This window comes from Ixodes scapularis, unplaced genomic scaffold (genome assembly GCF_016920785.2).
Source record: "Ixodes scapularis isolate PalLabHiFi unplaced genomic scaffold, ASM1692078v2 PGA_scaffold5__190_contigs__length_132052651, whole genome shotgun sequence".
Classification (NCBI taxonomy): Eukaryota; Metazoa; Arthropoda; class Arachnida; order Ixodida; family Ixodidae; genus Ixodes; species Ixodes scapularis.
The window spans coordinates 63,440,931-63,505,559 of NW_024609880.1; the positions used below are offsets into that span (position 1 = coordinate 63,440,931).

General features: G+C 47.9%; 1 protein-coding gene across 1 annotated transcript; it reads left to right on the top strand.

Annotated features, from left to right (window-relative positions):
• The first annotated feature begins 2,372 nt into the window (after window positions 1–2,372).
• Window positions 2,373–43,859, top strand: LOC121838082. The gene is made up of 5 exons (XM_042294132.1): window positions 2,373–2,564; window positions 16,406–16,734; window positions 33,536–33,931; window positions 40,100–40,466; window positions 41,600–43,859. The coding sequence occupies exons 2-5, from the start codon at window positions 16,412–16,414 to the stop codon at window positions 41,816–41,818; spliced, it is 1,305 nt and encodes a 434-aa protein (XP_042150066.1). The 5' UTR covers window positions 2,373–2,564; window positions 16,406–16,411; the 3' UTR covers window positions 41,819–43,859.
• Window positions 43,860–64,629: the final 20,770 nt, after the last annotated feature.

The window sequence follows — 64,629 nt, forward strand, 5'->3', positions numbered from 1 at the left end:
TTTTAACATTTAACTTAAGTCCAAAAACTGAGACAATGTGGGCTGAACAAGTAATGCTTTATAAGATTCAAAGAAAACAAGAAACTATTTCACATCATTTTGAGCAGAAAACATGAGCACACGTAGATCAGGCAAGGAAAAAGTTGTAATAGTTTACAGCACGGCATTGAAATAATGGCTACAATGTGCAGCGCATTATCCTCTTGAGGGTAAACCATCTGAAACCTACACGCTCAGAACAATACATTTAACCGACAGCTGCTTTCTGACAACCAGGTAAGTCTCGCCTGAGCAGGGTATTCGAAGGGAAACACCCATGGTTCCACAGGGGGCGTATCTGGTTCACGCAGGCATTCAGGGTGTTTTTGTTTTATTCTTTACAGAACTTTACATATTTTACAAAAGAAAAAAAAAAAAAAAAAAAAAAAAAAACGATGTGGCAGATATGTGGATGCCGTCTGAAGCTTATTTAGGAACCCGATGTGTTTTTTGACGCGGCACACACGGTCACATCCCCCCCCCTCCCCCCCCCCCCCCCCCCCCCCCCCCCCAATTCCACGCCTTCTCCTCCCATCAAAGCCGAATCGTTCTCCTGTTATGGGTGAATAACCGTTGGAATGTTTAATAATGAACCAAGATCTGTTAGTTAACTTGTTTATTAACGGCTTAATTGGCCATGGTGCAATTGCAGTTTTAAAAGGAGTCATTATTAAAGGCAAACACAATTTCGACAATTCGCGAAAAGGCAATGAGGTTCGCAAAATTAATCGTAAAAGTTTGCCTTTCTTCGCTTGATTCAGAAACCGCGTTATGAAAATAATACGTAGAATAGTAACTTAGTCGTCTTGATGTGTGGCGCCGGCGAGTCCACCGAAGAAACGCTGTCGAGTTAGTGACGAGGGGACAGAAACAACTGCGTCATTCTTCTACGCATCAATATCAGCACAACCTTATTCGCGCTTTCAGCGCGCAGTTTTTTTAATTAAGTGAAGAAAGGCAAAATTTTAGCGATGAATATCTCAGGACAGAACGAGCGGGTTGGTAGAGATAATTAAGCTTGAGGAAGAAACGAAAATAGACGGACAAACACAGCAAAAACGAACGCCTTGTTACTTTCGCTCAAAGCTTGTTGTTTGTTCGCGAACTTTTTAAATTAGGTTGGCCTTTAATGATGGCTACCTTTAAAGCTGCAATTGCAACATGGCCCATCAAACATTTCATTAACCCTTTGCATACCGCAAAAATTAAAAAAAAAAAAGATTTGAAAATATTGATTTTTTTTACGTGCCCTATACTCTGTTTCACCTTGTGTTGTACCGCAGGAAAGGCTACACGCGCGAGCTCCTTGCTCTAGGGCACATCTCGGCGGCACGAGCTCCCGTGCACCAAGGGCAGCTGCCGACGCTATGAGCTCGCGCTCCTAGCTTTCGCTACATGCACCGCTCAAAGAGAAAAAAGAAAAAAAGAGGCGGGCTGCGCGAGCCGGATAACTCGACTACAGCGCCGCCACGAACTGTCAATACACGCGCCCTCACGAGCTCCCGTTGCCGAGCCGCTGCGGTCCCAACACTACCCAAGTATTCTATAGAATACTTGGGTATTATTTGGCATGGCGGCACAGCGCAGCACTGGTACAGTGTACTATAGTACACTGTACCAGTGCTGCGCTGTGCCGCCATGATCTTCCCAAGGGCTGCACGTTGCACGTGTCTCGTGCACCGACGCACCTTGCGCAACTTTTAAAACATGAAGGGGCTTTACGGGAGGCGGACTGAAGTGAGTGAAGGAGGGGGGGGGGGGGGGGGGGGGGTACCCCCTTCCGTAGGAGTTCGACAACTGAGGTAATCTAGTAACGTTGACCTAGCCTACGTGTGGAATAAATGGGACCTATCAAAACTGCACGCGCACGCTTCACTTTTTCTAAGTCGAGCTGGTCGAGCCAGTTCAGGAGCGCGAGCTTTTGCACGTGCTCTCGTCTTACCACACGCTTTGCACGAGAAAGCCTGCGTATTTCGAATACAATCTCCGAAGAAAAGAAAGACGTTGTTTTTGTCTACACCATGATCTACCTCCGTCCTCACAGCAGCGACCTCGGCGGACCCGGGCCTTTGGGCCGTTCCCATGGGACGAGTCAGGAAGGAGACACTCCCGTAAGTACAGTGCGCATTCGTGTAACATTTTGTGTCTTATGATCGACCCTCTGCTCGAACAGAAAGCTTCCGTTTTGACGTAGAACTACGTCTTTCTCCGCGCGTGGAAGGGGCCGTGCAAAGTTGGAAGGTCGATATCACGGAAGTTTGGCCACAGAAGTGACGTGTGCGCCGCCTGCTGCCAGAAACCGCGCAGTGCGTACGCGCTTCCTTTCTTTATCTGCTAGTTTTAACGCGACGCGCTCCTGACTGATTGAAACGGCGACAGATACCGCTCCGGCAGCCGTGATTCCACAATCTTCGCTTATCGCTCTGGACAGCAGCCGAGCTCGCGTGCTCTGCGGTACGGGCAGTTTTTTGTTGGAGCCGACGCAGCTGTTGCTATAGCAACCCTCGACCTCGGTTGGACTCGACGTAAGTGTGTGAATCGCCTTTTACCAAACAAAGATGAAAGAGCGTGTTGGTGAAAATACGGGAGTCAAAGAAAGAATAAAAACACTTAAGGACAAGGACAGACAGCACAGTTCTTTCAACTAGCAACACACATTTACTGGTGTCTCCTTCAATAGTGCTATCTTCTTCCTAACGTTTGAGACTAAAGAGGAAGATGCGGAATTAATATATACACCCGGAAAAAAAAAAAAAAAAAAAAAAACTGTGCTGTCTGTCCTTGTCCTTAAGTGTTTTTATTCTTTCTTTGACTCCCGCCTTTTACCACTCTCTCATTTCTTGGGCCACCTAAAGTTACTGGATAATGGGAAGGTAGCGCCAAACTCTCCGTACAGTCGCTATTTTGGCATATCACATGAGCAATAGACTACTTCCATAAAGCCCTACATGCAACACGGCGCGCGTTGCACTCTGGGAACTAGTTGGCCAACCAGGGAGGAGGCTGGCATGGTTTCGGTTTCGATCGACACGTCGACCAGAGATTATACACAGAGCGTGGGCTATTAACGGCCGCTATCTCATGTTTTCTGGTCCCGAGAGCGTCATTTGTGGTCTCTAAACTAACCTAAATGGCCAGACCTCGAAGCTTTAGACAAGCCCGAGACGTATAGCTTGTCTTAACTCATGCTTGTTGTATTTTTGTACTTGAGCCTTTCTGTTAGCGTTCCAATCGAGGTATGTGGACGAGCCAGTGCTGGGAATCTCGACGCTGCGAAGCTCGGGGATCTTGCTTGTGTACGAATCAACAAGCTGTAGCAACCAATAAGTATGCATGCATCGAGCTAGGGCCTTTACTTTAGTGTTGTTGATCAGAAAGTTTGTTTGCTTCGTGCGTCCATAGACGAAATATCACTTTTTGCAATTACTGTTTTTCTTAATATGCCTGAGTACGCGAGGTAAAACTCGGAGGCGCCATTGAAAAGCTCAATTTAACACACTTCTTACCTCTTATCCTTACTGACCCACAGCACTGCACGAAGTGAGGTCCCCACCCGCTTGCATTCCACTAATGTTCAACATGGCGTATGCGCATAAAGTTATCCTGCCAATCATATAGGCACATTCGCACTTACAGACAGTTTTTAGAAAGCAAATGTCGAGCACTTGTGTGAAGAATGTCGCACCGTTCGCCGGGAGTGCGCCGGACGGGCATGAACCCCTATGCGGTGCGCCAAATAAATGGAATTATTCAAAGCGCGTTTGACGGTTGCTAATGGCGATAATAATTGTTAAGTGTTTGCTTTCTTCCTGCCTGAGTACGTCGAGATAATTTCAGACATACCGTTCAGGCACAGATTTTGGGCGTCAGTAAAAGCTCGTCCAAAAAGGCTTAGCGAGGAGTAGGGGACGCTTGTTAGAGCCTCCGTCGTAGCTAGCCGATCTCAGCGTTTGCGAAAACTTAATCTTCTATCAGCATAAAATTTGAGTGGGAGATATATGATGACACGAGGAAGACATCATAATAACTTTTGTGCGGTAGTGAGGTCGAATTTATTGCGTTTCCTTAAAAGTTCATGCGTCAACGCTAGGCTCAACTCTGATACTCCTGTGAGAATGCGGCTTGCTTTTTGCCGAATGAAGTAACAAGAAGCGGACGTTTGGCAAACAAAATAGGTGAAAGGCACCGGATGAACAAATTTCAGTTGTTGTTCACTGGTACTAGACGGGATTATTGAAATTGAACTGAAAGATGCATTCGTGGGGTGAGGTGACTAACCCCCGTCTTACTACGTTTGCGCACGCACTCATAATATCCGGTGTTTCGGGAACCAAGAAAAGTGCTCCGGTCTTCGTTTTGTATCGCTCGAGAATGCGTGTATTGTACTTTCGTGAAAAGTAAGATAATCGAAAACGCAAGCAGCGCGTTCGGTCGCGGCGTGATAGCATGAGGTGAAGCTGCTCACTCGAAACCGAAACTGAGCGGCCAACTAGTTCCCAGAGTGCACTGCGTGGTATTTCGCCGCAATGGGGCGCGTCGGTTTTGGAAGAAGTCCATTTCTCTTTGACCTCTCCGTTTTTGGTAAGCCAATCTATAATCTCTGGTGGAGGTTAGCTTTATAGATACGTTTCTTGTATACCGATATCTTGACATCCAGATACCGGCGAAACAAGCGTACATCCTCGTGCCGTCACCGCATGCGGTGTCGGTGCTTGGAGGCAGTAAAAATAATTATCTGGTTTGGCACTACGTAAGAAAAACAATATCATTGTAGGAGATCCGTGGAGATGGGCATGATTGATAAGTTTATTGCATACACCGTGCCAAAAAAGTTTATATTGGCGAGGAACGCCTTCAGTACGATGATGCTCCATGGTGATTTTGGTGCGACTGGTTTAGAACGACCCTCTCGAAGCTTTGAAGATATAAAGGGGCCGAAATGGCGACTTCTATGGCAATGGACACCGATGGTGTGTGTCACGTCGTACACTGTACAATGTCAATAAATAATTCTTCATTAGCCAATTACCTTGCGATGTCTTGGTGTCTCTATGTGTTTGTATCCGGCTAGCAGGCAGAGAAGACAATGGCGTTACTTTCCCAGGATTCAGTGACTTTAGTGTCACCCACTCGTAGTTCTACATAAATATAGGCAGCATAGAACAGCTATGCACCGGCAATTTTTAGAGCGCAGCTCTTAAGCGCCCGATTTCGGCTTGAGCGGCGTCGGCGTCGCCGTCGGCGTCGGCATAACCGCGCGGTGCATTATGGGTAAATTTCCCCGCTAAATCTAGCGGAAAAATTTCCCCGCTAAATCTAGCAGAAAAATTTCCCCGCTAAATCTAGCGGAAAAATTTCCCCGCTAAATCTAGCGGAGAAATTTCCCCGCTAAATCTAGCGGAAAAATTTCCCCGCTAGATTTAGCGGAAAAATTTCCCCGCTAGATTTAGCAAAAAAATTTCCCCGCTAAATCTAGCGGAAAAATTTCCCCGCTAGATTTAGCGGAAAAATTTCCCCGCTAGATTTAGCAAAAAATTTCCCCGCTAAATCTAGCGGAACAATTTCCCCGCTAAATCTAGCAGAAAAATTTCCCCGCTAAATCTAGCGGAACATTTCCCCGCTAAATCTAGTGGAGAAATTTCCCCGCTAAATCTAGCGGAAAAATTTCCCCGCTAGATTTAGCGGAAAAATTTCCCCGCTAGATTAAGCAAAAAAATTTCCCCGCTAAATCTAGCGGAACATTTTCTCTGGGAGTCACGTGACCTGGGGGTCAAGTGACCCCCACCACCGAGGTCACGTGACCTCGGGGGGGGGGGGGGGGTCAGGTGACCCCTTCCCCAGGTCACGTGACCCCCCTCCGAGAACACGTGACCCTCACTACCCTCTCCTCCTCCTCCTCAAGAGCTGCGCTCTAATTCGGCGTTACAGGGAGTTCGGCTTTCATTTTTTTTGTAAGTCCTTTTTTTGTGTGCGTTACGTTGTGTAGAACTTGGATTTTGAGCTATGTGTGCTGCTTAGACACTGCTTCGTCATTGACACTAGAGCTTCGTGACACAACGGCGGCAATAACAGTTTTATAAACTCGTTGAAGCGGAGAGATCTCTGGCGCCGTGTTCAAGCCAGCGTCCGTCAAGGTCAAAGCAGACACTCCGAACAGAAATAGTGCCTGCCCGTGTGCCATAGACTAACTTTAATTTGGGGGTTCTACGCGCCAAACCAACGACGGGCACCTGGCACACCCCAGCGGAGGACTGAGGATTAATTTCGACCACCTGGGGATCTTTTGACGTGCAACCGAAAGCTCGGTTAAGGGGTGTCCAAACAGGACACTACAAAACGCACGACTCCGACAAATCGTGAAAATTGAAGCGGACGCGCCCGCTTCAATTTTCACGATTTGTCGGAGTCGTGCATTTTGTAGTGTCCTGTTTGGACACCCCTTTACACGGCGCCTTTTCCGCAATAAGCCTCCGTCAGATTGCGGGCACCTCGGCCGGGATCCGAACCCGCCACGTGGGGATCCGTACCGTGTGCCATGGAAACAAGACACTTTCTTTTTACAGCTGTGAGTGGCCCGTCGCCCGGTTTCGCGACGGCGTGACCATAAACGAAAAGTTTCCCCGCTAAATTTGGCAAGAAAATTGGTTGCACATGACCTGACGTCACGGGAGCTACAGACAAATTCAGGTTCCCCGCTAAATTTAGCAGAAAGGTTTACGTCACGTGACTTACGCACCAAAAACCTTTGCAGACTCGATACGGAACGATCAAGGAGGATGTAAAAAAAAAAGTTAGCTGGGTGAAGCATGGCTGAGCGGGCGGCGGCCATCGTGCCGTGGGCAAGAACCCGCATATCGCCGCAGCTGCGTTCGCGCTTTGCCGCGCGTTTTATGAAGGTAGTGGCGGTTACAAAACAGTGAAAACTACGAACAGCTCGTCTGATAACAATTTATTTGTCGTTTCTTAGCACTCAGTTGACCTATATTAAGCAGCAAGACAATTAAAAACATTAGAAATCCCTTTAAAATATCAGATTGATGAGTTAAAACCAAGCCTTGGTTAAAACGGTCACATTGATGAGTTTATTTTACTGATGGCTGAAGATAATCACCCCTGACAGAAGCGGCCTCATCTTGTTGATCATTTCTCTATTCCTTTTCTTTGTCAAATGGTAAATTCTGACCTTTAGGTACCCTTCAGCCAGCTTCTCACACAAGCTGTAACTATGATTGTCTAGAAGATCGCAGCCTAGAAAGTGTGGTTCCAGTTGCAAGAACTACTTCTTTCCTGGCAATGCACGTACTCAACACTTCCAAGATCAGCTGTTTGGTCCTATTCTCCACCGCTTTGACGGTTTCCCACTCGGCCTAAAACCGCCGAAGCTCTTTCTTGACAGCTTCCCACAGCCCGACGACGTCTTGTGATGGAGAAACAAATCCACCCCGGCTTTTTTTTTTTTTTTTTGCCTAACAAGAGGTGCAAACTCTTGTGAATGCAGGGCTGCGATATACTCTTGGCATGTTATAGCTGAACGATGTTTGCGGACAACAAAGCCCGCAATGTATGGCACCACAGAAGTGACAAAAGGGGACAGGCTTTCAGGACAGTCAATGCGGTGCGTGTTATCGTGTTTTTTTTTTGTTTTGTTTTTTTGTTTTTTTGCTGCATGATTGGTACCCTTCTGGTGTCGGTAAGAGTACTTATCTGCATCTTCAGGCACAATAATAGATCCAGTCAGGATTGATACCATGTCTTGAGAGCAATTTCCTGAGTTGGAAGACTTCACTTTTGTCCGAATCAACAGTCGTCTGTACGAAGCCATGAACTGCGCAGTTATAGGGTTATTGTTAAACCGTCCCCGGTCCTCGAATGCACCCAAAGAAATTCTTAGCGTGGTCCTGGCTCAGCTTATGTGTTAAGAGGGACTTTAGGCATTCCTGACCGACAAACTCAGTGAACAGCTTTTCGGTACTTGCAGTGCAGATCAAGAAACTGACGAAACCGGTTTTCTTGAACCCTTCCAAAATAGGACGTCCTGATGGGTCTTTAGGTCCTTTGATGTACGCTCGAGCCCCAGAAAAGAATGCCCTCCAGCATGCTTCATTCTGCTTCCGTAAGGCCGCCTTGTAGGATATTGCCAACGGGTTCCTAGAATCGAGGACGTCAAACAAGTGTTCGAAAACTCTGATGAATTTTGCTGTTGCATGTGCACCTTTGAACGGTGGCAGCTTGAGCACTTGCTCGCAGAAGTCCAAGGCGTCAGCCACTGATGAACTCATTGCTTGAACGGCATATCGCCCACCTTCATCTTTCGTTTTTCCCACTCAATTTGGACCTTGGTAAGATTGTTTCCAAGCCTCAGATCCTCTTCCCGTTCCAAGGCCTCTAAGCTCTCTATATGGGCCTGCTTCACATGTCTTCCTTCAATGTCAACAAGGTGACTGACGGATGCCAAAGAGTTACGGATTAGCTTTATTATATCGCAGGCATCCAAAATAATGTGAACGTTCTTGGAGCAGTCAGCCGGGTTCACAAAGCTTGAAGCAAACTGCTCAGAGTGAGGGCAAAGGTCAGTACCCACACATCTTGCCATCGTGAAATTGGACGAGGCCCCGTCAAATGTAACAGAGACAACCTCAACCCCTACTGAAGCAAATTTTTCAATGCACTGCTTGGTCAGCTCAGCTTTCTTTACGCCCGTGAGTGCACCAATTAAGAAGTACCCCACTGGCATCGTAAGTCTCGCGTCTATACCAAAAATCACGTAGACAGAGACATTTCTGGCTTCAGGTAGACTTCCATCTTCGAATCCACTTCCAAATACCCAACTACCTTGTCGCAAAGAATTTCCACGTGTTTGATTAGACGTAGAAGGTTGACCGAAGTTGGCGAAAGAAGAGGGCGGTGGAAAATGCCTTTTCAGCTCGCCCTGTGCAGCGCCTTGGGAACAGCCCATAGACGCTGCTCCCCCCCCCCCCCCCCCCCCCCCCCTGCCAAAACGATGGCCCGTCGTCCGACGTGCCATCGTTTTGAGGGAACGGCTGTTATTGTGACTGCATTGTATTCTATGAAATACGTACGTTTCGAAGCACAGCGTCTAGTTGGCGTTTCACCGTACTCTATTGGCGACGTGAGCGAGCAAAAGCGTCGCTGTGGTCGGCCCACCACAATTGGCCGAATGTTGAATATGACGCCAGCAAAGGATGTCTCATCGACGGAAACAAGAGGAATGTAAGAACCTAAATTTTGACGGTGTTGGCAGCGGGTGGTTATCATTTGAGCCCGTTCTCGTTTCGACCTTCTCAGTTGGCCCTTCTCAAAACAACCATTCTCAAAAATATCTCGCTTTGACCCGTCGCACTTCACTCCTGTACCAAACTCGTTTTTTGGGGTAATATTAATACATTGATATACTTTGTGTTGTGTTGTGTTTTGTGTGTGTGTGTGTGTGTGTGTGTGCGTGTGTGTGTGCGTGTGTGTGTGTGTGTGTGTGTGTGTGCCACATTACAGGCATACTCTCTCTGCTAAGGATCTTAGCAGTGCGTCGAGGTCGTCGTGAAAAGCTACTAGCTGCCAATAAAACAGACCAACTATTTATCACAGCCAGATCATATTCCGAAATGTCACGTTGTTTGAGGTCTCTCGACTTGGGACAATGCCACCACTTCTATAATACAGTAGTTCTCAAAAGGGGGTCTGCGAAGACATCCTAGGGGTCCGCGAAGCCCTGTCTCATCAGTCGGGCACGGCAATATTAGTTGTCTTTCTTCACGTTGAGAAGAAACGTTCCAATTTCAGGGAGAGTACTCTCTTGTGTATGTCAATGAGATAAGTCTATTTTACACTAGCAACAATTAGTTATATCCCTTTATTAAATCATTATCATGATAATTTATACCTTTCTATGCCCCTCACACCGAACGGGGTCCTTCATCATCTCCGCCTTTCTACAAGGAGTCTGCGAAACATCAATGGTTGAGGACCATTGCTATTATATATGCTATTTCTGTTCAAACAAAGTTTCCAAATTAAATGTGTATCGCTCTTTTTCTAGTTTGCTTAGAGGAAGGGAAGCAGACGTCAATGTAGGATTCTCAGTGCGTACCTCTACACATAACATATATCTGATGGTATGTTGGGGGCCCAAGCAAGGTAAGGCTGATCAACAAAACCGCGAAGGCATAACGACGTTAGAAGCATGCCGAACTAGTGCCATTCGGTCGTAGCGCGAACGGGCGAAATGAGAATGGGTCCAGTTGGGAAAAACACGATTCGGATCAAATGAGAAGGTTCAAACGAGAAGGACCAAAGGAGAATGGGTCGAAATGTGCAAGGTTCAAATGCGAATAGGACGGTGACGTTCTAACGTCACCGTTTGCAGCGTGGCTTTGAGAGCGCTATGATTTAAGGCTTCCACCATGCTTATTGCAGACACCATCGAACTTGTTGTTCACCAGGTAATGACGTCACGAAAGGTAACCAAATGAGGGCGCCACCGAAACATCTCGCGGCTAATACGAAGTATTCACTGGCGGCCATAGTTGTGTGCGCGGCTGCTGAGCGCGTGCTGATGGCGAGCTTCCACGGTTCTTTTTGCAACGTTCATTCCACTCCATCAGGATTGCCGGTCTTAGCAGCCTATTAATATGGGCTCGTTCTGAGCGTGCGCTCTAGACATCACCCACAAATATGGCGCCCAGTGAATACTCCTTATAGAACACACAGTTTTGAAACAAAAATCTATATGGCGCGGGAGGCGGACTGAAGGGAGTGAACAAGGGTACCCCGCTCAGCGGAAGTTCTACAACCTACGTAATCTTAGAACTTTGGCCATGTGTAAGTGTGAGCCCGTTCAGAGCATGCGCTGTGAACAGCGCACTGAAAGAAGTTCACCCCTACAATTCCCTTCCTCTACAATTAGGGCTGGGTTCTTAGAAAAAAGAAACTAGGCTATTTACGTTTGAAATGGTGTATCCGGCGTGCAAGTTCGTCCGCTCCTTGCGCACCTCATGCGCTTGTTTACCCCCCAAACCCGTCCACGTGCGTTTGTTTACCCCCGACCTCAGCCAATTGCGGCGCGAGCTTTTCTGCTTCGTCATCGCGCGTTCTACGCGTTCTTTCCCTTTGATTGGCGTGCCCATCTTTGCGTTTTGACGCGCCAAATAACGCATTTGAGAACACTGCTCACCGTATACGTTCTGATAAAATAGCAAATGACTAAGAGATACTACTTTGAATCGAATAGCGCACAGTCATTCCTATGGGGAGCGGAAGTTTGTCTGCTTCTTGCGCAGGGTATGTGGTGACGTCAGAACGCCGAGCTTTGATTGGCTCGATTGGAAAGATAGTGGGTAGACCTGAAGGCAGAGAACATTGAGGTCTACCCACAATCTTTCCAGTCAGAGCCAACCAGAGCTCGGTGTTTTTACGTCACCGCAACCCCTGCGCAAGACGGAGACGAACTTGCGCTTCGTACAGCCTCAGCGCTGCAAAGGGGCGGTATTTGGAGTGTTGATTTCGTGTTAGGGCCATGAATGACGCGACGCTATTTGATTCCAGCGAGGGTTGAAAAGAAAACTCGAGACGATTTAAATCGTGATGTAGATCATACTGCGGTTTGATGATGCATGAATAAGCATTTATTTCAGGAGGGCTGGCTTTCAGTCCTAATTGGGGAAAGGGAGACGAGGGAGTGGGAAAGTTCTCAAACGCAGGTTGTCTTCAGGCTGTATACGCTTCAGACGCGGTAAATGATGCCGGTCTGTCTGGCGGAGTCTAGAAGACCAACGGCAGAGTTGGCCTCGCCTGGTTCGTGTGCGTTGGGGTAACCCAGCTCGCGACGGAATCCCTGTCGGTGCGGCTCGTGTGCAGCGGATTCCTACATCAAGTGCCTAATTTGGGGGTGGTGGTTGCGTCGTTATACAATCCGGGCAAGGAATGTGTCTCCCCGGTTCGTTCGTTACTGCGTTCACGTGGTTGGGTGTCTGATACTGTGGGGTGACCTCCGCGCGGCCATGGTCTCTCTATCCGGCTAACACGTTGCGAGTCGGTACAAGTCCGCAATTTATGGATGAGAACTTGGCATGCCAGTGAAAGGTGGTGCTCCAACGATGGTATCTGGGCTCTAGTGAGGGACTTGGATTGGGCTCTACCCACTCCTCGAGTGGGTCGAGTAGCACCCGGGTGCTTCGTGGGGTTGAGTCTGGCATCCCAGGTGCAAGCTCACCCAAGTTTCGCGGAGGCGTGGGCGCGCTCGTTACCCGCGTTGCCATCCATCTGTCCCCAAGTCCATGCAATCGTGGCGTGAACGTCATTTTCGGTCAGGAGCCGTTGGCGCGTGTGCTTGATGGCCGACGACGTGGAGGGAGCCGTTGAGGGTGTCTATGACTTCTTGGCTGTCTGTGTAAATCCGCACCTTTTTGCTGCGCCCATTAACTAGCTATTGAACCGCTGGACGCATGACTTCGAGTTCCGGCGCGTGTGTATCCCACATCGTTGCATCTATACTTTCCACAAAGGTGGTTCCCGTGTCCGTACGATGGAACGCAACGGCGGCGAGAGCGATCATACCTGTGGGTGCTGTTTGTCTCGTTGCGTCGGTGTATTTCGTTACCGCGACTGCGACCTCACATTGTTAGGATCGTACCAGGTGTCGTCTTCTGTGTCGGCGTCTTCGTTTGCGCGAATTGGGAGCGGTTTCAGTTTCGTGACGATGAATTCGTACTATGGCGCGTTTAGTGGAATCAAAACGCCCTGGTAATCGATATTATTTTCCGCGTACTGGATTAGTTTGCGTCCGGTTTGTGTGTATTGGCGGCGAAGACGGTGGCTTTTTTCTTGTTGAGCTATGATTTGCTCGTGGTAGGCATGCATGCCTGCGGAGTTCTTCTATGTTGGTGTGTGTCAGGAGTCCAGTAATGACTCGAAGGGTTTCATTATAAAGTATCCAATAGTTTATTCTAACGCTGTCTGAGATGGTGATTAATGGCGCCATATATGTTATCCGGGAGACGAGAACTGTTTGCACGATTCGCCTGGCGACTCGGTGCCGGCGTTTCCCATACGGTGGCTGATGCGCGGATCTTCCGCCAAGTAGGTTTGAGAGCTGGCCACCAGCCTTCTGCGTTCCCGTTAATCTTGATGGGGATGCCCAGGGTGCGAAGTTGCTTAGTCTCCTGTCGATGCAGTGGTTGGCCGGCAGACGTTAGGCTGAAGTGCTCCTCCGTCTCCGCACTACCGTGCAAAATAAGGAATTGAGTTTCCTTCGGTGAGGCTGGCATGCTCGTGCTGGGAGGAAGTCCGCTATGGCGTCAAATGCGGCTTGGGGGATGCTGGTGTTGGATGTCGTGGGTATAGTGTATGGTCCACAGCGTGGACCACAGGCCCTCGATTGTGTCCAGCTGTCTGGCCAACCGGGACATGACTATGTATGTTGAAAAGTAGCGGGGACAGTGTCGCTATCCCTGTAAAACGTGCCAAACGTGTCGTTGAAGATCTTGTCTTCTCCGTGGTTCGTCCTGGACCACGAAGCATGTTCCAGCAGGGACCATGGTCCTTACGAAACAGCACCTTCGAATTTCGAAGGTACGGTTCTTGAGAAAACCCTTCACGAAGTTGACGGCCCGCCTCCCGACTGCGCTCTCCTCGTTCCTCAAGTCCACTCACTGCCAACAGAAATTCCGGGTTTGTACGCCTCCCCCTCCGCGGCCGGTTGAGATGTTCTGTTCACAGAGGAAGAGACTATCGTGGGTCCCGATATGTGATCAAAAACCCGTTTGGGAAGGATGAAAGTAGTCGTCATTCTCTAGTTCGTAGCAGATGCGCGTGGTGGCCATGCGCTCCGCCAGTTTGCACACAGTCGACGTGAGGGAGACCGGGCGAAAGCAAGAGAGGCGTTCTGCTTTCTTGCCAGGTTTGGGAATAGGGATCACCACCGAGTCGAAATAAAAAAAATAAAGAAAGAAAAATGCCGAAATCATAATATATTTTGGCATAAAAATGAAAGACGTTTACAATTCCCTGTAACGCCAAATTAGAGCGCAGCTCTTGAAGAGGAGGAGGGGAAGGTACGGAGAGAAGTCTATGCCCCTTCTCCTCTACTGCTGGCCTCCCATTTAGGGGAAAATTTTCCGCTGAATTTGGCGGAGTTTTTTCCGCTAAATTTAGAGGGGGAATTTTACCGCTAAATTTAGCGGGGAAAGATTGCTACTAAATTTAGCGGGGAATTTTTCCCGCTAAATATAGCGAGGAATTTTCCGCTAAATTTAGCGGGGAAAAATTTCCGCTAAATATAGCGGGGAAATTTTTCTGCAAAATTTAGCGGGAAAGTTTTTCGATAAATTTAGCTGGGAAATTTACCCATAATGCACCGCGCGGTTACGCCGACGGCGATGTCGCTCAAGCCGGAAACGGGCGCCTAAGAGCTGCGCCCTAAAATACACTTACCCCAAGATTCATACCTTTACGATTTCTATCCAACAGCTGGCATATCGGTGCTTCGTCCACTAGTCATGCTAGTGTAATCGGCCATGTCGAGGTCATAATACTGGCCAGTAGTGCACTTACGTTACGATGCTCGGACGAACGGGAACTGAGAAGATTCAAGTGATTTATCAGAATATATTATTTTACATTTTCGTTTGTTTGGCGCCTGTTGAAGTTTGAATTTCCTCAGTTGTGTGTTCGTGTTTGCATCCTAGCGTAAGCACACTACTGGTCGGTATTATGGCTTCGGTAGGGTTAATTATGCCGATACTCACTGACATGCCGGCTAGTGAATAGAAAGAAAAAAAAGCAGCTAAAGGTTATCATTCTTACCAGGGTGACGTTTTGCAAGAGACCTATAATACCGACACGAGCATAAAAAAATATTTTTTAGTAGTGGCGATGCATAAATTTTTTTTAATTATCTGGAAATGGTTTGTGATAAGCCTCTACAACACCTTGCAGAATCTAAAAATGAGCCAAATGAAACTGTGTTGTTTGAAACAATCGATCCCGAATTTGCTAGATTTTTTTAAATAGTTGTTTATTCAAGTGTTTGCGAAGGCCCGTTCACACGTTTGCAACCGAGTACGACCGACAGAGACGAAACCTATTGAAACCTTTTAAATTTTCTTAGGACGAGGGAACACACTGGCATTCTGACCCAGGAACTGCATTTCACAAGAGCGAAGGTTTAGCGGGATTTCCGAAATCAAATGTGCGTTATACCTATAAGGAAGGCTCGTTTATAACGTTGAGAAAAGTTTTTCGAGCTAAGAAAGAAAGGATAATGAGCGAGAGAAATAGAAAATGTGCCGGACCCCAAGTTTACACTGCTACCCAATAGATGGCGCCAGTATGTCCTCTCGTTGTAAGAGGTTTCAAGGCATCCAGTTCTAAGAGGTCACAAGAGAGTGAACGGGCCTTAACGCTCTCTGTCTCTTATACATATAATATTAAATTTAGACTCAGCAAAAACATAAAATTCTTAGCGTGTTGGAGATGATATCGGGAATAAAATAATGAATAGGTGCGTACGTAAAAGCTCAAACTTCGATCGAAATAGTCAAAAACGTATTAATATATAACAAATATTTAAATTAATTGACGTTAAAAATATCCACCTTAATAATTTTACAACACACAAAATCAGTGAAGAAATGGCGAGCAATGAAATACATGCGACCACCGGCAAGCGAGAGAAATTCTTGAAAACATAAAATTCTCCAAAGTTGCCCTCCTCATAGCCGTACACGATCTGAGATAAAAACATTCAGCTGTTTCCTCTACGATTTTGTTTTCGATCACGAACAATACCATCTCTAACGCCTGAAAAAATAAGTGCTCCTAATAAAATTATGCCCGGCAAACTATGGTCGCGAGACCGAATTACTCGAACTGCGAAAAAACAACCGTTGCACCTCTCGTAAGTGCGACGGTTTTTGTGTGATGTACACATACGTCGGCTTTATTGCCGAAACCACAGTTGGCGCCCAGCACGCGAGCTAGATTCTATGAAAAGAGTGCTGAATAAAGCTTCGGATGCGTTAACGTCTGGCCTATTCATTCTTTTTTTTTTTTTTTTTTAGTTGCGAGCACGCATCAGATAGAAGGGCGGGTTTACTGCACGCTCGTGTTCTCCTACAGCGGGAACACGTCAGAAAGGTAGGAGCTCATCCGTGTTAAGCCTAGCCTCCACCTCAGCTGAAGAGAGGGATGAATCGGACAAGGTTACAAGAAAGGAATCCCGTGGTCTTCTACACATGTGTGCCGAGCCGAAAAGGCTCGCTGGCTCTGTACGAAGAGTCTGAGTGACAGCTACTACTGGAGGAAGTCCACAATGCGGAAGTCATCGTGGTTAACGTGCCGGTGATCTCGGCAGCTTCTGATGCACCCGACGCTGGTGGGGATCCTGCTGGTGCTCGGGTACTACTGCCTCCAGGAGTACGTTGCCAGCGATGCCTCGGAAGAGTTTAAGGATGGGCGGCTGTTTTCGGGAGAACTCAAGATGGCCAGCGACATCCGGTCCAGGCTGGGCAACGGGTCTGCCTGGAAGAGGACCCACCAGGACCTGTACGTGTGCACGGCATACCTGGACGACAGGACCAGGCCGGCGCTGGTTCGCTTCGTGGGCGTCGCCAACGCGTCGGGTCACGGCTACAGTGCCCGGCGGAGGTTCTACCCGTCTTTCGAGTGCGTCTTCGCTTACAGGTGAGGCTCCGCGTACCGCGTGCAGGTCAACGTTGAGAATAGGAGGTGATGGCACTTTTCTGACGTCGCGTCCCATGTGGTGCCGCTGACTGCGACGCATGGTACCGCCTCAGAGATAGCGCTGGCGGCTGATGAGCGTCTGCTACACATTCCGAAACTGGAGATACCGCCCGCGGCGTTGCGCCGCATTTCGCCGTGTCAGCGCACCTTGCTTTATAACCAATTCAGCTTATCGCTCAGTTGAGCTGCCGTGACTTCTTGCTTTATAGGTGCCATGTCAGTAAGCGCTATCTCCGAGGCGGTACCACGTGCCCGATTCCGAGTTAGGCGCCGCGCCACCGAAGAGCGTGAAAGCGCACACGTTGGCAGGCACAGAAGGACGCGCATGCGTTTTTCTGTTAGCTCGAAACCAGGCGACCCGCCGGCAGATGGCAGAGCATTTCGTTTCAGTCGCAGTTCGCACGTCCTGGGGACTTTTGTCCACGACTGTACATGCACCTCGTGTCGGTATATTCCGATACAAGAAGGACAACGGGCGAAAAGGCGACGCGGACAGAGACTCGAAGGCGGTCGACGCTTTCGTTTCGACCTTTGCATCGCTTATCACCCCGGGTGAAAAATGCTGAGTCACTGAGCTGTGGACGCATGCGTAGCGTCTGACATACCGCGCAGCGGAGCAACAGCACAGGCTCAGAAGGTGTTTCACAGCCCAGCAGACAAAGATGGTAGCGCGCAGAAGGCGATTTTTTTTTTTTTTTTTAAAGGCCCGATGGAGCCGACTAAGCAGCGTCAAAAAGGACATCGTCACCGAGCCCGTTGTTTTGCCGGGGTCGCTATCACCGACTTAAACCAGTCACCCACAGTGAATGCAACGCAATCCTGCTTATTTCTTTTTTTGCGGGATTGGTTTATTATGGTGTTTGCTAAACGCACAAAGGCCACGAGTGGTCGTGACGATGCGTTTTGCGCTGCTTGGTTTAGACCAACATTACTAAAACACTCAGTTGGGAAACTGTCATAGAGACCGCTCTGAAAAAGTGGCCCCGATCTGTCCTCAACAACCGAGCTAATGGCGAACACAACGCCGCCATTTCTCCCGCAGCGGCCTCTCGAGGAACTGCACATGACTCATATTATGGCTTTAATCGGCCATTGTGGCGCCGAAACAGATACAACCGAAGAGGTTACAGGGGTGCCACCCCCGTCTCCCGAGCGGACGCGCCGCGATTACTACCGAAGTTAAAATGCAGCTAGGTCGGGACGCGCTACCTGAAAGCACCGCTGAGGCGTGGTTGTATAAAAACAATATTAATTGTGCCGCAGAACCCTGGAAACTATAAAGATTTTAAAAACATCACGTGCCCATCATTTTGTACTAAACTCCAATAAATTCCATACAAAAAGAGTCTTTTCCGTTTGTTTTTACGCAAAAACATGCTTTCTAAAATCGCAAGGTGACCTGCAGAGTACAGACAGATGATAAAGAGTGGCGCTGTTGTCGTATTTAGCTCGGTTTCGGTGGACGCCAGCGGCCCAGGTTTCGACGGTGAGTTTCCCAACTGAGTGTTTTAGTAACGTTGGTTTAGACCATTCCATTTAGTGCTCTCAGGGCGGGGCCATTTTGTGCCACCGCAGCGTCCTCTCCACACATCCGGGAAGTTCAGCAGGTTTGGCTGGGTAAAACGAGAGACAGGGCACCCGCCCGACTTCGCTAGCTGCAGACGACAAACCGGGAGGTATCCGTTCTCCATCTTTGGGCTATACCGGCGGGCTGTACCGAACATCGAAGGCTCGCTCGTAGCTGCCGCTGTGAAGTGGTTCGCGTATTTAGAGCTCTGTTGCTTTATTTCAGTAAATGGACAACTAGCGAATCTTTGTTCCGTTACTTTAATAACAGTGGAGTCAGCCGGCAGTACTACCCCCAGCCACTGCGCCTATTGCGTCTGGAGAGCACGTTTTTATTGTGAGCGGTGGAGCGGGCGTAAAGGGGTAAAAAGGCTTTAATTTGGTAGAAAAGGGCTGGGTTACAAGTTCGTCAACACACGAGGCTCATGGCGGCTCTTCACGCTCCTTGCGCTGGGCTGCCCAAGGTTGTTAGACCTGGTCTCAGTGTCCGCTGTCTGGAGGTCACCTCAGCTCACATCCCACCCCACCTGCAAGTCCAAGTCCTCTTGGAACAAAAGAACAACCTAACCTTGCAGCGACAGGTCATAGTCCTGTAGTCGCTTTGGTTTTGTCCGATGACGCTGCGGTCTTTGGTTTGGAGGGTGGCCTGGGTCCTCACTTTGGGGCAAAGGCACCAAGTCAGGTTCAGCTTCAAGTCCCACGGAGTTGTCTGCGGGGGCTTGATCTTCAGTGGTCGGCTCGGTTAGAATTGGATCGAAATATGGGGGCCGGTATTTTTTCATTTGGCTTACGTGAGCGACTCGGGACTCTGCTGTAGTCGTTGTCGAGTTTGTCACACGTCGCACGTCATACGTAACTGGAGTTCTCTTGCGTGTGACTTGATATAATCCTTTGAATTTGGGAGCAAGTTTCTCCGATCCCTGAAGGATAGGCTCTTGTCGTCGTATCCATACAAAATCACCGATGTCATAAGATGCATCGCGGTGGGTCCTGTCATATATCGTTTTCCGTGTTTCCTGAGCTTGTTCAGAGTTACTGACTGCTTCGCTTCGCAGGTCTGGTAGTGCTAGAAGTCTTTCGCTGAGGTCAGAGGCTTGATGTGGGCGGACTTTCTGGTGTGGCAGCTTTGGTATGAACCCAAACAAAAGTTCAAAGGGTGAAAATCCGGTGCTTCGGTGGCGGGTTGTGTTCACAGCAAAGGCGGCCTCTTCCAGTTTAGCGACCCAGAGTGACTGATCACCGTCACACAGTTTCCGAAGTACTGTCACAAGCGTCCCGTTGGCACGTTCAACAAGTCCGTTGCTGGCAGCACGGTATGCTACTGAGAAGTGCATGTTCACACCATGCATGCGCATGAAGCTCCTGAACTGGTGGGACTCGAATGACTTGGCATGGTCGGAGAGACAGTCATCACAGGCTCCGAATCTGTAGAACAGCGAATGCAAATGTTTCAGCACATCTTTTGTTGAAGTTGTAAGCACTGCTGCTGGGACGATGTATCTGGTTGCGAAGTCGATGACGTTGAGTATGTACTTCTCTTCTGTTCCTGGCATTGTGATGTGATCAAGGGCTATTGCACTGAAGGGGATCTCTGTAGTGGGCATGAAACACATTGTGCCAACTGATCGCGTGGTGGGTCGGTTGTGCGCTTGGCAAACTTGACAGCCTTCGACATACTCTTTTGTAGTAGCCGTCATCTTCGGCCACCAATAACGGTATTTGACCTTTGTGAGGGTGCGTGACACATCCATGTGTCCATTGGCGTCATGAGCAAGTTCAAGGACCTGCTGTTGCATCTTGGCCGGGACAACAATTGTGCACAGTTCTGGATTTACAACTCTGCACAGGGTCTTGTCGACCACAACAAAGTTCTGGGTGTCCTGTCCTGACAGAAGTTTTGCACGGATGGCCTTGCATGTTTTGTCTTCAGCTTGCATTGCGATGAGTGTGTCGACCTGGGACACCGTGGCACATGAGTATCGTGAAAGCATGTCAGCCACGTGGTTCTGACGTCCGGGTCGGTGCTCAACCGAGAAGTCAAACTCAGCTAGATCGAGTAGCATTCCTGTAAAGCGTCGCGATGGCTTGAAGTTCGAGGTCAAACAGGCGACTGACCAGTTGTCAGTCAGAAGATGGAACCGTCGTCCCAATAGGTAATGCCGAAATTTCATTGTGATGGCCCAATGCACGGCCATGGCTTCCCAAACATTGCTGTGCAGTTTCCGTTCAGGTTCCGTGAGCAATCGGCTGGCATACTCAATCACGGTCTCTTTTCCGTCTTGCTTCTGGGTGAGTACTGCTCCAAGGGCTGTAGCAGATGCGTCTGTGGCAACTGTCGTAGGCGCGTCAGCATCAAAGTGGCCTAATATTGGTGGTGACGTTAGAGCAGAGCGAATAGTTTCAAAAGCCTGCTGGCACTCGGGTGTCCACTGGAACTTGACGTTCCGAATGGCGGCTTGAAGAGGCGCTGCAATCTTCGAAAAGTCACATATGAAGCGTCTGTAAAAATTGGCCGTTTGGAGCCACGAAAGCAGCCGTTTCGACGTTGTTGGCGCTGGGATTCGCAGGAGTGCTTCGATCTTTGAAGGGTCTGGTTGTTTACCTTGTTCAGAGATCACAAATCCAAGAAACTTCACAGAAGGAACTGCAAACTTGCACTTTTTCAAGGAAACCTTGAAGCCGGCCTGCTGCAGGAGAGTCAGGGCCTCTTCGAGAAGATCCAGGAACTCCGAAAAGGTGTCGGCAAAGATGATGATGTCATCCAGGTATGTGCGCACACCTGATTTAGACTGTCGGGACTTCAGCTAAGAAAATATCTTGTGCATCGTTTTTTGAAAGGTGGACGGTGCATTCTTCAAGCCAAAAGGCATTCGCGTCCACTTGAAAGTCCCTTGATGAGTGATGAATGTGGTTTTCTCTTGGTCTTCATCTTTCACTCTTATCTGCCAGTACGCACTGCATAAGTCCAAGACCGCAAAAAGGGAGCTTCCACCAAGGTCATCAAAAATGTCATCAGCTCGGGGGAGTGGCTGCAGGACATTTACTGTCATCTGGTTTAGAGGTATGTAGTTCACACATAGCCTCTTTTTGTCTTTTTGCGTCACGACAATTGCTGGGAATCCCCATGGTCCAGAGGATGGGCGAATGATGTCATACTTGAGCAGAGATGCTGTCTGATGCTCGAGGAATTGTCTGTCACTGGCGGTGTAGCGGTATGGCTGTCGACCGTAGGGCTCGGCGTCGGGCATCAGCTTGATCTCGTGTTCAATGCCTTCATAGAGGCCAATGTCCTCAGGGCTGCTGCTGAAAAGACCAGCATGGCGTTGTACAATGATCTTTACGGCTTCTTGTTCTTCGTGACTTAGCTGAGCTCCTAGGCAGATATCGGTCACATTATCATCAAGAATGATAGCAGGTTGGTCCGGAGGCAGCCGTCTTGGGGGGCCTGTCTCGAGGTGGCTCGTGGAGCGAGTTGTGTCCACCTGAGCCAAGGTTGCCTTGTTGAGTTGGCTCCACAAGGGTTCGTTTTCATCTGGCTCGTGCTCGACTTGGAGTGGCTCTGCTGTAGAGTGCGGGGGGTCAAAACGTGACAACGCAGAAGTTGTCAAGATTACTGCATTCGACATTCTTGGCAAGAGTTCCTCCTTACACTGCACGATAATGTTGTTTGACGGTTGGCAGATCACAGGAAGGAGCGGAGGCTTGAAATGCAGTTCCGCTTGGGCTGCGTAGAACCAGTCTTCTCCCAGAATGAGCGGGAGGGCGTTCCTTTCAAGGACGGCTGCTTCGACAACTGCAGACAGAGGTCCGATAGTTATCCGCAGAAAGACTGATCCTTCCGGCATGACTGAGCTTCCTCCGACGACAAGCAAAGGTGGCTTGGTCCACGGTTCCAGCTTGAGGTTTGATGCTAGGCTTGCTGCAAGGATGGTGACGTTCGAACCACTGTCTGGGAAGGCACTGATCTCTCCCAGTCCTTTGACTTGTGCGGTGACTACAGCACATCTAAACTTGGATCCAGACAAGAAGTCCTCGGCGCGGCCAACACAAGCCGTTGGTGCTTTGGGTACTGTCTGCTTGTCACGAACAGGCTGTTTTGGTTCGGTACATTTGCTTGCGAGGTGGCCCTTCTTTTGACAATTGTAGCACACAGCATCTTTCAAGTCTTGTCCTCGTCTGTATGCTGGGGCACCATACTTCGTCGAAATGGCCTCATACCTTGATTCTTGGTCAGGAGGTGGTAGGCTGGTGATGCGAGGAGGCGGCATAACACGCGTGGTGTGCTGGAAGGTAGATGATCGAACAGACTGTGGGGAGTTCACGGCACTGTCAGATTTGGCGGTGGTACCTTGAGGCGTGGGGCGTCGTAAGGCTTGCTCTGTTGACTTTGAAGATCGGGCCAGGCGGGTGTGGTCCAATGCTCGATCCACTTCAGACACTATGCTGAGGAAGTCGTCCACGGTCCGGGGTCGCTGAACGGCGATGGATGTGGCTACCTGTTCGTCACGAATGCCTTGAACGAGGTATTCAATGCGTTCCTTGTCGGCAATATGAACTGGACAGCGTGACATGCGCTTCAGCTTTGCGAAGGCGTACAGCTGCAGGCTCTCTCCGGCTTTCTGCGTGATCGCTGCGACTCTCTGGTGCCACTGTATGAGTGAAAGTTGTTCACCAAATTGCTCTTCAAGTCCAGCTTTCCAGATGGTCCAGGTTGTAAGTTGTCGCCCTGTTGACACATGCCAGTCTGCTGCGACACCACGTAGCTTCCCTTGTGCGATGGCCAAGAGAGTTGGGTCTTCCCATCGCGCAAGTCGTTGAGTGCGCTCGAGCTCTTCGACCCAATGCTTGAGGGTAGGGGTGCCACTTCCGTTGAAAGTAGGCAACGAAGCTGAGAGATCCGGTAGCGTCGTTAGGTGCACCGGATTCGCTTGACTCGCTATCGTTGTCATCATCACGGCCATGTTCTGATGGAGGAAGGCTGTCATGCGCTGCATGTTCTCTGCTGGGTCTGATGTAAAGGTTGGCATTTCCGGGAATGACATCGTAGGTGCTGGCACGGTTGGAAACGACGTCGAAGCTGCGGGCACGTTTGGCGGTGGTTCTTGGGTGGTATCGACCAGAAGTCGGTCGATCAATTCCTCCTTGTTGCCGGTTGTGGAGAGGCTCCGGCGCTGCAGCTCGGTTTTTATCATCTGTACATTCAGGGTGGCAAGGTCTTCGGCGGTGGCAACACGCCAGTTGATGAAAGGCATCGTTGTTGACGGGCTAGGCTGAGTAGGCTTAGGAGGCGGTTGACGTTCCGACAGCGCTCAATCAAATGCGGAGAGGCTTACTTGACGGGCAAAGCGGCTGCGGCAGGTTGCGGGCGTCGACTGCGCCATGTGTGAGCGGTGGAGCGGGCGTAAAGGGGTAAAAAGGCTTTAATTTGGTAGAAAAGGGCTGGGTTACAAGTTCGTCAACACACGAGGCTCATGGCGGCTCTTCACGCTCCTTGCGCTGGGCTGCCCAAGGTTGTTAGACCTGGTCTCGGTGTCCGCTGTCTGGAGGTCACCTCAGCTCACATCATTTATTATTCCAGGCTTCCACTCACTGTCGCTAAAGGGATACACTAGTGCGAACTTTGTATAGTAAAAAAAGCTACAGCAACCGGATTTACTTTTCGCCAAAGAGACCGGCTACTCTAACTTTTTTTTTTTTTTTTTTGCACGCAGGTAACAGCGCAATTTGACCCGGTTGTCTTTTTATCGTGGATAGAATTACACGATAACGTGCATATCGAAATCCGCTCACCTGCGGTTGAAATTTCCAATAACCGACGCAAAACAAGTCCGGCTCCTCGTGGAGCATTGCTAATTTACCCCTTTATGTAAATAAGACATATGTAAGTCAATTTTAGGTTAGCTATATGTTATCTTAGAGACGCTAAAAGCATCTCTGTTTCCTTAGACAACCAAATCTCGTAAGAACTACTTCGCGCCGCGTAGGAACAATGCGCAAAACTTACTTTTTTCTTGAGGTACTACCGCGACCACGTGTGTCTACGTCACAGCTACTTGGCCTACGGTGCGGCTGCGGTGTAGTTATGTTCCTACTCGGACAGTGGAGCCGGCTTGCTTCGGCGTGTATCCATAACGTTTCACGGTGAAGAGCTGATGAAAGCAGCTTGCTTCGGCGTGTTCAGACACGCTTAGTTTTGTTTCGGTTGTTTTCTTTTTCAAACGTCACACAACTTGTGAGTGTTGTCAGTATTGTGCTCGACGGTCAAGTGCTGTTTCCGTCATGCCTGACAAACGCTATGCCCGCCTCAGTGTAACGATAATTACAAAACGGGGCCCAAAGTGCAGGCGTTCGGCCTTCCTAAAGATAAAGCGCCGCGGAATGCCTGGATAAACGCCATCTCCGAGGAAACCATCGTTTCTCAGAGAACGAAGGTGAAGAATTCCCAAAATTTCCTGGCTGTCCAGATTATTTATCAGAACACCATGTGAGAAGAGAAGACCCGAACAGCAGGCGATTGCGTCGAGAGGCTTCTGCAATGAAAAGATCGCTTGCAGAGTCGATCGATTCATTTCGCAATGAGGAAGAGGCGGACCGAATACTGAGCATAAAAGACTTGTCCGGCCACTTGAAAAACGTGAAATCGGCATTCTGGCATGCTATTGGGGGCAATAGCACTCAATAGCATGCATGTGCATTGTTTCGTTATAGATATACTTTCAATGCATATCTATAACGAAACAATCAGTGACCCCACCCGCCTTTTTGACGCACTTCTTCTTAGTAACACACGATACAATCTTCGTCATGGCTCCTATAGAATACCTTGGTCTAGGAAAAATTATGGACATCACCAATTAGCATACTTAATACCTGATTTCTTAAATAAACATCCCGCTGTTAGGGAAATAATTTCAGATTGTGTATCAAAACACAGCTTTAAAATTAGTATAAAGCGGTACCTTCTGTCATGTCACGTAGAGTAAATACTTTTAGATTGTATTTTCATTGCGTATGAGTTGTATTACCTGTTTCATTTACTTCCAAAGTGTTAAGTGCACTAACGATTGTATGGGCTCTGTACAAAATCTGCTGTGTTGATTGATTTTGATGTGCTATTGTATCTTCTTGAAATTCTTTAATGTTTATTGTTCTTGCTTTCGCCTGCTGAGCATTGTAAGCGGGTGATAGGACCACGTCAGGCAGAGATAATCTGCCTTTTGTCCTGTTACCCTTGACTGAGTGTCTAAATAAAACCAATTCAATTCAATTCAATAGACACCTCACCCTGGTGCACATTGTTGAGACTAAGGCCCATTGAATAAAATACTCGATCGTCGTTAAGCCCGACCTTACACAAACTCTACATTTTGCGAAGACTCAGGTCAGAAGGTTGGGCCCCAACTTGCTCATACCAAGCATCGCTGACAGCAAAAGGGGAGTTTGTACAACACCTCGAAAGTGTCGAAAGTTGAGACAACGGTCTCGACTCAAGCTCGGAAAGCTCGCACAACGATATCTGTGCCACTATTCGTTGTCTGCTTGACAAGCTGCCCATAACACAAAGTGAAGATCAAACAGCGGTAATCCAACTGCTCGCCGAGCCACTGAAGCTGATTTCTTCCAAGAAAGAGTGAAGTCGTTATTAAGTGGATTTTATAGTGTTTGCATGCATTCTTTTCACAATATAACCTCATGCATACCAGTACATTTGTGGCTGTGGAAGCATTATTAGGCCACACCCTAGGACCATCCGATCGGTATGCTCCTCGTTTGGAATGAACCCTCAATAAGAGCAGCAAAGCTCACGTTTTTTTCAGCTACATGGCAAAAAATATCTCTGACTTGAACGATGACCAACGTTATGTGACTTTGATGGTGGGCGAGGCCCACATCAAACTGTCTTTCGATCATAAAGGACGCAACATTGTGGGTATCGCATTTAATTCCACAGAAGTAGCGAATAGTGCGTTCGGTTTCTGGTGCCAAACATCAAGTGCCAATTTAAGGAAGTCGCTCACATCGTACCCCTGCACGGAGCCAACGCAGTTTCTGCACAAGTTGCTTAGTGACGTGATTTGCGGGCTCGAGAAAATCGGCTACCGGACCGGGTGATGTGCGTCGTAACGGATAACAATGCAGTGAATCGGAAGGCTATGGCTCTCTTTAAAGGGGCGATGCAACAATTTTTGTACTTTGCGCAAATACCTCTTAGAACGGATCCCTGACATTAATGACCTATGAAACACGCGTTCGTTTTTCACCCCACGCAATAAAAGTCCCAAATAAAAACTAAAAAAAAAAAAAACGAGCAGCGTTCACTCCCTCAACTCACAGCCAGAACAAGCGGCCACGCGATCTGGAGCCGATTATATGCCGCCAATGTTGATCATAGCCACGCGCTGGAGTTGGCAAAACACAGGACACGCGCTGAGTTCCACACATTGTTATGGCTCGCGGCTATTGTCCTCGTTGCAGCGATGCTTCTCGAGCTAGTAATTATCACGAGCCCAAATCAAGTGCCCACGCAATGCTCGGGTTCAATCTTTGAACAGCATTCAAATATCGTCATATGGGTGTACTGCGATCCCCACGTTACGTCATGAAATTTTGCAAAGGAGAGATTGAATGAAAATGATAGCTTTTGTCCTTGAAATTACACCGCGACAAACGAGTTTCTTGGCCAGCGGGGGTGCGTGCGAGCATCCTTGACTCCCACTAGTGCCAGTAAGCTCGTGTAAAGTGAAAAACATTCCAACTGAATATCGTTGCACAGCTCCTTTAAGAGCTCAATGGACAGCAACGACACGCCTGGTACAACAGCACGTCGTTCAAAAGAATTTTCCTACCTATATCCGCCTGATACCAACAGGTCGCTGTTTTTGTGATCGACACTGTACACATAATCAAATGCATACGCAATAACTGGCAGAAGCAAGACGATTAGTGCTTCTGGTTCCCCGAGCTTCAGGTGACACGGAAGGCCAGCGGCGCATGCTGTGTGCGTCATTCAAAACCATCAAAGCCGCCTAAGACTTGGAATACGACCAACTGCTGCGCTATGAATACAAAGCGTCAAGGAAAGCCCTTTGCCCGTCGAGCATTGAGAAGCAGAACGTGAAACTTGCTCTCCAGATATTTGGCAGCTCTCTTCTCAGTGCCCTTCGTGCCATTAAAGAGAAACACAACCTGAAGTTTTTTAAGGAGATCGCCACTTTCATTGAGATTATAGTAACATGGTGGAAAGTCGTGAATGTCAAGACACCCGACAAAGGAAGCAGGCTGAAAGATCGGTTCCAAGAACCTGTGCGCCCGGCTCCAGACGACGAGAAGATGGATTTTCTCTACAACATTTCAGACTGGTTAGATGAATGGCGACAAAATACGAAAAAAAATATCGATTCACCGAGAAAACTCATACCGCACTACACCAGTCAACTTACACGCTTCTCGAAATGTGCAGGTATACTGCTTCGAGGAACTCAACCTGTCCTACGTCCTCCTCGAAAAATTTTAGACATACCGTTTAGATGACCGCTTTGGAAGGTACCGGCGGCTGGCAGGTACCCAAGACCATATGCCAATACGAAAGCTTTATGAAGGGGAAAACAAGCTGCGGTTGCAAAACACACTTGGACCGATTGGCAAAGCTTCTGGAACACAGAGAAATGAGAAATGGGAGGAAATGCAAAAACGACGAGACGCGCCGCGTTCTAGCTACAACATAGTAGTAGCATAAGATGCCCTTTCAAAAATAAAAGACATCATCCCCGTTCTAGCCTATGTGGCCGGATGTGCGCTGTACGCGACGGTGAAGAAGCTGAAGTGCGAGAACTGGGAAAATTCCCTGACAATAGACCGCACGATCGCAGCTGCCACCGGCCATGAGTACCATCTCGTCGAAGTCATTGACAGAGGAGGTTTTCTGTGCCCAGCAATGACCGCAGTCAATGCCGTCGCACACATTTGCGTTGTTGTGGAGGAAATGTCGAAGCGGGTGGACTTCTTAACGATGAGTAACCAACGCCAGCTGGTCACGGACCTCACACTGGACTTGCTGGTCGACGAGGATTGCTCGGACTTCGATGTGTGTGAACAAGGACACACGAGTGAGGTTGTGCTGAGCATGTGTTGTGGGGCTCTACAAACGTTATACTAAAAAACTTTTCCCGCGAGCTTAACGACAATGTTTTAAAAACAAACAACAAATCTAAAAAATGAAAACTGGCCACGTTAACAAAAAATTGATGTGGATATTCTAGCATGCGCAGTGACTATCGTTTTGCTCGAAATATCTAAAGCGCGAGTCAATAAACACGCGTTTGTGCTGAAAAACTGGAGTAATTGCTACCCTTGAGCGCTGCTCCGCGGCGCCTTTAGGCTTCGCCTAGGCCGACTAGCGTGACGTCACGCGCGGAGATTCCCGGCCTTCCGCTCTAGGTAGGTGCGGTCGGAGTTAGTGAAACTATGGTGCCTGGAACGCGTCTCCGACTGCTGTGTTTACAGTGTGCAAAAAAGTGGTCCCTCGATTTCAGCCTGATGACGTCATAGTGTCATGCTGTCGCCGGTCGCGACCCTGGCGGCGTCCCAGCAGATGTGGTGTATGTCGAAGACGCCTGTTCTGCTGCAGGTCGCTCTTTACTTCGACAGTCCACGGAAGCTACGGCAGTAAACAGTTGGGACGCCGTGACGACAGCGACACTCGCGTTCAGTCGGGCTTTTCGCCAGCATTTCTGCGGCCAACCGCCAGGATCGCGAATGGCTACGGCATGACACTCCGGCTTCGGTGACGTCATTTGTTGCCACTTCGGGACCACTTTTGATGTATGGACAGCATAGGACGCTAAACACACCAGTCGGAGTCGCGATCCAGGCACCATAGTGAAACGGAGCTGCATTCGATTTACTTACACCTCCTGCTCCAGTGCAGAATAGTCTATGGCAGTGTACAGGGTGTCACAAAGGAAAATTTACACGGTCTTTCTTACCACAAAAATAAACTAGGCATCGCCGAACGCTCATTCTCCGCCCAAAGCTAGCGCTAAAGGTCACAACCAGATGCCAGAGTTTCAGCCCGATCCGATAACTTAATCAAAAGTTATAAGTGATTTTCTAAAAATTTCAATGGGAAAATGACGGCCGACGGAGTTTTCAAATACATGGGGCTCTATGGCACAAGAAACCGAAAACGGGCGAAAATGGCCTCCATTTTCCCATTGAAATTTTCAGAAAACCACTTATAACTTTTGATTAAGTTATCGGATCGGGCTGAAATTTTGGCATCTGGTTGTGACCTCTAGCTCTACCTTTGGGCGGAGAATGGGCGTTCGGCGATGCCTAGTTTATTTTTGCGGTAAAAAAGACCGTGTAAATTTTCTTTTGTGACACCCTGTACTTCCAATATGTGTATTTAGATACGACCGGAAGTACACCGCCCTACACTTTTCTGCGCGGGGGCAGGAGGTGTAGGTAAATCGAACGCTGCTAGTGTTGTGTTTGCAAACGCGGCCCATAAACCACGTTACCCCGATCGAGCGCTTGGAAACTCTCTTAAATCCAGGCACTCTACGGTGAGCATGCGCAGATGTTCGCGCTTCTAAAAAACGGGGTTTCTGCACATGCGCAATGCCCGCAATTTCTGCTTCCGAACGCGCATTGCTTTATAAACTATTAGTTGGCGCGTTAAAGAGGAACTGGAAGTTACCGGCGCGTTTTCACTTGTGCTTTGTAATCCACTTTGAAGACGTGCCAGCATAACCTCCTGATTGGCCGGGATAAATATATGCAGGGTCTTTCAGAAAACGCAGGCCCAATCACTCCTGCAAAAACTACGCATCGTACAGAAAAAGGTTGATGCCGTATTGGTGTCTGCCCAAGAGCCTATTTAAAAGAAAAAAAAAGTTTAAAAAAGGTGGATTACCAGCGAAGCCGTTTAGGATACGGCACAGGCGTGACACAGAATTTTGAACAAAGGTACAAACACATTTATTGTCTTGATGGGGAGAGCGGAAGGAAAGGAAACTAGGCACGCAAGCGCTTGGAACGACGACAAAGAGAGGGCGGTGCGAGCGTAAACATGGCCGACGCGGGTTGCACCGCGGCTATTCTTTGAGGGACCTTTATTATCTGCCTGAGAGTGTACTGATCTTGAAAATGGTGCCTTCTGATAACTAATCTACTGAAAATACATATTTAAGTGATGAGACGTATAAGCTCTTGCATAGAATGAAGCGATTTTGCCTCAACTTTGGGACCTGAGTTTTTGTTGACGCACATCAAAAATCCACAGGACCCTAGCTATAAACAGCTTTGCTGTAAACATAATTTTTTTTAGAAAGTAACTTTTATTTGTTTATTTTAAGGCCATAGTTTCAATTAGAAACTTACTGTGCATCATCAATAACCTCTATATCAACCCATTTTAGACAAGTATAAAGCATCCCAAGAATTTTATTATGTTTTTTTTTTTTTTTTTTTTAATTATATAATCTTGACGGTGAACTCTGGTTTCGGCTTGTTATTCAAGCGCATCTTGGCGGCAACTGTCCTGGCGTCCGACGGCCAAAGCGCGGAACCAAGGCCGGATAATTCGCCAGTCTCGCCCGCCCGCCCGGCTCCCTTCCGTACTTCATAAAAACAACAAAGTGTAGCGCGGGCGCGCGGTCAGTCGATAAGGAACGCCTCGCCTTTCGAAAGGGCATGACACTGCAAGATAGGGAGGCTGGCGGCGGCCATCTGATTTGCTGGTGAGCGATCATTGGGTCACATTTTGGATGGGTTCTCGATCTGTCGGTTGCATCCACAGTTGCAATGCGAAGTCAAAGGCCGTGCCGCTAGTCACGGGCAGGCTGACCCAACCAAGTATCTGTGCATGCAACACATCTTAGTGTTCCCTTAGCGCCTTCTGGGAAGCAAGGTATTTCATACTCGTTCGAAGCCCGGCCCTGACTCGGAAAGAAAGGTGTTCAGTAAAGGAGCCGCTCGCCGTTATTTCGTTGTCTGTTTTATGACACTATCTAAATTAATGCGCTCCGAGCTCCGATTTGCTCCGTTTGAAAGGGTAGTGGGTATACCTCGATGCTAGCTGCCTCGAGGTCAACCCACTATCCTTCTAATCGGAGCCAAACAGAACTCCACGTTTTGACGTCACTGCAACCTCCGCACCAGATGCGGACGGACTTGCGCTCCGCACTGGTAAGCAGCACGCCCATGGCCGTACCAACCGGAGGGGAGGGGCAAGAGGGCGCTTGGCCCCTTCCCCCTCCACCCACCCAGTTCTCAGAGTTGGGGGGGGGGGGGGGGGAAGGCATGTGTTTTGCCCTTTGAAACAGCCGCCACTGGGCAGGGCAAACACTGGCCGGCGGCACACAAGAGATACCAAGGGCACCGCCCCCCCCCCCCCCCCCCCCCCGGCACTGAGGAGGGGGGGGGGGGGTCTGGATTGCCCCCCCCCCCCCCCCACACACACACACACTCTCCAAAACGAGTTGGTACGCCACTGAGCACGCCCCTTTAGGCGTTCGGTAAAGCACTTATGGAAGTCGATGGGTGCATGCTGCACCACGATGCACTCAGAACACCAACCGTTTGTTTTCCTTCGAGCAAATGAAACACCGAGGAAGGTGCCGTTAGACCCACGCTCCAGCAGCAATGCGATCTCAGTCGCGAAAAGAGTTCGCGCCTTTTGTCTTTGCATGAGCATTAAAGAGGGAGTGCAACGGTATTCAATTGGAATGTGATTTTTTTTTTTTTCACTTTACATGAGCTTACTGGCACTAGTGGGACTCAAGGATACTCGCACGCAACGCCACTGGCCAAGAAATTCCTTTGTTGCGCTGTAATTTCAAACACAAAAGCGAGCGTTTTCACTCAATCTCTCCTTCGCAAAACTTGATGATGTAGCTGGGCGGTGGCAGTACCGCCCAGTGGCGATATTTAAATGCGGCTCGTAGATTGGACCCGAGAATTGTGTAGGCGCTCGATTTGGGCTCGTGATAATGGATAGCTCGAGAAACATAAGGGTATGTCCAATCGCTGCAATGACGACAGTAGCCGAACCCTAACAATGTCTGGAATTCGGCGCTTGACCTGTGCCTTGCCAACCCCAGCGCGTGTCTATGATCATCATTGGCGGCATATAATCGGCTGCAGATCACGTGGCCGCTTGTTCCGGCTGCGAGTTGAGGGAATGAACGCTGCTCGTCTTTCTTTAATTTTTTTCTGCGACTTCGATGGCGTGTGGTGAAAAAACGAACGGGTGCTTCAAAGGTCATTAACGTCAGGGATTCGTCCTAACTTCTAAGCGGTATTTGCGCAAAGTAGAAAAATTGCTGCATCGCCCCTTTAAAGTGGGGTGCTGTTCGTCCTTCTTATTGGCTAGACCAGGGGTGGCCAGGCTGGCTGGCCTAAGAGCTGCAAACAAAACCATGGAACTTCCAAGAGCCGCGGGGGGGGGGGGGGGGGGGGGGGTTCAAACTTGAATTTTGTTCAGAGTCTGACTGTAGGTATGGGGGCACAAGGCTGTACGACTGTACGTATGGGAAAGGCTGCCAAACTGCAAGCTGCAGTGTGCTTTATTCTGAAATCTTTTTTTTTTTTTCCTGGGAAAAAGCGGAAAGGGGCGAAGAGGGGGGGGGGGGGGGGGGTCCCTTTACGAGGGATCCGCGAGCCGCACTTGGACCAGCAAAGAGCCGCATGCGGCTCGCGAGCCGCGGTTTGGCCACCCCTGGGCTAGACTAAAGTCAGATAAAAAATCAGAGTCCCTGCTTTGATCATTAGCTCTAGCGACAACATATCTATCACATTACTTGCAAAAGAACATCGATTGCAACAAACCAGCTCACCCTCAACTTCATCTCTCGCACTTAATGTTTTCGTCAAATATATATATATATATGTATATATATATATAGTTTAATGTGCAAAAAAATCGACTCAGAACGTTATAGCGAGTTACGACTTTCATAAAAATTCTGACTTCTACGCATGATGTAACTTCACTTACATTTGCTCAGGATCCAGAGCTGCCTGGAAACAGCCACTCAACTTGGGCTTTTGTTCCGTGTCGACTTTTTAGTGTGAAGTTACGCAGGAACAACGCCTCCGCGCCTGGAGATCAAACCAGCTGACATGCATGACGTTTTTATTGGTGATTTGCACATTCCCGAATGCTGCGCAGGAACAAGACTACACTGGAGACCTCTCAAGCCTCCTGGAACGTTCTGGGCGAACTCGGCAACGAGAACATGGAGTCCGTCCTGGTGACCTGTCCCTTACAAGGCATCGAGCCGCTGCCCGACCTGACGTCGCTTGTCTACTACAACAGCGACCCGGTCGTCTATTTCACCCTGCGTCGCCTGCGCTGGAACGTGCGCAAAGTGCCTTTCTCTGTCGGACTCTGCGTGCCGCCCTCAGGCGCGACCTGGAGCGACGTCCGAGCCGTCGCCGAGTTTGTGGCTTACTACGGCGTCCTGGGAGTCCGACAGTTCTACTTCTACGTGTACGCGGCCACGCCCGAAGTGCTCGACTTCTTGCTGGACTTGAAGAACCGTCTCCACCTCAACATCTCCTTTAGGTAGGTGGTCGGTCACTTACCCGCTGGACCAACTTTCCGCGACCAAAGAGTTAAAATTTCACTTTCGTATTGATTCGGGAAGTTTTCTGTTCCGGCCACTTTCGAATGTATCTACTCGTGTGTATCAGCACGTTCGATTGCAAGCTTTCGTTGAAGTTACCGTGGGGCGCATGCGTGATGGGCTTGTACAGATGGGACGCTAGTCGAAGGATCATAAGACTGGTTTAGACAATGTACTCTGGTGCTTCAGTAAATTGATCTCACCTAAGTCACTGAATCCTAGGAAAGCAGCGCCATTGCCTTCCCTGCCGGGTAGCTAGCGCGCAAAAACATATACTAACATACAGACGACCAAACCCTCGCAAGGTGATTGGCTGATCCGTGTCCTTTGCCATGGCAATCGCCATTTCGGCCCCTTCATATCTCCGAAGCTTCGAGAAGGTCGTTCTAAACCAGTCGCATCAAGATCGCAATCGAGCATCATATTGTACTGAAGGCGTTCCTCGCCACTATAAACGTCTTTGGCACTGCGTATACAATCAACCCAACAAGCATGCCCATCTTCACGAATGTGTTACAATATTGTCTCCTTGCGTATTCCAAGAGAAGAAAATTATTTGTCAATGCCCCCAAGCACCGAAACCGCATGTGGTGCCGGTACGAAGACGTACGCTTTTTTCGCCGGTGTGTGGATAGAAAAATATCCGTTACAATAAACGTCTCTATTCGCGACTCCAACTGTTTTTAGGTGGCGCCTTTAGTTTTTCAAAATGGCGAGTGTAGTGAGGGTCGGAGATCCCTGTCTTGTGTGCTTGCTTCACCGAGACAAAAATTGTTCCCGCTTATACGAGGACGCTAGGGTGTTATGCGCGAAGGTCACCTTTGTATCCTGAAAGCAAAAATGGTGTTTAGCGTAATGTTTGCGCCGGGAGGCCCTTTTTAATTCAGGAAAAAATAACGAAATTAACTTCTATTTTGGATTTAATTTCTCGATGCGGGTGTTAATTTCGGTTTCTCTCCTAACTCAAGATGTGCCTCGCAGCGTAGTTATTGCCCTAACAAAATTGTTCGCGGAAACTTTATTTCGTGACAATCCAGGAACATAAATATATGATGGAGTATTCAGTGTATCTTTAACTTCCATACACGTACCTCAGAGATAACAGAATCTTTTTTTTTTGTTTTTTTGTTTTAAATCAGCGTTGATATTTGTGTGTTCTTGCTGCCTTTTCTAAATTGCTGCCCTTTAATCGGTTTTGGGGCATTTAAGTGATTAATTGCTTTAATATTATTCCCAGCACAAGAATAACAAAATAAATCCAACTTTTATAAAATATTGTCACCTGTGATGAGCTTATATGTCCACAAATCCTATAATTAAAAAAAAAAAAAAAACGCCAAAAACCTTAAAATTGAATCCGAGTTCGACAACAGAAGTGTGTCTTTATGGCAACACGTGACGCATTGGACTTCATACGTATATTACATCCAGTGTTTCTGGAGATGTCAGTTTTTCATATGCTAAAAGAAAACAAAATGACACCTTTTGGTTAAGTGGCATATTTGTGTGATTGTGGTGTTTATTGGGATTTAGATTACGGCAATTTGTATCAAGAATAATACATTTAAGATATTTTATTAAAAGTTTTTCAAACTCTAATATAATTTGTTGCTTATGATCTCATTTCAAACGCGCGAAGAACTATGACAATCCAAGGCTGTCAAATCATCATCACTGGTGCTAAATGCAGCATTTTACAGCCGATCTGTTAAGAGACAGTTTCCCCAGGATCGTGTACGCCTAGGGTGACCACCCGTCCCGCGACTCGCGGGACTGTCCCGCATTGAGGGCTCGTGTCCCGCGTCCCGCGAGAAATTCCCAAATCTTCAAAATGTCCCGCATTTTAAACTGTCCCAAATTCACTACGCAACTCACTCAGCTGCCGAACAACGGGGCATGGGGAAGCGTGGTGGTCGCTGGTAAACGTGTGAATCGCAATAATACACCGTTTTCTATCCATGCATTGCGGGAAGCGACCGTCGTTCTTGTAGGAGACCTGACTCGCATCCACCGCTGTGCACCCTCTCTTTAGTGGCAAAATATTGCAAGAAAAGATTGCTCGACAAAAGTTGAAAAATAAATTATTGTAATTATTTTCAACCCATGCTGTGTCAAAGCGAAAGTGTTGCTGTGGAAAAATGCTTTCTTTATTTTTTTTTTTTTGTGAAGACGATTACACAAGGCAAAAAATGCTTCACTTCACAACGAACAAAAACAACATAAGGTTGAAATTCGTGTGGGAGCATGTTGGTTAAAATGAGACAAAACAAATTAGTCGTCAGTTGTTTATACAGCAGGAGTTTAGTCTGCCAGAACATGGCGACCATTGTGACCCACTGTAGATAAGCAATTCAGCCAGTGCAGTACGGCTGCTAGCCTGAGGTCTTTAACGTGCACCACGCAGTAGTGATACACGACCGCACGCCGATACGATGCTCATTCAGTTCGAAATGTGCAGGGGTGGGGACTGAACCCAGGCTGCCTGGGTTCTGCAGCGCGAGCTTTCGCTCCACGTGCTCCGAGCTGGAGTGCGCTAGCCCACCGATCCCCCGTAAAAATAAGAATCGACAGAAAACAAGAAGCCGTACAAGATTTACTGCATCTTCTTTACTTTTCATGCATTGAGTTCTGCTGCAGTCGAGTTTATCTTTTCAACTTGTACACATTTATTAAAATATGTGGCATTTAAACTTAAAATATATTCTTGGGAGTGAATATTATTTAAGCTTCTATATAATAGGCTTTTGGACACAACAGGGTGTTAAATGTGCTAGCAGAGTCACATTTTGTGGCGTGTGTTGATAAATTACATCAAATAGTTTTTTTTTTTCATGTTGCTTATTAACTTGAAACTGGAGCAGAAGGAGGAAAGACAATGTTTCCTCCTTTTGCTCCAGTCTTGGGTTAAAAAGCAGCATGGTAAACTTCCAACAGCTCGACTGCGCACTAACTTATTTTATGCAGTTGCCGCAGTCGAAGTGTAATACCATTCTCCTCTTACAAACAACCCCCCCCCCCCCCCCCCCCGGGTCAGCGTGTCCCGCATTTCGCTAGCAAAAAGGTGGTCACCCTATGTACGCCAGCAAACAAATGATGACACAAAACTCTGGACAGCCACCGCCATCTATGAGCGACGGTGGCAACCAGACAACTATCTTTCCGGTTGTCTAATTGCCGCCGTCTCTCATAGATGGCGGCAACTTTTCCAGTCTTTCCACTCTGGCTTGCCGACTTATGGTTGGCCATTACTTCAAGCACGTAGCCAGGGAGATGGCCCATGGCGCCCGCCCCTTCCCCCCCCCCCCCAAAAAAAAAAAAATCTTCCATTTTGCTGGGGTCTCCTCTCCCCCCTCCCCCTCATACAGCGTTTTATCATGGGCGCCCCCCCCCTCCCCCCCCCCTCTCCCGAAACAAAATCCTGGCTACGTGCCTACATTACTTCATTCCCACCGTGCTTCGCGGGTCTTCCTCCTTCACCAGGGTGGAAAAAAAACTAGTATAAAACTAACTAAAACATCCCATCTAGTATGAGAAATCCACGTAAAATTACATTAATTGTGGGTAAAGCATATAGTGATATCAAAGTCGCGACTTTTGAACTTCAAAATTCGCCGCCAATCCTTCCGAACTAAACGCCCCAAATTACAAAAAAAAAAAAAAAAAAGGATTTGTTTTTTTATATATATTTCCAAAATGACTGAAAACATTTATTTGCTTTCATTCTGCGCGCCGCCGTTTTGTCAAACTCAGCCTTTCAAGGTTGAAGGAGCGCACACTCGCTTACAGGTCTCCTCATTGCAGTACGTTTCATTGGCGCTGGAAAACCGGTGAAACACTAGTGAGTTTTACATTGCTTATACGAGCGAGTGCAAGCACATCGTGTTAGCGTTAGCGTTGCGTGTTCTACAGTGCGAGCGCACAAAGCCCAAAATTGCCGTCTCGGATTGGCGCATAGCAATAACGCGCCTGTGCACGCAGTGCGGAGCAGGCAACTCTAATGCAGACGAACAGCACTTGCGTTTGTTTCTATGCACAATACTGAAACTCTCAAGTAAGGTACGATCACATACCGCCTCCAGCACTAAATTGGGTCAGTGAAGAGTGTTGTTTGTATTCAGCAATGATTGCTGGCGTGCCATGGTCGCGAGCAGTTCCGCCGTGCCCGCTGAGCCGGAGAACCGGGGACCCTCACTAGAGCGCCTCCCGTTTCCGCCGCGAGAGGGCGAGCAACGAGCTAGTGAGGCGAATAATGCTATCTGTCAACTGCGAATTTTAGATTGGCTGGATATCAGTGGCGTAGCCAGGAAATCTTTCCGGGGGGGGGGGGGGGGGGGGGGGTGGGAGCCCCATAAGCCATCCCCTTGGCTACGCCCCTGATAAGAACGGAGAGGTCAAGGAGAAACTGCTCATACGGGGACCTTGGTGCTACTTTCTCAGAATTCAGCGACTTTAATCACACCAGACGTTCGGCGCATGCGTAATGCCGCCATAAATTTAGTTCTCAGGAGGCAGGAGGCAGTGCACGAGATGGCTCGTGCCGTCTCATGCTCTGCACGCGCCGGGCTCCCGTGAGGTGGTTGCAAGTGCAAAAAGACTGAAGTTTCCTGAACGCATTGCGGCAGATGTAGTGTATAGCCGGACTGGCTGGTGCAATCGGTCTATTTAAAGCAACTGAAACGGCAACAACAAAGTCACCCCAAGAGGAACAATGAGGCACCCTATAGACACAACTCTGTGAACGGCTTGCAGTTCTGTGGAGATGCTAAGCAGAAACAAAACAAATCAACCACTAACAAAAATTCGTAAAAAAAAAACTGATTTTTTTAAGAATTGCGATTTGAATTTTGCACGTTTTTAACAAATACGTTCCTCGCAGATGTTGATTCTTTTCCTTTAGTCCCTCCTCAGCTCCTTCCCCATCAGACTGTGAAATACATGCCAATATAGAACGCAGTCAACAAGTCACCCTTCCTTTCTACATTGTAAAATGATCATTCCTATCATTTTGCATTTTGTTTTATTAACAAAGCATACGTTGAAAAGGGGTGGATTTCATACGAAAAACGTTACGCCCTATAGTGTAACGCGTCACATACAGACCAATTATAAAACATACATATCCAGCAATTCCGTGCATTGACATACAAAGCATATAGAAGACATACTTAGTCGTAACTAGTCGTGCTTATATATAAATCGGTATGATTAATCGCAATTAGCGAGATTTCCCAAGCGACGCGGCGGGAATAAAGTCCCGGACATGTGCAAAAAGCAGCCCGACGCTTTTTTTTTTTTTTTTTTTTTTTTGAGTTACGAGGAAGTTACGAGGAAGGGGCATTGGGAACGCAAGCGAAGTCTATATGATTCAGAAACCCATGCAGTAGCTTGAGTGACCAACGTTGCTCAAAGCAGGCGCCCGAATGTTCATCCGTTGCTCCCTACAGGATATCATGACGTCATGGGTTCTGAATAAATATAAATTTCTCTCTGACATTTTGATACATCAGGAGAGCAAATGTGTCGTGCGTGCAACGCATCGGGCTACCGATAGCTCCTCGTAATCAAGCATAACAATTCATAACGCGCGCATAATGCCCGCACGACGCATATCCTGTGTTCACCGGGTTTATTAGAATGATCAAGAGAAGTTTAATTTTTTAAACTATAATTTGAAGAATGACATAAGTCAAACCTATTTTAACTTGTTTTAATTTAGCGTAAAAATGCCAAATAAAACTGAAAAAAAAAACACTGTTTGCCTACATGAATGTCATATGGCAGCGTCAGGGAGGTTGGGACCCCAGCCTGGACCATCTCCTTTTCCTTTACCTCCGGCCGCGGTACATCAACTCATGTTTGTGACGTCAATTCGTTTTTTACGTCACCAAAGCATGCACAGGACGTAATCATCGCAACTTTTGTCTATGACGTCACCAACTCATATTTCTGAGATCATGCCGCGGCGGTGACGTGTGGTTGTCCAACAAAGCATGCGCAATTGCGTCGCTCTTCGAAAAGTTCGTTTCTGCGCACGCGCATTGCAGGCAGCTTTTACGGCAAGACGCGCTTCTTTTGAAGAAACAACGAGTTTGTCTTGTTTTTTCCAGAATCTGGAGAGGCCTGCCCACGTCCAGAATTTCAGAGGTGGCAGACGGTGCGTTCATCAACGACTGCATCTTGCGCTACGTGCCGACGTCGACCGAGTACGTGCTGACGGCCTCCCTGAACGAGTTCGTGTCCCTTCGCCGAGTGGCCACCCTTCAGGATTTGGTGGCCACGGCGCCAAAGGCGACCGCCCTGACTTTCCTCAGCTACCCGTTCTACGGACAGCGTCCGTCGGCGACCGAGTTGATCACGCAGACCAACGTGCTGCGGAGCTCTCTGGTCGAGCCTCCAGGACTTACGTCCAGAGTCCTCGTCAAGGCGCGTCTGGTCATGGAGGCCGGCTCCCGAGTCGCCTTCAGCCTGCACGATGTGAGTCGCTAAATCCGTATGGCCCCAGGGCAGTGGACAGGGGGCGCCTCGTTGGCTAAAGTAACTAAATATGGCGGAACTATGAGTATCGCTTTTTTTTTTTTCTTTTCGCCACCAACTACTCAACGGCGGGGAAGGGGTGACATCCGTTGAAAGTCCGAAATAATATACTGCAAGTATACTACTTCAAACTTTTACAATGGATGCATACATATAGACTTTAAACCACACCAGCAGACAGCCTGTGTGCATACCCGATTAAAAAGCCGATGCGAAGGATGGCGGCCACATGAACCAACTATGGCTGACAAACGCCAACTTTTCAATCAACTAAAACTGTAAATTAAATGAATTCGTACACTGGCTTTAATAAAATGTCTTCTAGTCTTAAAAATGATTGCAGAAGGTTTCTGGTTAGTAGTGAAATCGCCTTTTTTTATGTTGATCGATGCACCAAGAACATAGTCACTGTATATGGCAAATTTCAAAGAAATATGTTTTTATTGTAACTTCATCTGAAGGTGTTGCTGTTGATCACATGGTGTCGGAGGTACGTATATAAGATTCTGTTCTAGATCTTGGCTTTTACTTTGCTTTTAGTTGTAACACGACTAAAATTTGCTGACGTTTATTAGTACTATCTTCTACCGTATGAGTGTGCTGTTGTTTACTTTTCCTTTTTGCTTTTGTTTTGTTGAAGTGTCGTACGTGGCATTTTGTTGAATTGTAGCTGGTTTGTTATCATGCAGATATCTTGAGTTGCTTAACTTTAGGGGGCAAATGGTTTATTTCTGCCCCCTACTCGATAAACCGCCCCCCCCCCCCCCCCTTCCCCCTTTGCAACCAAAAAAAAAAAGAAAAGTTTAACGCGCTTGCGGAGCAGCGATTTTGCGGAGCCCCGGGTTGGGGGAGCGACATATATTTCGTTCTGCGTTCATTACACCGATGTAGGATAATCAGGAAGCTTCTCGAACCTTCGGACGATATGTTTGCCAGATATATATGTGTAATGGCGTTCTTTTTTTAACGCTAGCGCAGTTTCGAAGTGCCCGTAAATGAGCACATGTATAAGAAAGTGTCGGGAGTTAATGTGGCTTCACTCTATACTAATCCATTCTGAACTCCCGTTTTAGGCGCAGCGCCACTTGTTCGACCCCGAAGAGGCGTGCCTACATCGTTACGACCTGGTCGTGAACACAAGGGCCACATCGACGGAAGTCGAGAACACCGAGTTGGACAGTCACATGCGCAAGTTGGGGCCGAAGCTGTACAGTTCGCCCGTCTGGCAATTTTGGCTGAATAGGCAGCAACCGAGGCCCACTCCCCTGAGTCTGCTGGGCGGCCGGCGATGACGAACCGCTTTGAAGACCCCGTCTGTCTTTCCAGACTATAGGAACCAACGCCCGATGTAGATAGCAAAGCCACAGTGCTGAACCATAGCCTCCTATATATTGACAAAGCCTGGCAGATCGCCGCGACAAGAGGCCGCCGAAATGGGAAAGGTGGAGCGGCAGACGACGGATAAGAGGAGAGCCGGATGAAGGGCGCCCCGCTGCGGCGAGACGCCGAAACACACTTCTCCTGAGTGAACAAGTGTGTTTCGGGTCTTCGCCGCTGCAAAAGCTGTGCGCTGACGTTTAGGTTCCCCGAGAAATGGTTCTTTGATGCTCTGTGCTACCAGCTCCTCGCGCTCCAAATCTGCGACCGGGTACTCTATAGCGCCGCCGTCGAACTGCCAGGCTTTGTGAGTATAGAGGGGGCCATGGAATTCAAACTTTCGGCATCATCTAAAGACAGGTTGGACACGAGTACTGCGTCAGCGTAGAAACACGAGTTCCAGCCGAAGGCTGACGAAGCACTCGTGCGCAGCCTCTGTCCCGCGCTAGCTTTCTTTTAGGCGACGCCGAAAAAAATTCAGTGTTGTGGCTCTCTTATTCAGGGGCGCTAAAATCATTAAACACAAGGTCGCAGCCGAAGTTTACGAAACACGCCGATTATACTCTTTTTTTTTTTTTCGCCGAAGTCCGATTGAGGCATTTCGCGAACTTTCGGCTCCAAATTTCTATTTGGCGAGTCTAGCAGAGCCGCTGCTTCTCAAACGCACTTGCATTATGGTGCCTGGAACGCGTCTCCAACTTGAGTTTTTGGCGTCTTATCCCGCTCACGCATCAAAAGTTGTCCCGAAATGGAGACAAATGACGTCAAAAAAAAAAAAAAAAAAGAAACGAAGTGTCACGTTGTCGATTGTCGCGAACCTGGCGGTTGGTCGTAGAAGTGCTGTCGAAGAGCACAACCGGACGCGAGTTTCGCTGTCGTCGCGGGGTTCCAACTCCTGACTGCCGAAGCTTCGGTGGGCTGTCAAGCTGGAAAGCGACCTGCAGCAGAACAGGCGTCTGCCACATCCACCATCGCTTGCTGTGACGCCGCCAGGATCGCGGCCGGCGACACCGTGACACTTCTATGACGTCATCGGGTGGAAATCCAGAGAGCACCGTTTTTGGACGCGGTAAACACACCAGCCGGATACGCGTTCCAGGCACCATACCTGTACCAGGGGCCTCCTAGATGACAAGGTCATAGTGCTGAATTTTCAACGCCACCTACGATGAAAACTGGCGATGAAAAGAATTCATCACTACTGCCTTGTTGCCTCGTGAGGTGTTGCTTGCATGCAGTCTGTGCTGGAAGGATTTAGACCAGAGGATAACTCTTGATTTGGAGCGCACGGGGGTTTTGGACAGTCGTGACAAAAGAAATTCACTATTTGGCGGGAAGCGAGGACTTTTGGGATTTATTGGAGCTTCCACCAAACGCAAGTATTGTGTTTCCAGCATTTGCCCGCAAATGCCCGCGTTTTAACATAAACTATTATTCTTTATCGTATAATGTCTTGTTTTTTTATTATGTAATATTTTAATTGACCACTTTTCTTAATTGAGCGAGTGAAAAAATTGCGAGCAGATCTGCCACAGCTGTGTATAACTGGGCTCCTGGATTCCGGTGTTTATGACGAACAATTCTACGATGAAGATTGTCATCTAAATCACTGAGATAACCTCTGCGTATATTGGAATTTCCGGCTAAATATTCCTATAGCGAACAGTGACGAGAGAAAAAAAAAATCAATAATTCAGCTGAGCACAAAGGCAAGATAAATTGCGCGTGTGATTTTCAACGACGCGCACTCCTTCGTTTGGTGTATCCCCGAGTTTTCTGGATTACCTGTCTTCAGAACTTATACAGAAGTCACCTGGAAATGTGCAGTTGTTTGTAAATCAAACCGTCATAGGCAGAATCGGGTTTATGAGGAACGCAGCGGACGGCGATCTCATTATACTCCGTGTCACCAGTTGCGTGCAGTGTATACGAAGGCAACAGGCGAGGGGAGAAAGGGCAAGCACCATACTTCGTTTCACCTTATGTTGTACCGCAGCGAAGGCTAGAAACGCGAGCTCATAGCGTTGGCAGCTGCCCTTGGTGCACGTGAGCTTGTGCCGCCGAGATGCGCCCTAGAGCAAGGAGCTCGCGCTCGTAGCCTTTCCTGCGGTACAACACAAGGTGATACAGAGTATAGGAAGGCTGCAATGCAGGTGAAGGCAACGCCAGGCGAAGGCAACATCGTAGGGTTATTTTATGCAGTCCAACTACTTTCCAAAAAACACTCCTAAGCCGCCGCCATGTTGCTGATGCTGATGCGCTGGTGCGACTCTCGCGCCCCATATCAGCCTGAAATTGTCTGCCACTCTCTCGTACTGGAAGCCTGCTCAGCGCGGCTCTCCGCCTGTTTTTCGATGGTGTAGTAAAACGTACATGGTATTTAGTTTCATAAAAATGCCATATTTTGCAAACATGTTAGCTACTTGGAGGACGCAGGCAACACTGACATAAAGTCGTTTCGCCTTAGCCCAACGTTACTAAAACCACTCAGTTGGGAAACTGCCATAGAGCCTGCTCTGAAAAAGTGGCACCGATCCGTACTCGAGAAACGAGCTAAGGGCGATCCCAACGCCGCCATTTCTTTCGCAGTGGTCACTCGAGGAACTGCACGCGATTTCTATTTTGGCTTTAATCGGCCATTTTGGCGCCGAAACAGATACGGTGGATGGGGTTTCAGGGGTGCCACCCCCGTCTCCCAAGCGGACGCGTCGCGAATTACTACCGAAGTTAGGATGCGCCTAGGTCGGGACGCGCTACCTGAAATCACTGTTGAGACATGGTCGTATAAAAACAATATTAATTGTGCCGCCAAACCTTGCAAACTAGAGAATTCAGAAAACATCACGCGCCCTTTATTTTGTACTAAACTCTAATAAAAGTTACCACAAAAAGAGTTTTCTCCGTTGTTCTTACGCAAAAACATGTCTTCTAAAAGCTCAAGGTGACCACAATAAAGACAAAAGATAAAGAGTGGCGCTGTTGTCGTATTTAGCTTAAAGTCCCTGTATCTGGGAAAAGTGGCGCATTCTTTTTCCTTCTCCTCTAAAAACCCTTCTTACCCCACCTCTAACTTCCGGTTTGCGACGGAGGCGCCCTCTGGAATTTCCCCAGCGTCTCGACGTCTCGGTCAGCGGAAGCGGGCGAGGTGCCGATCGTGTGAACTTGTCATACAAGTGTGGCAATGACCTCATATAGAGCCCGCATTCGCATCTGACCGCCCTGAAGCCACTCTATAGATCTGTTCGTCCAACGTTGCATCCCGAAAGTACTTTGGATAATCGTCCCTACCGAGTTGCATTAGGTCAGTGTCTTGCTAGTGTTCGGCTTCACAGGAATTGCAAGTCGTTTTGAATCATCATATAAAACCGCCAAATTGCAATTTTATTCTCCACGATTTCAAATGATTGACTACTTTTTAATACGTGTCCTTGGCGAGCTTTCGGGAGGTCTTGGCCTACGGGTGTTAAAAACAATTTGGCGGCCTAGAAAGCAAGATACTATTTTCTTTCTAGTCGGGGAAGTGTTGATGTGGTTGACGCTAAGCTAGCACTTTTAAGCTGCCTGCAGTACTAGTAATGATAAAAATCGCTACGTATTTCTGTGCATGCTGTAAAAATGTGCGACACCGCGGGCCTTTCGCTACGGGGCTACGCAGTGCCGCTACTTTTCCGAGCGTATAATTTTCGTTATTTTATTTGATGAAACCGTTTTTAGAAATGAAAACTCCGTTTTTGTTTAGTTTTGTTACTCTGTAATTTTATCAGAGTGTCTGTATCTTTTCTGTTATTCGTTCATACTAAAAAAAATCAGGTTTAATAGCGATTTACGCTGCTTTTAGACTCCTGGGCCAGCGTCCTGGTGCAGACTTGGAAACTAGCGCTCGGTTGCAGCACCTAGTTCTCGAGTCAAGCAATTGCTGGTTATTTCAGTAAAAGGGAATGAGGCAAAAATAATTCAAATCACACCCAGAGAACAATGCAAAATAAGCGAATGCGAGATCAAAATCTCCATGAATATACACAAGCACAGAAATTATGTTAAAAAGAACAAAATCAAGGTCACAATTATATTTATTTCACAAAACTGCCAGCCAAGTAAAAGGCCGCGGCAGGAGCATACACAGGCTGAGTACATAACAAAAAAAATCACAAAATGAAAAAAAAAAAAGATGACACGGAGACACACCACACACAATCAAAATGCTTTCTTGGCACTTCACAAATGTGCGGGTAGCTTTACTGACAGGTGCAGTCATTTTTAAATATCATAAAATACTGTTGTGGCGGTGCTGCGAATGGGAAGACGACGAAAAGGAAGACGGTTTAAAATCCCAGCGTTCGGCGTTCAACGTTCATCGCCATCCGTCCTTTTTCTCGCGCCTTCTTCCTGTCTTCCTTTTCGTCGTCTTCCCATTCGCAGCACCGCCACAACACTGCCCCCCGACAACACATGAACCTCGTCCCGAGGTGGTGCAAAAAAAAATATTCAGTCAGGTTGATAGGGAACCAGCCGATCAAAATGAACTACGTGAACTTTCCGGCTTAGCAGGTGCCGAACCCGGTACACGACGTCGTTTAGTCGCTTGACAACTTCGTAGGGGCCTTCCCAATTGGGCTGAAGTTTCGGGCAGCGACCTTTGGTGCGGCGTGGCTGGTGCAGCCACACTTTGTCTCCAGGCTGGAGTATGCGACCCGAGCAGCTTCGGTTGTAGCGGGTTCTTGCACTTTCACTGCTCAGGTGCAAATGTCTTCGTGCAAAATCGTGCACACAGTTCAGTTTCGTTCGCAGGTGGCGGGAGTAGTCAGAGTAAAGAACTCTGCGTGTTGTCTCACGCGATGGAAGTACTGGCGTGCCAAAAGTGATGTCCGCAGGCAGCCTTAGCTCCCGGCCCATTAACAACATCGCTGGCGTGTAGCTTGTCGCACTATGAACGGCTGACCGGTAGGAAAGTAGGAAGAATGGAATTAGAGTGTCCCAGTTGTCCTGGTGCTCGTCAACGAAGAGCGAAAGGTATTGCTTGAGTGAGCGGTTGAGCCTTTCTACCATGCCATTCGACTGAGGATGCAAGGGCGTGGTTCTCGTCTTCCTGACTCCGAGTGTCTCACACATGCTCTTGAACACTTGCGACTCAAAAGTCCGACCCTGATCAGAGTGAATTTCCAGTGGTACCCCGTATCTTGGAACGATGTCTTCCGTCAAGATCCTGGTTACAGTGTCTGCGTCGTACGTTCGTACTGGAAATGTTTCTGGCCATTTGGTAAAATAGTCAGCAATGACTATGACGTACCGATTTCCTTGTGTCGTTTTCGGTAGTGGACCTACAACATCAATTGCCACTCTTTCAAACGGGACACCGACGTTGTAGGTTACCATCCTCCCCCGGCTTCGTGATGGTGGTCCTTTACGCGACGCACAGTGGTCGCACTTTTTACACCATTCGCGCACATCTCGAGTTGATCCAACCCAATAGAACCTTTCTCGAACTCGTTGTAGGGTCTTGTATATCCCAAGATGTCCGCCAGCAGGGCTGTCATGAAGTTCACGCAAGACGGTGTCGACACGGACTTGAGGTAAAATGAGCTGAAGCGTGCTGTTTCTTCCGTCTTTGCTCTCCCAGCAACGATACAGCAATCCATCCTGTAGAATGAGGGAATCCCATTGTGCCCAGTATGCTTTCACGACGCTGTTGTATGGTGCAACCACGTTCCAGCTGGGTACTTCTCCCACCCGCTTCCACTGCAAAATAGGTTGCAAATTGCTGTCGTTTTCTTGAAGCACACGGAGAAAATCTGCAGTCCAGTTTGTCGGGTCTTGGTCATCTTGCTGGTGTTCTACCATCGCAGGGCACGCAGTCGTTTGGGAGGACGACAACGGTTGGCAGTCCAATGGAAGGCGCTGCTCGCTTTTCAGGCATGGGCGACAGTTGCCAGACAAGCAAGGTCGCCGCGAAAGTGCGTCGGCGTTTGCATGTCCCTTGCCAGGTCTATGCTCAATCCTGAACTCGTATTGTGCCAGCCGCTCTAACCACCTAGCTACTTGGCCTTCCGGGTTCTTGAAGTTTAAAAGCCAAGTGAGGGATGCATGATCAGTCCTTAAGAGGAACTTTGTGCCGTACAAGCAATGATGGAAATGGGTCACGGCTTTTACAACTGCCAAGAGTTCCCTTCTCGTAACGCAGTAGTTCTGTTCTGCCCTGTTTAGAACTTTGCTATAGTACGCAATTACTTTTTCGGAGCCATCCTGAATCTGGGACAACACAGCACCCAAACCGACGTTACTCGCGTCGGTATCGAGGACGAACTTGCAGTCTGGTCGAGGAAATCCAAGAACTGGAGGGGCGCTAAGGGAATTCTTGAGTGTGAGGAAAGAATCTTGTGCGTGTACACTCCATTCGAACGCCGTATTCTGTTCCGATAAAGCGTACAGCGGCTTGGCAATTGTCGCGAAACCTTTTACAAATCGCCGGTAGTAGGTGCACAGTCCAAGGAAGCTTTTAACGTCGCGCTGATTTTGAGGTCGAGGCCAGTTTCTGACGCACTCTGTCTTCTGAGGGTCCGTCTCCATTCCTTTTTCAGAGACGATGTGACCGAGATAATGCACTCTCTTCTGAAATAGAACGCATTTCTTGGCATTCAGCTTCAAGTTTGCCTTTCTCAGACGGTCAAATACGAATGACAAATTACAAAGTGCTCCCTGGAAAGTTTTGCCGTGCACAAGTATATCGTCCAGATAAACCAAGCAAACATCGAGCGGCAGGCCCTTTAGGACCTGGTCCATGAGACGCTCAAACGTTGCAGGGGCATTACAAAGGCCAAATGGCATTACTTTGAATTGCCACAGACCATCTCCAGTAGAAAATGCCGTCTTCTCGCGGTCTCTTGGGTCCATTTCAACTTGCCAGTATCCGCTCCTGAGGTCTAATGTGGAAAACCAGGAAGACCCCACAACCGCGTCGAATGTGTCATCAATCCTAGGGAGTGGATAGGAGTCCTTCTTGGTCACATCGTTCAATCGTCGGTAGTCAACGCAGAACCTCGTGCTGCCATCTTTTTTCTTTACCAAGACGACCGGCGACACCCACGGGCTCGATGAAGGCTCAATAACATCTTGTTGTTGCATATCTTGGATCATCTGGCCGACTTCATTACGTTTTGCCAACGGAATTCGCCGGGGCTGTTGCTTAATCGGAGCTGCATTTCCTGTATCGATGCGGTGTTGAGCAGCGCCTGTCCGTCCGGTCTCCAAAGAAGAAGCAAACACATCTCTGTATTCGTTGAGCAAACTCAGGAGATGTGCTTGTTGTGCTTGATCAAGGTGGCATTTGGAGCGGTCTGCTAGATCCAGCAAGGAAGCCGGCAATTCCTCTTGTGTCATATGGACAAGATCCTTTCGTGGGGGAGTAAAGCTCACAGCACGGGACCACTTCGCAATGCGACACCCCTTCTTTAGGTGGATAGGTTTATCCGTTAGGTTGGCAATGCGGATTGGAACCTTTTTGTTGCCGAAATCTATTAGCGTTCTTGCTATCATGATTCCTGGAACAGTATCGCACGTGGCGTCTCCTTCAGCGACCGCAATACCATCCGAGCAGTTATTGCCGTCCGTCACCCAGACAACGTTTTCGCTTTGTGGAGAAATCAAAGTGGACTTGGAGCATAGAAGGAATCCCCCGCCGTTTTCTAAAATTGCTCGTTGGCTGTACAAGATGACGTGTTCGTCACTTGCGTCCAATGTGTGACTCTTGAGATCCAGTGAACAACCATTCGCCTGTAGAAAATCGAGTCCAAGGATGCATTCCTCAAATATTCCAGCCACAAAGGCAACTTGCACAAACTTTTGCGTGCCAAAAAGAAATGTAAGTTCACATGACGCCGTGATTGGCGCTGTTTCTCCTGTGACAGTGCGCAGTGAGCACCCAGAAAGGCGTTTGTATGATGTTACGGGTGTCTTTATTCGTTCATATACATCAGTTCTTACGATTGTGGCGTTGGCTCCGGTGTCAACAAGCATCTTACATGGTACGCCTTGTATTTCCCCATCCACAAAAAGCCCGTCTTTGTCAGCTCGTAACTTTTGAACTTGCAGCGTTGGGACCGGCTCTCTCTTTTCTTTCTCAGCCGAGATTTGGCCGGTAAGCTCGGCTGGAATTAGTTTTCCGGAGTGGAATAGCCTTTTTCTTCTTTACTACGCCAGCTGCAATATCTCTGGATGTGGCCTTTTTGGCCGCAGCGCCAGCATGTTGGAGATGGCCTCTGATGAGGTGGCATCCCTGTTGCCTCGTGAGAAGTTTGCCGATCCGTGTTGAGAAGCGGCACTGGAGGTAAAGCAGATGACGTGCCTGGCTGATAACCACCTGTCACTGTGACCCGCCGGGTGGCTCTTACTGCCCTCGTCGTTGCCTCCACCTCCATAGCTCGTGCAACAGCGTCACGCATGCAGGCAGGTGACGACAGGCGGACAAACTGTTGTACTTCAGTGTCTCCGATTGCGTCTAAAAAGTGTCCCACAGCCACAGAGTCCAGTGTCGCAGTTGTGCAGCCTTGATACGAGAGTCGCGTAAGCCTCTCGATGTCAATGGCCAGTTCAGACAACGATTCGTTTCGTCCTTGTATCCGCGTTCGGAGAGTGGCGTGGTAGAGCCGCCCGAGGTGCTTCTCACCGAAGCGCCCTTCGAGTGCTTCCTCAAGCGCCTTGTAGTCCCGCTGGTTGCCAGGAGGAAGGTTCTGAAGCAGCTCCAAAGCTGGTCCTCGGAGTGTAGATGCCAGGAACGCTCCTCGCGAAGCGGTAGTCCAACCATTTAAGTCTGCGACGAGATCAAAATGCACTTGAAAGGCATTCCAGGGGCTGCGTCCATCATAGGTGTCGAGCTTGACAATCATCTTCTGCGACGCCAAAGCCAGCTGTTCGTAAGCATCCCCCGAAGGTAGTATCTGCTGTCTGTTATCATTTTCGGTTTCTGCTGGGGCTTGCAAGGAGAGATCTGCCGCGCTAGCAGTGCCGCCTTCGCTCGTACCTTCAGTAGTCTCGCCGGACCGCGATGGTGGGTGCAGCGCTCCTCGGTGTCCCGTGGATTGGCGTGACGACCCGGTCCCAGGTTGATGCTGGAGTTGCGCGGAAACCTCCCGACGTAGCTCTGCTAAAGCTCGCCGGTCTTCGTCTCGGTGACGATTCTGCTCCTCTCGCAAGCTGGCCAACGAAGCTTGTAGCGCGCCGATCGCTCTCATCACCAGGCCAGGCTGAGAGGTGTTGGGATCTTCCATAACCCCACTTCTGACACCAATTGTTAAGAAAATCAAGACGGTTTAAAATCCCAGCGTTCGGCGTTCAACGTTCATCGCCATCCGTCCTTTTTCTCGCGCCTTCTTCCTGTCTTCCTTTTCGTCGTCTTCCCATTCGCAGCACCGCCACAACAATACTTATGAAGCCCTTACACCTTCTAATGATGTTACTGGTACGGTACATCTGTAGACAATAAATTGTACAAACCAAAAGGAATTAAATATTGAGCTGCTTGGCGAGACGGGTCTGCAGGTATCCGACTTCAGATGCATACTTAAGATAAGGATGCACGAGTGTGTTATATGCTGCAAGTTTGGCTCACCTTGTATGCTAAAGAATCCATCAGCTTGTGCATTATGTCTGACACCAACTTGAAGCCCTGTAGATGCCAATGAAGTGTGCATTCTACAAGCAAAAACTACCCCAATTCCCCAGTACCACATTGAAACCATGGGAAACACAAGAAAGATGATCCTTAAAAACTTTATCGAGTGAAGGTCATGTAATGTTGACATTTGTTGTTCAGGAGGTTGAGGCTCTCTTGGCGTGCCTAAGTAGTTGTTGCGTTGTGGTCCTTTCTTTGTAGCTTTTTTTTTTTTAATGCAGTTTTTTTTTTTATATATAGCCTCGCTTCCGGCAGTAGTGGCCCGTTGCTGTCGCGAACTTCCATGAGCTGGGGCTGTGTACTTCGCTACAGCGCCAACAGCGTTGTCCTTGCCCAGCCTGCGTCTTATGAGAACTCCTCAATCCTGCGCTGGTTGTGGTCAGATGTAAGACATGAGTGCCGGGTCTTGGGAAGGAGTAGACCGATCTCACCAAGCGTTCAACGCATGCGTGACGCCGCCATAACTTTAGTTCACAGGGGGCAAACGGCATTGCACAAGAGGGCTCGTGCCGTCTCGTGCTTAACACGCGTAGAGCTCCAGCGAGGTTGTCGCACGTGCAGAAAACTAATCATGGATGAAGAAAGAATAAAACAACTAAAACAGGGACAACACAACCACATCTTTCATGAATGAAAGATGTGGTTGTGTTGTCCCTGTTTTAATTGTTTTATTCTTTCTTCATCCATGACTTAAACCAACACGCTCTTCTCCCAAGCAGAAAACTAATGTTCCCTCGATGCATTGCGGCAGCGGTGGCGTAGTCAAACTGGCTGGTGAGACGCCGGTCTATTGGAAAAGTATAGGGAGTATTCACTGGACGCCATATTTGTGGGTGCTGTTTAGAGCGCATGCTCAGAACGAGCTCACATCAATAGGTTGCTAAGACTGGCACTCTTGATGGTGCGTAATGCACGTTGCAAAAGAACTGTGGAAGCTCGCCATCAGTACGCGCTCAGCAGTCGCGCACACGGCTATGGCCGCCTGTGAATACTCCCTATATTTACATTAACGACGTTCAGTAATAAAGGTAAGAGCGAGTTAGTCGTGGCTGGATTGACTGGCTGAAGGCTCGACCGGCTCGAGACTGGTACCAGACCGGAACGCACGTGCAGTCCGGGCCGGGCACGAGGGCGGCTTCTTTGTCTATCGTCACCAGGCACGCTCATTTGGGACCCGTCAAAGGTAATAGAAAGAAGAGGGAGCCGGAGGATACCACGCGCTCGCATCCCACCATAACCTTGAAAGACCAAGTCTCTTGGTTTAGAGTAGTTTAGAGCAAAATAAACAAACAACCTGCTTACAAAAAAAAAAAAAAAAAAACGAGAGCAGTTTAGACGGCAATGGCTATCAGCTAATATTAAAAAAATACGCAAAAGTTTACCACTAGAAGCACAAGACTATAGCTAACATCAAAAGTATGCAAAACAAAGCCTAACATTAGAAGCGCACAGTTCCTCACCCACAGCTAACCTGAAATAAAGATAAGTGGTTTAACGCCGAAATGCAAGGGCTTCAAAAATACGCAAAAGAAAAAAAGGAAAGAGACGAACACAGCGACTCCCCGCCGTATCTATAAAACCGAATCCCGTAGTTTGCGCTAAGCCAAATTCACAGTTACTACAACAAGAATAAGAACGGCTAGGGCAAACGTTCAGTCCAACCCATCCTCGTCGCCAGTGTTTACTTAATAATTCCGTTTATTATCGGAACACGGTGCGCAACGCCAACATGGCGACAAACGCCCTGCTCGAACAACGTCTTCACTTCGTCGTCTTTTGTCCTCTGCTCCCAACTGCCGTTGGGCTGGCTCCTTGGACATAACACTACCCACTGCCTCCCTCCTATCAGATCGAGCAAGAGCGTCGTCTGTACCGCGCGCAGTGTCTTGCGTTCAAACGCTGGATGCGGGCGTTCGGCAGATATAGAGATAGGCGGCTAGCCTTTGCATCTACCCACTAATCCTTCCAATCAGAGCTCTGCACTCTGACGTCCCCACTCGCTTATCGCCTTCTTTCTCTCTCTCTCTCTCTCTCAGTTTCTCCCCGTATATGGCAGTAAAGAGGAAGAGGGGGGAAAAAGAGAATGAAAGATTAAAACGCCAGCCGCATGTAGCGATCCAGCGTGACGGCCAGCAGGCGAACTCGAAACGGCCGTTAAGATGACAAAAGAAAAGAAACAAAACCAGGGAAGAGCGGCCTACGTTGAAGCAGGTGTATGTGCATTCGCGCAGCTGTCTGCCACCGAGCCCAATTGCAGCTAGTCGTTAGAAGCCACGTCGCTGATCTCCGGGTCTGGCTGCGCCTCTTTTTTTAACTGTTGTATACATCGCCGCCACGTTTAATTTCGAGCGCACTCACTTCAGAGTGAACAGAAAGGGTGAGTGATATTTGACAGTAACTAAGATTACATATGCTGCTTTTTTTTTTTTTGGCACTTTTTGTTTTTTATGCACAGTGTTCGGCAAGATGCCATTCCGCGATGCCGTCTCAGACGACGCGCACTGGTAACCGTCTGCTTCGCACACGTTATATTCGTCTGCCAGCAGTGATGGTCCAATGGGCTCGAAAATTTAATGCCCTAAGTGTCTTCCAATTTGGTATTTGGGATTGACTTATAGAGCTGCAGACGACTTTAGTAGCTTCTGTAGCGGCATACGTACATGAAAACGACCTAACGACGCGTGTTGGTATTGTAAGTCTCTGCTTTGCGCGCTTTAGTCTTCTGCAATCGAGCCGATAGTCCATCGGACTCGAAAATTTAATGTTTTGACTCTCGCCCTAGTTCTAATATCGGGTCGGCATACAGAACGGAAAACGATTTTGGGTGAGCTTCCCCGGCGATATATCGGTATACGAATGCAGAAACTGACATTAAATGGTAACGAATTTAGGACGAAGAAAATAGCCGTTTTATGTTTCCATTGAGCTAACAGCTGGGGTTCGAGGTACAAGCTCCAATCCACTACATGCGGCTCTTCTCATACTTTAAACTGGTAATAGTGCCCTGAATTATACGAAATGTTTCATCGAACATTGCTTTAAAAGCTTTCGTGAACGGCTAATGGCACAGAAGTATTGGTGCCATATGCTTGTCTTGCACGTAACGTCGTAACAACATGCAAGGGGTCATCCCTATATGTTCTCGTCAAGAAAAACCAAATCGATAGTTTGAGATGTTTGTTTCGGAAGGTAAGCGCTCAGCAGCATGCCCACCACTATGGCAGCTGGTGTGACGTCGATGCAAGTCAGTGTGAAGGCGCTTGTTTTCTCAAGGCTAGCCTTTGGGATAATAATTAAGCTTTGAATACGTTGTTCGTAATTACTTTTCGTAAATTGTAAAAAATAAACGTACCTACACTTGCTGCGTATAACCGGATCCATTAAATCGGTCAATTTTAGAAAGATTCGGATCATTCAACTTCCACGTGTCAGGGCGGTTTTTCTGTTTCGTTATCAGCCGCAGTTTCAGCCTGCCACATTTGCGACTGTAATTTGTCATATCCCAGGGCCTGTAAATCGGCCCTGAAATATGCTTCTTTTCTAAAATTTCACAAATATGGTAGTTCCATTTAGCGACCACATATGACGGTATTCCAACATGTGTACATGTAGTGAAATATGTCTTAATGTACGTATGTGATATAATGCGAAATGGCAAAGTTCGTTTAACGTAACACGGATATATCAGACCTGCTACGGCAGCTGTCCGAGTGCATTGTGAAATACGTTTTCGGCCTCTTTTTGACGTATCTGTTAAAAATAAATACAATTTGTTTTGTATGTTCACTATGTCGCTTTTCTCTCGGAACGGGCTTCCCTAGTATTCCTGACATATCCGTCAAACTTGTTTTTTAACCTTCATGCTTGACCTTTCTGTTTTCGTTGGGGCTAACAAATATGTTGAGGAAATGAGTCATGCGAAGTGACGTCATCGATTCAAAACGTTGGGAAAACAATTCGTATTTAGACAAATTGTTTTACACGCAATTTATACATAGGTCTCTTCAGATACGGAACTCAATGAGGTATACAGCCGCATGGGCGACCTGTTCTCCCTCTTGTGTCGCAAGATTTGTAAAAATAAAAATAGCGTCTGTTCAGAAAAAAAAAAGAGAGGGACAGGGAGAGTAAGTGACGTTTCAATCGCCGTGGGTGATTGATTGACATATCCGGTTTTCGAAATACCTTTGGGTTTGTGTCATTGTCTTTAGTGTTTCTTTCCTCTGCATATTGTCAAGGAAAATGCATAAATGTTTTGAACAAAATTGGGCGCTATATTGAGTGTCAGTTCTGCTTCGACATTTTTAATAAAATAAATTCAACGGGCGCTCACAATGTTCTGTCTTTGCTTTACGAATATTAGTCCTTAGATTCATGTAACGCCATGTTCTCAAAATTTCGAAATTTATCACCACCGCTTACGTCACATTCACGCGGAATTTCAGCGTTTGGCGATGCGTAGCGTATTCAGGCAGGTTAAAAATAGGCTTTCATTTTCTCTTTTGTATTAAGGAAAGAGCTGCGTCTTCCATTGATTATCTGCAAGCACGTATGAAGCGACGTTGATACGAAGTCCTTGCAGTCGTGTTTCGGTGTTTAGTGCGAGAGAAATGGGCAGTGGAATTTTATATGAGGGTCTAGGAACCTGGTTGAACTACACATTGGACGACATACTTTAGTATCTCCCGAATGTCTTCGGGCGAAAGGAGAGCACCTTTGCGATGGGCTGCAGCGCCGCGCTGCGACTGACCAGTGTCCAGGTTAAGCGCGGCGTTGCCCAATCGCGGCGATCGGCGATCTTGCCGACTTTCTCGCCGAGTGTCCAACTTAGGGCCGCTGGTGTTTGTTTGTGGCGAGCCAGTATGTGTCAGGATTATCCACGTAGTCATTAAGCCACACAGTCCACTGAACACTCGCCGTCATTTCAATCAAAGCTTTGTAAACGTACATATATGGTACTGGCGTTGTTACCTCTGCAGTTTGTTAGAAAGTTTTGGTAAACCGTTTTGATACTTCCGATTCCCCCGATAAGAATACGATACATGCCAAAAGGCGGCGGCAGAGCTTCGGGTATGGTGACTGGAGTCATCGGAACGATCTACTAAGACTCTCTATAGATGGAAAAGATAAAAAAAGCCCCTTGAGAATCGTTGCATATATGGCCCATTTGTTTTATCGTTCCTCTTTGCCGAACAAATTATGGTGCTGAGACTATATCATTGTGAAGGATATGATTGACTGGATAATCGAAAGGAACCTTTTTGTGTAAGAAGGAAAAACGAAGGCTCAAAGCTGATCCTTTGTCAGAGGGAAGGTGTCCGCGGTCCTCTGTTTTGGTGGTTAGCTCGGTCCCTTACTGGCCGCACAAAAGAGGTCCTCATCCAAGGATTCCGTTCCGAGAGGTTCGCCGTCTCAGCAGGGGTACCTCAGGGGTCCGTCCTTGGCCCTACACTGTTCTCCAGGGACACCAACAATACACCCCAACCTATCGACACGCACGTAATCCAATTTGCTGACAGCACCATTCTGCTTGCACGGACTATGTTTCACGCAAGCTGTCCAAACGTTCAACGGCACCTGTGTTTAGTTCAGCAGTGGTCCGACTCAAACTGCCTTCTCAACCCATCCAAGTGTGCAGTCATGCGGGTCAGTCACAACCGCGGCTCAGGAGCCCCCTTGTACTCCGTGTCTGCAGTTCTTTATCTTCCATTGGTTACATTATCACCAATTCTAGGTGTGACGTTCACCCCTGACTTAGCTTTCATACGGCACGTTCCCAATGCTGTTGCCTTTTGGGATTCGTGACACGGGTTTTCAAAGCGTGTGGCCCTACCACCTTCCATGTTCTATACACCGCGTTCGTGCTTCTGCACCTCGAGTACTGTACTGCTGTGTGGTGCCCACATCAAGCTAATTTGGTTGAATCCTCGACGGCTCGCTCGAAGGGACGTACCTTGCGACCATTCCAAGGGTTAACGAGAGATCGGGGCAATTGTGGATTGTCATAAAACAATTGCAGACGATAAGTTTCTAGATTACTTTTAAAGAGACATGAAACGAGCTTTTTACTTTCATATAATATTGGTGATAACAAATCGACGTTCCGATAAATGGTTTTTTTACTAGCTCCAACATTATTTAGTTATTAGTTATGATTTGTATGTATTATTAGTTATCAACTGGTACAGCTCGCGCCGGTGCACGTCCTGGTAGTTTACCGAGAGCGCTCTTTGTGGTTGTAGCAGCATTATATTTATACGAGTAAATAACACGAGGGAGAAGGTAAAATCCTAACCTAAATAATTAAAAAAAGATCTAATATGCATGCTTGCGTACGCATGCATGCACGGAAGCAACCTTCCCCACCCGATGCTGTTAAGCGCCCCAATTTTTCTTTAATTAATAAAAGAAATCTTGAAGAACTGTAGACCGTTTAATTAGGCTGCATGACCGCGCCCTCCCCTTCATCAAATATCACGTGAATATCCGAATTGTGCTATCAGTAGTTAGAAGTAAAGTAATTTAAATATCGAATGTAAATAAAAATTGCTTTTACACCTGTCGGCCGTTTATTCGTCCAAATTGGGGAACTTCATTTCATTTATTCATTCATTTATTGTTCCCTTAAAGCGCCCTGTAGGGCTTTACATAAGGGGGGGCTTTGGCAGCAAACAAAAACAAACAAAGAAAGGAAAAAACAGGATTAAAGGTTGCTAAATATCGAGAAAAGTGGCAAGTGCAGCTCTGAATCCAGATGAGTCTTGAATTGTAACAATATGTTCTGGCAGAGAGTTCCATTCTGAAAGTGATAATTGCAGTGGAGAGAATTTAAAAAGGTTGGTCCTTGGTGTTACCAGATGAACTTTCTGAGAGTGGTCTGTACGAGGAGAAATGTGATGAGCCGCTGGACAGTACAATTCTCTCTTTAAAGGGGCCAGATAATACAAAGCGTGCAATGAAACTAGTCTGGTCAGTTTCCTTCTTTCCGCGAGCAGTGGAAGGCCGAGTTCTTTTTTTAGCGTAGTAATGCTAGTGTGTGTATAGTTTTTAAGAATGAACCGAGTTGCCCTGCTTTGGATCGACTCTAATTTCTGAATTAGGTAAGCCTGGTGGGGGTTCCATGTTGTAGATGCATACTCGAGCTGCGGGCGAACAAGGGCAGTGTAAGCTACGAGTTTTGTCTCCCGGTTAGCCATATGTAGTGTTCGTCTCAAAAAAAAACCGAGGCTTTGGTTTGCCTTTACAACGATCTGATTAATATGAGCTTCCCATGATAAGTTTGACGTGAAATGAACCCCGAGATATTTGTACGTGTGGACATGTTCAATGGGTGTATTAAAAAGAGAGTAGCTAAACACTGTGGCACTTCGCTTAGTGTTGAAGTTTAAGAATTTTGTTTTTAGGATGTTGATTTGCATTTGCCATTTTTTACACCATGTTTCTAGGGTAATCAGGTCATTTTGAAGTTGAATGCAATCACTAATGCAAGATATTTTCCTATACACCACACAATCATCAGCGTACAAACGGATGGTTGAAAGAATACTATCGGGTAAATCATTCACGTACAAAAGAAAGAGCAATGGACCCAGCACGGTCCCCTGCGGCACTCCCGATTTTACTTTCTGATGGGATGAAGATTTGTAATCATAACAAACACTTTGCGAGCGATTAAAAAGAAAATTCGATATCCAGTCTATCACGAATGGCTCCACTTGGAAAGCACGTAATTTTAGAACTAGTCGATGATGCGGCACCTTATCGAATGCTTTTTGGAAGTCAATAAAAATTGCATGCGTCTCAGTTTTAAAATGCAGGTTACTGTGTATATCAGTTACAAATTCAAAAAGTTGGGATTCGCAAGAGTGAGACCGACGGAAGCCGTGCTGGTTTACAAAAAGTAGGCTGTTGGCTGACAGGTGATCCATGATATTTGAAAATAAAACATGTTCCATTAATTTACTCGGAACACTCGTCAGAGAGATGGGTCGATAGTTCGTGAATTCATTCTTTTGACCATTTTTAAAGACCGGGGTGACTTTTGCCCTTTTCCAATCAGCAGGTATTTGGCCACTAGTTAGGGATTGCTCAAAGATAGAACAGAGGATTGCGGAAGATTCACATTTGCTAAGCTTAAGTAGCTTCGTCGTGATATTGTCAGGACCGGGGGCAGAATTTGTTGGGAGATGTTCTATTAGTTTCTGAATTCCGCTCACAGACATAGTGATTGGGCACATTTGTGTGGCTATGTCGTAATTAGGCGAATGCTCTGGTAAGGGGAAAATATCTTCAGAAAACATCTCGCTAAAAAAAAACGACTGAATTCCTCGCACACTGCACCCACATCGAGCTCGTCTCCCGCAGGATTAGTGAATCGGTGAGGCTTCGACACTTGCTTAGGGTTAACCGCTTTCCAGAACTTTTTGGGGTTAGCTGTCATAAGGTTGCGGAGGTCTTCGTTGTAAAACTTGTTCTGCGCTCGACGTATCTCTGTCTTGCATACTAATTGGAATTCGTCATACTTTGTCCACGCAGAAGGGGACAAAGACAATTTAGCTGTTTGAAATAGTCTCCGCTTTTTATTCAGTAGTCGTTTAAGGCGGTTCGAAAACCAGGGTTTCTCAATAGAAGACTGTATATTTATTTTTGGAATAAACTGATCACATAGATCAAGTAGCTTTTGTTTGAATAATCTCCAGTTTTCGTGAACTGTCCTAGAGTCAAAGCCAACCATGTAAATACTTGAAAAAGATTGCAAGCTACGACAGAAGTCATCGACGTTAGCCCTGGAGTAATCATAAATAGCTTACTTACATCAAAAGTTACAATTCATTGAAAATTAATAACTTATTTTAAAAGAAAACGCTTTGTAAATGTTTGTATTTGTATTTGTCCTGTAAGTAGCGTCAAATGTGCCAGTGTACAAGGCCCTAGTCTCGAGCGGCCCTTGGAAGCGAACAGCGGCGCAGCACTGAGGGGGGGGGGGGGGGGGGGGGGGGGGCGGGGGGGGGGATGTGGTGTATAAAATGGGAAAGGGGGTTTAATGGCTATGCGAAATGTTATTCTCCAGGCAGGGAAAAGACTCGCATAGCCGGAGCACCTTCTCGTGGCACGTGTCTTGCGCGTTTCCACAACAATGGTTGACGGTACCTGTAAGAAAACGCCTTTATCAAGGGGATTTATTTGGGACGAGGACGATTCGTCACATGCGCACTCGTCACAGGACGATTGGTCACAGGACAATTCGTCAGATAAGAATATTCTTCACAGGATGACCTGTCACGCGGGCAACTGGTCACATCGATCGGGCAGAGGAAGGTAGTAAATAGTAAATTTCAACAACTGCCCAAAGTCCCTGATGAGGAGTTTCACGACTTCCCACTGTCACATAATCCAATGGTTAAAAAAAACTAATCACACAATACTCATCCGTTTTTTTCTTGCATTATATTATGAGTCTTCAGCAAGTTGATCTAAGTTGCTGGCTTGAACGAGCAATATTCTGACTGGCAGTCAAATCAGTTTTTGCTTTAGCCTTGCATAAACCTATTCGACGAAACCAATACTTATCGGTATTCGTTCTGCTGAATGTGTACGAGTACCCCTCGTGCAGCATCATGACTCTACCTCTCTTTGTTGCGATCACCTCCATCCTTTTGAATGTAGTCTGAGTTCAAAAATAGTCGCTCTTATATGGCCTCCGCATTCACCATTCGGGACGGACCCAGAAGCTAAAACGTCTGTTACAAATTCTTTGACCTTGGGAAGCGAGACATGCTATGATAAGAGATGACCCACTTTGTCAGGCCGAGCCAACATTCAGTGTTCGGGACCGAACCAGAAGCTAACACGTCTGTTACAAATTCTTCGCCTTTCAGAAGCCAAAGGCATACTAAGATATGAGGTGAGCCATTTTGTCCGCCCGAACGAATTTGAACAATACATTTTGTCCGCCCGAACGAAATTGAACAATACATTTTTGGGGGTGACGAACTATTGTGGGACCGGTTGGCCGCGTGACGAGTCGTCCTATGACGAATGTTCCAGTGTGACGAAAGTCCTGTGACCAATCGTCCTGTGACGAGTGTGCATGTGACGAATGGACCGTATCCCGATTTATTTGGCGGTACTTATAAGAAACGAGAAGCGTGAATTTTGTCAAGAAACTTAAAATTCGACTAAGGCCCCTTGATAAAGGCGTTTTTTTTTTTTTTTTTTTTTTTTTACAAGTGCCGCCAACCATTGTAGAGGAAACGCGCAAAACGCGTGCTACGATCGTGTGCACCACCGCCATTCGCTTCCAAAGGCCGCTCATTTTAGTGCAGCGACGCCATATGCTTCCAAGGGCCGCTCGATACACGGGCCTCGTGCACTGATGCATTTGACGCTGCTTGAAAGACAAACGCAAACACACCGAACTTACGTTGAACTAGAGTTCCTGTATAGGGAGTATTCACTGGCGGCCATATCTGTGTGCGCAAATTCTAAGCGCGTGCTGATGTCGAGCTTCCACAGTTCTTTTGCAACGTGCATTCCGCACCATTGAGAGTGCCCGTCTTAGCAGCCTATTGATGTGAGCTCGTTCTGAGCATGCGCTTTAAACAGCACCCACAAATATGGCGTCCAGGGAATACCTCCGCTCTTTGCCGAGATCCGGTCACGCGAGGAGCCGGATTAAGTGCAGTGCAGGAAAGTAGACGTTGCACGCGCCCCGGCGTACTGTACGTTCCCCTGCTTTTGAGCGCGCCGCGAGCCTCGAACGCGCGGCGCCGCTATTCGCCGATTTCAGTCACGTGACGAGCGGGATCAACATGCCGTGCAGGAAAGACGGCGCTACGGAGATGAACGCGCAACTCTGACTCCCGTAGGGAGCCTATTAGCGCCGAGATGTATCGGTGGCGCCCTCCTATGGTTTCCATCCGTGACGGGGGGGATGGGTGGCCGAGTGGGCTAAAGCGCACACCCAGCTCGACGCGCGTGGAGCGAAAGCTCGGGCTGCAGAACCCAGGGATCCTGGGTTCGAGCCCCACCCCTGCCCGTTTCGATCTGGATGAGCATCGTACCGGCGTGCGGTCGTGTATCACTACTGCGTGGTGCACGTTAAAGACCCCAGGCTAGCGGTTGTACTGCACTGGCTAAATTGCTCATCTGCGAGTGACTCGTCGCAACTTTAAATGGCAGACCAACTACACGCTGTATAAATATACCCACAACCCCCCCCCCCCCCCCCAAATTCCATCCGTGACGTCACGACTGGGATTCGCCTTGCCGTGACGTCACCAGTTGTTATCCTGGCTACTTACCATCAGGTGCGACGACGAGTTCGGTGGTGTGTTTAAAAAGCACAGTGGAAGCTAGGAGCCATCGCAATTCGAACCTAACACCGTCAAAGTTGACAATCTGACAATGCTCATACGCCCACGGTATGGCCAATCGTGGAAAGCTGACCGCAGCGACGCTTTCGGTCGCGCGCGTCGCTAATACAGGAACTCTAAGTTGAACTGCACTGCAGCGTCACAAGCGAGCAGAAAACGCAGAATTCTATCTCTGACGTGACAGTATAGTTTATTAAAGTCAACACATTGCTTTAATTTTTTTTAACTCAATGTTGAAATTAGTTTTTGTATGCTTTATCTACCCCCCCCCCCCCCTTTTCCCCGCCCCCCCCTCTTTTATTTTACCTACTTTGAAGGAATTTTAGGGGCATTCTGAATAATACTCTAAACAAATCTATCAATTCTTATTTTGCATCTTTACGCGGCAGTTAAATTCCGCACTGCGATCACCTTCAACAGCCATTAATTGAGGAAAAAGAGTGGTTTGCACTCTCGTGAAGCGCGCTAAATTTCGCTTTCCGCTATGCCCTTCTTCTTCGCAAACCTGTGAGCCCACGGCAGCGTTTGGAACGCTTTGCTGGTGATCTGGATTCATGCAGGACGGTCTTTTGCGGGTCTTCTACCGTGAGTATCGCGCTAGAGCTTTGCATGTGAGTGGCGTAATTAGAATTCGAACGAACCAGAGACCCTCTGGGAGGAACATTCAACCGCGTTAGGGCCTGTGCATACACATTTGTAAGCATGGCGTTATAAGGTGTTTTCATTGATGTCATCATGTCCTCCATTTCGCTGTTAGGAGCTGCCATGGATTATGTGCCAAAAGTGAGCGTCTGAAAGAGTCACCTGGCACCGTCAAAGGGCGTACTGGGGCCAATAGGTTTCATCGCCTGACCTCGCACAACAAAATGGCGGATTGACGTCGCGTGAATGCACCCAGGTCATTGCACCGTACCAATGGTCATTCCTACTCGTTCTTGCCGAGAAAAACAAATCCGGTGGTGGGAAATATATTCTGCAGAAGGGGCCCTCGCAGCCCCAAGGTCCTTGACAATCTCCGCTGACGGGACGTCAGTCACGCCGTGTATACATGGCTTCCACTGACGACACATTAGCAGCCATTGTGAGGAACCTTGCTGTTGCGTGCGTAACTTGTGCCTCGCATAGAGGGTACTCACCAGACGCCATATTTGAGGACGCTGTTCACAGCGCGTGCTCAGAAATAGCTCACACTTATAGGCTGCTGAAACCGACAATCTTCATAGTGCGAAATGCACATTTCAATAGCAGAGTGGAAGGTCGTCCTCAGCTGGCGCTCAGCAGCCGCGGACGCGTGTATGGCCGCCGGCAAATCCGCTTTTATTTTTCACCTCCAAATTGTTTCTCTTCTCAGCAAGAACAAGTAGATATGACCACTGGTACAATGCGGTGACGTCAAGGGCAAGCCAGCGAGAACACGCAGTACGGATAACTTCGGCAAGGTAATCGCACATCCTAAGTCACTCGTGCCGAGACACGGCAGTGATCAGGACGCCTGTCTGAAATTCATTGAAGTCTTGCAGCCGTATTTGAGTGCGTTGTTCACAGCGCACGTTCAAAGCGAACTATACCACTTATTGTTTGCCAAAAACAGCTAGCTTGATGGTATGGAATATTGCGGCAATTGAGGGGTGACCTAGCTTGTGAGAGCGTGCCTCTCCTGCAACATACATTTCGCACCGCAGTGTAC

What these genes read in the sequence shown, in the direction of transcription:
- LOC121838082 (XM_042294132.1), top strand. Translation starts at nt 16,412, where the DNA reads ATGCACCCGACGCTGGTGGGGATCCTGCTGGTGCTCGGGTACTACTGC. An exon ending in CACCTCAACATCTCCTTTAG is followed by an intron (nt 33,932 to 40,099) that starts GTAGGTGGTCGG and finishes TGTTTTTTCCAG; the next exon opens with AATCTGGAGAGGCCTGCCCA. An exon ending in TCGCCTTCAGCCTGCACGAT is followed by an intron (nt 40,467 to 41,599) that starts GTGAGTCGCTAA and finishes CTCCCGTTTTAG; the next exon opens with GCGCAGCGCCACTTGTTCGA.